The 72,089-nt window shown below is 43.6% G+C and overlaps 1 protein-coding gene across 2 annotated transcripts; it reads right to left on the bottom strand.

Annotated features, from left to right (window-relative positions):
* Positions 1-41,514: 41,514 nt before the first annotated feature.
* OSR1 (odd-skipped related transcription factor 1) lies at positions 41,515-50,328 on the bottom strand. Of its 2 annotated transcripts, XM_045008760.1 has the most exons (3): positions 50,045-50,328; positions 43,596-44,287; positions 41,517-43,022 (listed from the first exon to the last, which is right to left on the bottom strand). In XM_045008760.1, exons 2-3 carry the CDS (start codon positions 44,240-44,242, stop codon positions 42,887-42,889), a joined length of 783 nt encoding a protein of 260 aa, XP_044864695.1. In that variant the 5' UTR covers positions 44,243-44,287; positions 50,045-50,328; the 3' UTR covers positions 41,517-42,886. The 2 variants fall into 2 exon arrangements, with proteins under 2 accessions (XP_044864694.1, XP_044864695.1); XM_045008759.1 differs by lacking the exon at positions 50,045-50,328 and having other exon boundaries at positions 41,515-43,022.
* Between the last annotated feature and the right edge of the window lie 21,761 nt (positions 50,329-72,089).

The following is a 72,089-nucleotide window of genomic DNA, read 5'->3' as shown; positions in this document are numbered from 1 at the left end:
CACACTAGGTGGATCTGCACTGGCTCTCTCCCACATAAGCACTCCCATGAGCTACTCAGTGCCTTTATTCTTCCTATTTGATAAATCTTTTAAACATAAAAGTAGAAACAAAGGAGCCCACTTAAAGATGTGTGGAGTGCATGTGGGCGGCGGCGGGAAAGCCTTAACAACTCTTTGAGCCAGACACATGTTAGCACATGGTTCACATTACAGCCCAGTGGATTAAGACTAGACCACCACAACACACAGGTGGAAGTGTGAATCTGGGAGCCACTAAAGTTTGAACAGAGACTCTTTTCCCAGTGTATCACAATTACAGAAACATCTGTGCTAAAGAACTTTGTGCTGATCTGCTGTGAAAATTTAGTGCTCAAGAGCCCTTCGTATTTCTAATGTCTTGCTTGTTGTTGGGTGATCTTGTCTCAGGGATTGTGGGCAATGGTTTCTTTTAAGACCCTGCCAAGTACACCTTTATTTTTTTATTTGTGCTTAGCAATTGAGGGTTCTTTAATGCTGCATGTTTAAACTAGTGTATGTGTAAAAGAGCTAGACAATGCATTTTGTCCCCCACCAACGTAATCAGGAAGCGAGGTGATCTCCCTTGGTTGAAGCATCAGAGAGGGGCATAGCTGAAGATGGATAGCATTGGACAGGGTGGGCCCAGGCACCGAGTATTGTCTTTCTCGGGTGCTTGGTTGGCTGGTTCTTGCTCACATGCTCATGGTCTAACTGATCGCCGTATGTGGAGTAGGGAAGGAATTTTTTCATCTTCTTCTGCAGCTTGTTGGTGCAGGTCACTTGCCAGCAGTATCTGGGTATATCTCACTGACTTATTTCCCTGCCACTGCAGGGGCAATGGGCACTGGTGCATCTCGGTCCCTCCTATTCTCTGCCTGTGGCACATAATAGTTTAATCTCTTGTGGACTGTAATACATTGATTTAAATTTGGTTGTTGGGTTGAGTGTGCAGGTGCGGGGTGGTGTTGGTGGCCTGTGCTATACAGGAAGTCAGACTAGATGATCTTGTGGTCCCTTCCGGTCTTAATCTCTATGACTTTGTGAGCTTGTTCTAACCATAGTCATCCACCACACAACATCCACTTAAGGACCAGATCCCTAATTGGTATAAATGGGAGGAGCTATACCATCTGAAAGGATGACTCCCAAGTTATTGGACAAAACATAGTCCTTCCCTGGTCCAGTGCTAAGTGAGGGAATAAGCTTAGGACAAAAAGTACATATAAGGGACTTGAAAAAAAATAATAGGGTCGGCGATGTAAATTGAGATGAGGTGATTTCACTTTTATAGCTATGAGCATATTTGAAAGTGATAGCATCAGCCAGGAATAGCACAGAACAGCACTGTGCCATGTAGGCCAGTGCCAGTTTCCACACATATCACTGCCAGTGCACTTCAGCTTTCATCAACAGCAAGTTATTACTCCACTAGAGGAAGTATGGAGCAAGGAAGAAATTGTACTTCAAAGGGGTGTTCAGCACCACCTGGAGCTACTCCTGGGAAGGTACAATTCATGCACTGTCCCTGCTAAGGGCTGTGCCTCAAGATACAATCTAGCCCACTATTATTTTTGTTGTCAGTGCAAGATAGTGGGGCTTCAGAATTTGCATTTGGACATCAGGGGCATGGAGTTTTATTTGCCTGCCAACAAAAACACTCTTACTGACTTTGATGGCAATTGGATCAGGGTTAATAGCATGAGCAGGTTCCTTTGAGGCATCTCTTCATCCATAAACTATTAAACTAATTTCCTCCTGTCCTTCCCATTGTGCTACTCTTTTACTGACAAGTGAGGTGTAAAGTCTGCTCTCTACATTAAGAGGCACCACTGTCCTTTCACTGTGCAGATACTCAGTGCCATCTTGCCACAAGCACAAGCATAGTAAGAGATTTTACCAGCGATGTGATGAAATCTGAGAGCATATCTGGAGGCAGGCTCAAATCATAAGCTTTATGGTCAAAAGGGGGATAGATTCTACATATTTGCAAGGTACATACAACTACATGGTCAGCCAAAGGGAACCCAGACGTCAATAAAATCATGGGTGCCGAACACAGCAGAAAAAGGCACTTTGTGTTTGGAATATTAACAGAAAAAATAAAATATGTTATAGCCTAGCTGAGAGGCATGCCAGCCTGTCCTGAGGAATGTTAGGAATTCCAGATACATCTCAAATCACAGGCTGCTTGTGTATTAAGCTATGTACCAAACAACAGTTGTCATAGTTTACATCTATTACGTAAAAACTAAAAACATTTCTTTAAAACAAGTTTTAGGGTAAAAGTCTCCCCTGAACATAGAGCCAGCATAAGCTTTATGGAGCTCATAAACCCTCACACAAGGGTTTAAATGGGATCCAGGTGGTGCACAGGTGCTGACTCTCAAGGTTTAATTTTACCCAGAATGCACAGCAATCCTATCTAACACTTTTGCACCTTCTGCGGTCTGGGGAGGGCATAGCCCTTGGCTTGGCTCTTGCATATTTGCACTACACTTTTCACTATACAGCAAAGTCACCCATTGCCTCAGCATGGATTTCATGAGCTTTGTGATCTAGGAGGGATAGCTCAGTGGTTTGAGCATTGGCCTGCTAAACCCAGGGTTGTGAGTTCAATCCTTGAGAGGGGGTCACTCTGGGGATCTGGGGCAAAAACCTGTCTGGGGATTAGTCATGCTTAGAGCAGGGGGTTGGATTAGATGACCTCCTGAGGTCCTTTCCAACCCTGATATTCTATTCTATAAATAAAGTAGGAATGTATATACTGTCTATCTCATATGTATGCATGTAAAATCTACTGCATAGGAAGAGCAGCAGTCTATTTCCAAAGTTTCATAACTTGTTCAGAGCAAAGCCAATTTTCACCAGGTCTTGTCTTCTCAATGAAGGCTATTTCCAGGCCAAATTATAGGCCAGGTATAAATGAGCACAACTCCAATAGAATTTCACCCATTTATCCCAGCAAAGAATCTGACCCTTCCACCCCAGTTGTTCTGGGGAGAGAGCTGTTCAAAGAAAGATAAAGTATTTTTTTATAATGGTAGAAATGTACTCTTTTTAAAAAAAATGATTTTAAGCTGCTCGTTCTCAAGAATGGCTGGATCATACTTGCATAAACTTTCCCACAAAATTCACCTTCAGGCAGAAACTGAATGTGTGAACTTTTAGAATGAATGGTGAAAATTTGAGAAAATTATGGGCAATTGGAAGCAGAGAGTTGGAATGGAAACAGTTATGCAACTTCAACTAGAGTTATCATTGCTCCTCTAGTTATCATCATCGTTTGTGAGCAGTAAATTACAAAAACTGTAACATTCTGGTTTTAATGTCACTCCACATTTATCCTGTTTGGTTCAATGAATGAAAGTAAATACGTAAGAGGCAATGTTTGTGTTTGCAATTTTAGTTAGTCGGCATTTTATATGTCAACTCGAGGATACTTGTCAAAGAGAAAAATTCATTTGATATTCATAGAGTTAATAACACCACATTATTCATTCATACTGGGAAAGTGAACTTTTGCGGGGGAAAAAATCAGAAAAATTTGCAGGAATACAGTGACGTAAGAAACCACTGAAGCAGTATAGATTGATATTTCAGTATAACTTATGTCACTCAGGGATGTGAATAACGCACACCCTTGAGGAATGTAAGTTACACCGACCTAAGTGCCAGTGTAGACAGTGCTATGTCAGCCAGAGACCTTCTCCCGCCAACATAGCTACCACCTCTTGTGGAGGTGGAGTAATTAAGTCAATAAGAGAGTCTGTCCCATCGGCTTGGAGAATCTTCACCAGACGCATTACAGTGCCGCAGTTTCCTCAGTGCAGCTGCTCCGCTGTAGTACTTCTAGTGTAGACTAGGCATAAGTGATTGTCGGAGGGTGCATACAAGACTTTGTGCTCATACTATAGGTAGGGCTCTGTGTCTGTCACAGAAGTCATGGATTCCATGAATTTCCATGACCACTGTGATTTCTGCAGTGACCAGACTTCTGCTCAGGTTGTTCCAGGGACAGCCACACCAGCTGCTGTTCGGGCTGTCCCTGGCAGCGGTCCCGGGTCAGACGGCACAGCTGCAGTCTGTGACCCCAGGCTGCAGTCCCCAGGTGGCCGGCTAGATCAGCCGTGGTCTGCGGTCCCCAGCAGCTGGTGCCGCTGACCCCGAGTCACCCCGGGCCCAGGTGCCACCCCCAGCAGAAGCCCCCCCACAGCCCCTCCAAGATTTAGTCACAGGTATTTTTAATATAAATCATGGACAGGTCACAGGCCAGGAATTTTTTTTTATTGCCCGTGACCTATCCATGACTTTTACTAAAAATACCATGATTAAATCGAGCCTTAACTATAGGCCTAATGCTCCATTGCCCTACATTCTATATAGTCGTTTACACCAGTGCAAGGTGACTGCAGAATGGCTGTAAAATCCTGCCATTCTGATACAGAGTTCAGGACAACAGAGAATGATGACCAAAATATTTGAGAGGGATGGAAAAAAAAAACCCTGTGTCTATTTAAATGAAAGAGCAGGCAAAATGAAAGAAAAGAGTTCAGCGTACCATACCTTTACCTGAATGGGATTACAGAGATAATTTGATCTACAGCTGCAAGGATAATAGGCAATAGGTTTTAGGAAAGGATCCTGTAGGGTAACAGGGCCTGATTCTACTCTGAGGGCTTGTCTACATGAACAATTAGTTTGCAGCAAGCTGGGGTGGTGATTCTACCCCACACTAGCCTGCCACAGACTAACTGTCCTCGTGAACTCTGCTGGTGCACATTGGCATTTTCTTAATGCACTTTAATTAGTCCTGCTTCAAAGAGAACTATATCAAAGCACACTAATGAACTACTAATGCACATCAGCAGGGTCCACAGGGACAGTTAGTCCATGGCAAACTAGGGTGGGGTAGATTCACACCCCATTTTGGCGCAAATGAAATGTTCATGGAGACAAGCCCTTAGTTTCATAGCATCTAAGGCCAGTGCTACACTACAGACCTTTATGGGTATAACTACGTCACTCAGGGGTGTGAAAAATCCACATCCCTGAGCAACATAGTTATACCGACCTAACCCCCCATGTAGACAGCATTATATTGATGTGCGAGCTTAACTATACTGACGCCTACACTACAACTGCAATGTGGATTAACTACACCAACAAGAGAAGCTCTCCCACAGGCATAGGAATGTCTTCACTAAAGTGCTAGAGCGGCACAGCTTCACCAGTGTAGCGCTGCACGTGAAGACAAGGCCTAAGGGCTTGGCTACACTTGAGAGTTGCAGCGCTGGGAGTTTACAGCGCTGGTCATCCAGCTGTGTAGGAACAGCGCTGGTGTGTGACCACACTCACAGCTACCAGCGCTGGTGTGTGGCCACATTTGCAGCGCTGTTAGGAGTGATGCATTATGGGCAGCTATCCCAGCGTTCAAGTGGCAGCAACGTGCTTTTCAAAAGAGGGGGGTGGGGTGGGGTGTAGTGTGACAGGGAGCGGGGGAGAGAGAGAGTGTGGATTTTTGGAGCCAACACTGTGTGTTAGCTTCCTGCCTTGCAAAATCAGAAAATATTCCCGACCCCTTACTCTTAACTCTTAACTGCAAACAGCCTGCATCCAACGGACTCCCTTTCTCCCCTCTGCCCCTGCTGTTTCTCTGTCAAGCAAACACTCACTCCCTGCCTGCCTCATTCACAGGGGTTATCTCATTTGATTGTTCACAGTCAGGTACAGATTGATCACAGCAAACAGGAGCTGTGTTTGTTTTTTAGATAAGCAGCTCCCGGAGCACCGGAGCTCCGGAGCTCCGAGTTCACAACAAAACGAAGAGAGGCTGCATAACAAAACAAAGAGAGTAATTTAGTTAAAAGCATTCTGGGATATCTGCTAATACCCTGGAGGCCAATAACAGCGCTGGTGTGTGTCCACACTTGATGAGCAGCGCTGGATCACCAGCGCTGCACTCGCTACACCCCAAGCAGACCAGGTGTTCAGCCAGCGCTGCAGCCAGGGAGTTGCAGCGCTGGATGTGCCTTGCAGGTGTGGACAGTTACTAAGTTGCAGCGCTGGAAAGCCTCCACCAGCGCTGCAACTCTCAAGTGTAGCCAAGCCCTAAGGCAAGAAGGGACCATTAGATCATCTAGCCTGACCTCCTGTATATCACAGGCTAGACAACAGGAGAGACCAAGGTGCCACCAATGCCTGAGGCCTTGCAATGGCAGGGAATTAATTAGATCAGATGTTGCAGCAATGTAAGGCCTTGTCTACACTACACAGTTTTGTCAGCAAAAGGCAGCTTTTGCCAACAAGGCAGTAGAGATATACACATTACAATGCTACTTTTGTCAGCAAAACTCTCCTGCTTTACTTACAAAATAAAACCACCTTCACAAAGGGCATAACGCTTTCTGTGGCAAAGTTAAATCGTCAAAGAGTCAGTGTAGACACTGCCATATTGTCTCCATAACTGGCCTCCCCCAGTATCCCACAATGCCCACCATGACCTCTCTGGTCACCGTTTTGAGCTCGGCTGCCCTGCAGGCATGCACCCCTCCCCTTTCAAAACTCTGAGAAGTTCTGACAGCTGAGCATGCAGCTCTGCTCCGGCAGCAAAGAGCAAATCATTAATGTGGAATCTTGCTCTCTCCTGCACTAGGAACACAGTGGCAGACAGGCTGCTGCTGTGGTGGGTGGGAGGGATGGCGGAGGGACTGCTGTGCTGTGCAGATCCAGGGAGGGAGGCAGGGGCTGATGTGATACATACTCTGTCTCTGTCTTTCCCACACACACACAGACACACACACGTACGCTACCTGTCACACATTCTCTCCCCCCCCCACACACACACACACACTTCAGTTGAAAAGCAGCTGGCAATCTAGTAGGATGCCCATGGAATGAGAGGCTTGAGAAACCTGCATCATGTGACACTGTATCTGTCCCATGAGGCATTGCAAACCCTTCCCAAAGCACCATTCGGACAGTTGTACAGAGGGATAGCTACTCACAGTGCACTGCTCTCTGTGTCGATGCAAGAGCTGCTAGTGTGGATGCGCTCTGCTGACACAAGGAGCATAGTGTGGACAAGCAACAGAAGTTTAATTAAAGCAGTGGTTGTATGTCGACATAACATTTGTTGACAAAACTTTGTAGTGTAGACAAAGCCTAAGTGTAAGCACTGAGTTACAGCAGTGTATCAGGAGTTAATGGAGTTACACTTGTGTAAGGATCCAGTCTTGCTCAGATATTCCTACTGGTAGACTTAGATGGAGTGCCAAGGACTCACCCATGTAGACCTCATTGCAGGATCAGAGCCAGAGGCACATCTACACTGCAGGACAAAACCTGCAGCACCGAGTTTCAGAGTGTAGATCAGTTGACTGGAGCTTTCAGGATTGTGGGACTAAAAATAGCAGTGTAGGCATCTGAAGCCGGGGCTGTGAGACCCACCTCCTTCTGACGTTTCAGTTCCCGGCCTCCAGCCCAAGCCTGAATGTCTGCCCTGTAATTTTTAACTCAGCTGACTCAGCCCCACGAACCCGAGTCAGCTGCCCTGAGCCAGCCGCTGCCCTGCCAGGGGTTTTTTATTGCAGTGTAGATGTCCCTCAAGAGAGAGCTGAATTGGGTCCACCATCTCTAGAAATGTTCCAGGGAAGAATGGACATTGTTATTTCAAACAAGTTCCAAACATTGACTAGGAGTTGCTGATCCTTTGATGGGGGAGAGCTGGGAGGGAGGAATTGGCACAGACAAAAAACAAGATCATGAAACTAGTGGGAATTTTAGTCTTCATGCGTTTGTTCTTTAGCTAAAAGGTGGACACTGATGGCAAAGATTTCAATAGAAGATCAAGTCACACCAAGGGTTGCCTGTGTTCTTGCTGTCCAAAATCCTCAGCAAACAGTCAGCAGATTTATGTTGTAGTAAAAATAATCAGGAGTAAAATGTCTTTAATTATATATATAGTCCATTCATCTGACTACAAAGTGAATTGCAATAAATTCAGTACTGAGAAACAAAATGACTTAGTGGTGTTTTAAGTAGTCTCTGCTTTCTCACTGCCTCCGTACCCCTGCTCCCACACACACACATACACACGCTGTTACATACTCTCCACCATGCTGCTTAAAGCAAACACTGGGTATGATGGACAAACACTGCAAGCACAGATGTGTCCATTATAACCAGCATGAGCCATGCTCCTTTTTTTCAACAGATTTTGCTCATGAGGGGTGCTGTCACTTCTGAAAGTCCAAGCTGAGAGAAAGCAGTAGGGTGTGAGAACAAAAGAAAGAGATGTTGTGATTAGGGCAGGGCTAATGGTTCATTCACAATACCTAAGACCCTGGCTCTGCAGTTTAGAAGTTAAGGATTTATTTCAGAATTACCTTTGGCTTCCCTCCTCCTTCCCCCATTACTTTTCTTCCATCTTTTGAAAAGGACATCAGCTTCCTGTCTTGGCTTTTTGTCTGATGGCTCCCATAATATGGGGCAAATGAAAACAGACTCTTGAAAACCCTTTCATCTGGCTCTGAAGTGAGTGTGAGTCACAGGAGGAGACGGGTGGGAAAACACATTAAGGACAGCAAAGTTCTAGATTACAGGAGATGTTAGCCTTGGTAGCCAGTCCCAGAAAATTTTATTGAAACGGAGAGTTTTCCCCAGTAGCATTTAAACCCGGGGATATTTGGTTGCCCAGGGGCTGCCTCTCTTCTGCTTCCTTAGCTCCCTGGATGCCCCAGTGGCCTCTAAGCTGAACCGTATGGTAGTAAACATCATGTCTGCTCACAGGTACAGCTGAGACATGTGAGGAGCAGCAGCTCCCAGCCCTGAGCTCATGTCCAGGCTCTGGGTGGGACTGGATAAAGGAGAGGAACGAGGAGACCAGGAGATAGGAAGGAGTATATAGGAGAGGATTGAGGAGATTTGCAAAGAGGAAAGGGAAAAAGGAAATGAAAAACAAACTGCAGGAGGAGGATAGAGAATGCTGAAAGAAGGTATAAAGTAAGGACCAATGGAGGGCACTTATTGGGGGGGAGCAGGAGAAAATAGCAGGGGCAGACTCAACAGCAGGTTGTCAGGCTTGGAAGAAAGACAGAAATATGTCCAGGTTCACACCATGTGTCCTGGAGACTAAAGCTGAGGAAACCATGAGTGATTACAAGGAGTCCTGGCATTCTAGAAGATTTGCCCATGTATGGTTTCCAATGACGGAGGGTTTTTTGACTATAAAATCACTGAAAAAGAAAATGGAAGATATGATAACAACACTTAGCGTATCTGCAGTACCGTCCAGCCAAGACTCAAAGCGCTATACACATATTTATCAATTAGGTCTTACAACACTTCTGTGAAATAAACTACTGTCACTATTGCCATCTCATACATTGGAAAAAGGGCGACTGAGAAATTAAGTATCTTAAGTATAGTCTGTTAGTCTATAAGGTGCCACAGGATTCTTTGCTGCTTCTGAGAAATTAAATGACTCACCCAGGAAAGGCTAGCAAGGTATAAACAGATTCCATATCTCCTGACTCCCAGTCCAGTGCTTACACCGCCAGCATCTCTTTCCATGCCTTTAGGAACTCCTTTGTCCATGATGCTGGCTAGCTTAGGTGGTTCCCCACTCAACGCGCTGGCATCAGTGAATCCCTTTTTTTAAGTGCCTAACTCTCCCAATGCACCTGAGAATCTTAGTAGGTGGCAGGGCACCCAAAAGCCCCCTTGAGGATCTAGCGTTTTAACTCTTTGCTTCAGTTTCCTCATCGCTAACACTGAGACAATAGTATTTATCTGCCTCACAGGTGAAATGCATGACTTAATAAATAAATGATAAAAAATGTTTTGAAATTGGCTAGATGCCACATATGTTGTTTTCACGATAAGGTATTATTTAGGGTTATGCATGACTACTAGCCTCTCAAGGAGAGGTTTGGTCCCATCTGAGCTAGAGTTTTGGCCTAGTTATGTTATCGGCACCTAGGCCTAGTCACAATGAAGACACTTCTAAATGTAGAGCCAGACTGTGGCCAAACCCCGCATAAGTGCGCAATGGGGAAGGGCATGAGGAGCCTTCCTCACCTTGTGCTTCCCAGGCAGGACCATCCATAATCACGGTCCGTGCTCATGAGTGCAGGGCTCGTTCTGTGCAAACATCCCCACTCCACAAGTTGCTCCAAATGAGTCAGGGAGGAGGCAAGGCCAACTCCCCATCTCTTGCCACATCACAGAGGGGTTAGCAGCAGGTCAATTCCCCCTGCATGCTGGGGAATTGCAGGAGGCATAGTGCTCCACTGAAGTGGGGCAAGGCAGCTCTTCAGTTCCACATTAGAGCACTTAGGATATGTCTACAATGCAATAAAACGCCCACAGCTGGCTTGTGTCGGCTAACTCAGGCTCACGGGCCGTGGGCTACGGGGGTAAGAAATTGCAGTGTAGACATTCGGCTCAGGCTGGAGTCTGCGGCCTGGGACCCCACGAGAAGGGAAGGTCCCAGAGCCCTGGCTCCAGCCCACACTTGAATGTCTGCATTGTAATTCCATAGCCCCACAGCCCAAGGCCCACAAGTCCGAGTCAGCTGGCACAGGCCAGCCACCAGAGTTTTACTGCAGTGTAGACATCCCCTTAGGGTGAAATTCACCACTGTGCAGAAAGTCTGCACAAGACCCAGGCCCCACTGTTCCCCCCCCCTCAGGTCTTAGTGGGAAGTAAATAGTGCACAGACCTTGTGCACAGGAATGAATTTCACCCTTAATGTTAATTTTCACTAGGCATACCGGGGAGACAGTGCTGAACAAAACTGGGAAGAGTATAATCCATTCGTGACCATCAAACTTTATTGAACCTGTTTTATCTTCTTAGGAACTAACTGACCTTCCTGTACTAGTTTTATGATTAGAAATTAATATGCTGCTGGGCTCATTGCCCAGTCATTTCTGCCAACACAGGAGCCATTCCAGGAGACATGTTCCTCTGACTCCCTGGTATGATTTCAATATATTTCAATTTTCCATTTGTACGTTATAATTTTTCCATTCCATGGCTGTCTGGTAACATACTGGACCTACTGGAAAGTAGTATCTGCAGCAGTTTCTGCTGCAATAGCAGCATCTAAATGTCCCCTTTGAATCTTAATGCATAAATAAAGCATCCCCTGTTGCAGTGAGGTATGTGGTAGTTGATGAATCTGCTTTTTGCATCATTCAAGTGAAGGTTTTTAGCACTAAGTAGATTTACTAGAGAAAATGTCTATGATAAAATTTTGCACAGTGCAGTATATGGCATCACAAAACTAAACATTACAAGTGGGGCAGTACCCATTAGCCTATGATTCTGCAAGGTTGTCCATTCAGGCAGACCTCTGTGTCTGTATGGAACTCCAATAAGGTCACTGGGGCTCCCCAAAGGTGCAGGGTTCTGTTAGCATGCATGGAGAACCTTGCAAGTTTAGGGCCTTAGTGTCATTTGACCAATCTTTTCCTTTGTAGTTACTCTTTCCTCACAAACTAATCCCTGCAGGAACAGTAGTAGTAATAATTAATTGTTTATATATGTAACCCTTCTGCCCCTCTGAGTTGGCAGCAACAAGGGCCGGGTTCAGTATCCAGGGGTTCCGTTTCAATAACACAATGCAAAACTGGCTCGAGCCTCCACCCAGTGACCTGGGACAATTACCTACCACCTCCCCGGGCGCCTCTAGGAGGCAATACTTCCCCACTCGCAAGCACAGAGTCCGAGTGTAGCAAAATCCTTTTAATAAAGGAGGGAAACAATGCGGCATCACGTTGGAGAGACACCACAAACAGAACTATACACAAACCATAAGCAAAAAACCCACCTCCAAGTACATTTGGCACTGTCCTTTCCCCCTTAGGGTCTTAAGTCCAATCACCCCAAAGTCCAACAACCCAAGAGTCTCTGTCTCTGGTCAGTGCCACCCCAGAGTTCAAAAGTTTATCTGCAGAGTTTTACCCCCCCAGCCTGGGTGGAAATGGGGGGGGCACACGCAGGGTGTTAAGGGACACCTTACGTGGGCCAGGGCCGACTGCCCCGCTTCTCCGTGGAGTTCTGCTGTAGCCTTCACTATGACTGGCTCCACTCCACCAGCTGTGCCGCTCCTCCAGCCAACCCATGAACCGCATCAGCCATCCACACGAACCGCTCCACACTGCTCACTGTTCCACAGGCTGCGCCAACGTGCTGCAGACTGCTCCGCTCTGCCAGCTGCTTAGCAATCAATCTTCAGGCTCCCCCACTCAGTGATCTCAGCTCAGTAAGCTTAGCTCTTTTAGTGATTTCAGCTCTTGTAGTAAAGGAGCCCCAGTGCCACCTTGGCCCAATGTGAATTCAGGTCAGCAGCCTCCAGATGGACTCCTAAAGGATTCAAAATTAGCTCTGCTCTTTAACAGTGGAGAGAGGAGGATGTGCAATTGATGTTCCAGGCCCTCAAAAGGGGCCCATACCATCAGGTACACACACCAGTCCCCAGCCTCTCTCTCTTCACTGGGTTTTGGAACCCATGTCCCTTGTCTAGCAAGTACTATTTAATGTAGGTTGAGTCATTTCTGTCATAAAGCAGTCTCATAGTTCCTCATTCACATAATTAAGGTAACAGCCCCATTTTTTTCTTCCTGCCCCAATAACAAAGAAATTGGGGATTCCACAGTGTGAAAATAACCATCCCATGCTGCTGTGTGTTATGCTAAGTGGAGTGGGTTTACCAATGCAAATGAACATTCCTAAAATTCCTTTGCCCATTCCTCATAATGTACCACCAGATGTCAGGGTAGATCTCATCCTGACTCTGCTTACATATAGACTCTTCAGTCTAGAGCAGGGTTCAGGAACCTTTGGCACGCGGCCTGTCAGGAAAATCCGCTGGAGGGCTGGGACAGTTTGTTTACCTGCAGCGTCTGCAGGTTCAGCCGATCGCAGCTCCCACTGGCCGCGATTTGCCGTTCCAGGCCAATGGGGGCTGTGGGAAGCGGTAGCCAGCACATCCCTCTTCCCGTGTCACTTCCTGCAGCCCCCATTGGCCTGGAATGGCAAATCGCGGCCAGTGGGAGCTGCGATTGGCTGAACCTGCGAATGCTGCAGGTAAACAAACCATCCCGACCCACCAGCAGATTTCTCTGATGGGCCCCGTGCCAAAGGTTGCCGATCCCTGGTCTAGAAGATCCCAAAGTGCTGTACAAACTAGAGTTTCAGTCCTGCAAACACTTACAAGCTTCACTTTAAACCTGTGAGTAGCTTCACTGATTTCAATGGACCATTCACATGAACAAGGTTAAACGTGTACATACATTTTGGGTGCTACTGTGAAATACATAAATAGGTGTAAAAACAGACCTACTTTCTAGTAACCGTATCTGATTTACTTTGTGGATCCACAGTCCTAAATGCTATACATATAAAGCTGAAATTTTCCAATATGTATTGAATGTAGATACTCCAGGATGCCCATAAAAACACTGAAAAATGTGAGTTGATTACATAAGCAGCATTTTAATGAACAACGTCTATAGGTTTTACAATATTTCTCTCTCTAGAATCTTGTAAAATACATGGAAGTCTTAATTATAGCTCAAGTTATCTGAACTATTTTGGCCTTTGATTTTTATAATACAATCTGTAATTCCTGTTGGCATAATAAACCAATAAGTTTCGTATTTCTTATAAATGAATGAAATTTATAAGTATATCAAAATACCTCCTGGTTCCTGTTAATGTTTAGGAAACATTTCTGAAATGTTTCAGGTCTCAGGGTGAAAGAATTGCCTCACTTAGTGCTTCTGTTGGTCCAGTGTCATAAAACAATCAACAGTCCAGTTGTCTAAACTGTCCCAGTAAGACTGACGGGAAGATCATATTTTCAGATTGAATAGCTATAAAGGGAACTGAGGGAAGCAAGACCAGAATTTTTTCAGGTTATGGCCTCTGATCTACTGTGGTAAGGCATTTGAGAGTAGGGCATCTCTGCTAAGAATCATCTGCCCTCTGCACCTGACAGCCTGGGCAAGATGTTCTGTAGCATCTTTGTGGAACATAAGTTGTTTTGGGCGGTGTGGAGGGATAGGTGGCCTTTGAGATAGCCCACTGAAGGCCTGGTACATGAAGGCTAGAGACTTCTCTCTTTGAAAAGGGACAGACTGCTAGTGGAATTCATTAAGTACTGCTGTGCTCTAATGTGCTCAGGCCTGCCTGAGATCATTATATGTTGTTTCATGATGCTTCTTGTGTGTAGCTTTGGGGTGATGGTCATATCACATGTAAAAGGGAGTTGCATTAGTATAAACTAGAGGTGATCAATACATGGATCACAGTAAAGACATGCCCAGAGCCCGTATCCCAGCCAGCTGATGATGGTAAAAATTTGTGTTTTGCCATTAATGCAATGTGTGTCTCCAGTAGGGTGACCAGATGTCCCGATTTTATAGGGACAGTCATGATTTTTGGGTCTTTTTCCCCCCATCACCTGTCCCGATTTTTCACATTTGCTGCTGTCACCCTAGTCTCCAGCAATGCATCTTGCAAAACTCTGAAGCTGTTCTTTGTGAATAAACAACCAAAGGAAAACAACCCCATGGTGGGAAGGATGGTAGAAGGCATCAAGTCTCATTCACTAATATTTTTTCTAAGTAACTGAAATGAAGAATTATCTGATTCTACTTTTAAAATGAATATACAGAAAATGGTAACCAAAAGTTAGAGCATGTTGTAGAACATTCTAGTATTGTTATTACAACAGAAAAATGGTAAAATATTCCTGTCATAATACTAAACAGCATATAAAGGAGTTACAGATGCTATATTTGGGTAGATTAGCCAAAGCATGGCATAAACTCTATTTTCTCACAACTCTATCCCTGAGGCAAAATAAAATGGTCTATGGTATTCCTACCTCCCCTCACTCATTCCTGAACAAAAACAGGTTTTAAATGTGATGTATATAAAGTGTTATATTTTCTAAACTATGTTGGCTTTTGGCTAGGTATGTGTTTTCTATTGATGTTCACATCATAATCTGAGAAGTGTTAATTTAGGATAGGCGTCTACTGTAGGCAGCTGTTCTGTAGGACATACATATGTAACAATTCAAGGGCTTTTCATTCCCTGTGGATATTGGCTATTCAGCACTAAAGTTGGTCAGCTTAGGGAAGCCTTTTTTCATTTCTGTTTCTACAGGTCCAAACCACAATCATCCGCAAGGGGATTAGGGCATATATTAATGAGCTCGTGTCCCTGTGGATTTCTCCTTCTAATTTGGCAGAATTTTACATACCCCCTCCATGACCCCAGAAGTGATATTTTCTTCCATCTGGTATGGTTGTTACATGTTAGTACACTGGATTGAATATAAAACATAAGAACACTGGCTAATGCAAGACCTAATGAAGGTTTTGCTTTTTTGCTTAAAGAAACACTCTAGTCATTTAGTCCAATCCAGAAATCTGATGTTGTTTATGTTACACATACATACTAGTCATGTTTTCAAAGTTGGGGACTCTAAGTTATGCAAATAAATCCATACTTGGACACCTAAATAAGTGGCCTGATTTTTCAGAGATCTTGATCTTGAGTGTAAGAAAAGTGTGACACAAAAGAGTGCTGGTAAAAGACAGAACTTTATTTTCTGACCTCAGTCACCTGACATGAGCCAGAGTTGCCAAAGGTTGATAGCTTTGTCACATGACAGGAGTCAGTATCCACTATCTCTGTAGCCACTGACACACTGAGCAGAGTTCCCATGGTCAGCACTTTGGAAAAAGCAGCTGATTTATCAAGGCCTTCATTTTGAACAGTAGTTTCAATTCAAAATGGCTGCTTATAGAGGTAAACACATACACACTGGATGAAATTCTCGGCTAGTGCAGTTACCCAGGTGGAATTCCCATTAAGGGCAATGGAAGCTGAGTATACTTTGGAGGGCAGAATTTGGCCTATTGTGCTCTCTTGCTGAGAATTTACATTTGTTTTTTCTTACTTTCACTTTCCCCTTAATCTGAAAGAAAAGTCATTCAAACTAAAAGTGCACATTTGTTCTTGTGAGAATTGAAAACCCAACAATGGGTTATGCCCACTAAAGTAATTAGGAAGTCCTGCTAGACTGAAAAGCAAAAAGTAGGCTCTTGAAAGATGCAAAAACGCTTAAGTGGATATGGTAATATGTATGGGTTAAATATTGAACATATCTGGCAGAAATGTATGTCAGGAATCCCTGTCCAGAGCCAGATCCTCACACACAAAAGGCAGAGTCTAGTATACATTTCCCTATTTCTGTTGCAGGCAACACAGAGTTTTTTGGATGCATCTGCACCACCATCATTCTGCATTCATCACTACACTCATCTCATTTGAGTTTATTTCACTTGCCTTTGTGATACCCACCTTATTCATCTTGCTATTGTATAATAATAAAACATATTGCTGAGTACTAAATCATGTTACTACATGTGGTATGCATCTGTAACATGTTGACAGTGCAATTGATGCTCATGCAGGAGAGATGCAAAATCTCTTTCGTCCCTCATTAAAATAGGTTTCATTTCAAAAATTCTGAGGCAAAGCAGCAAACCTTTATGAACACTGAACATGGCATTTCAAAAAGAATTCATTCCACTGCATTTTTTCTTAGGCCAGCCATTGGAAAGAGCATACAAGAGAATCAGTTCTCCCTGGGTCAGTTCCAGGTCCTTACATATTTTTTGCCCAGTCCTTTCAGACAAAACTTTTATTACATTTCAAAACTCCCATTGGGTAAGAACTAAGTAAAAGCTAGACTTATTTGTTGGGAGGTTCCCTATGTCCCTGTAAATGGACAGGGAATGACAGTTGTTCTATATTTTTCATTCTGCTCCACTATCTCCCTTTCCTATTCGTCACTGGAATTCTCTACTCTACTCCTTTTGCCACAGTCTCCTCTAGTCAGAAACCAGCAGAGAAGCACTTATGTTTTATCTGACCATAGTTTAGTGGATTCAAAATTTGGCAAAATGAGTTCACTTCTTCCCCAAGCATCTCTGTTTACTTGGGCCATGCACCAAGACACTGTGGGCCTACACCTAAACAAAAATAATTTGATGCATATGTTCTTAATGCCCATAGAGTATAATGCTAAACAGCAGTGATAAAATTCTGAAAAGAGCCTTAGTGTAGATAAGAATCAGGCACCACACCAGTGACGGAACTTACACTCGCTTTGTATGTGTACAGTCAACTACACAAGGTACAAGGCACTGGAGAAACAGGCCCATTTTCTGCAGGACTGGAACTCTTTTCTTATGTTGCTACAGTATGTAGTGTTGCATCATAACTATTTTTCCTGGTCAGATATTATGATACACGTATCAAAAGGTATTTGTAATTTATTGATCACGCACGGAGATGAAAATGGCATCATGAGAGAAATTCAAAACAGGCTAAGGGAGTTTGGAACTAGTCCTGGAGGGGAAAAAAATACAGCTTACCAGAATCAGGCACCCGATCATTCACATTTGCCATCTGCAGTGGATAACTTACAGAGCTGACTGCTTGGCTGCCAGTGATACCTGCAGCTGTAGAGCCATCGCCTTAGTATAACCAGATGTAACCGCTATTACTGTGAGAGAAGGCTATACAAAGGCTCTTTACAAACAAAAATAGGGGCGAGTTGAGGGAGAATTCTTTGCTACCAGCTCCAATTCAGTACCAAGACACACGTACACACACATATGCTTTGAAATACAACCAGTTAATGGGAGAGTTTCTAGTATGCACCACACTGGAACTGTATCCAGTGTCAAAAGGAGCTCCAGGTATGGAGCACATGCCCAGAATCAGCACAAAGTATTGGCATTACTTAACACTGAGCTACTGCAGCAATTTAAAATAATTTTGAAGGCCCTTTTTTGAGGGTCCAATTTACACTAAGGGCCCTTCATATCATTCTAACCGTGTAAAATGGCCTTAATATGTAGGTGTAATTTACGACTACATTGAGGTCGCTTTATGCTGCCTTTGCGGACATGAGAATTCAGGCCATTGGGGATTGCACATATAAAGCACTCACAGTATTGGGGACATCATTATTTCTTTTCTGATAGCATTTAGGGGCCCCAAATAGGAATTAGGGCCTCATTGTACCAGGCACCATACAAATAAGTGTGTACAAACATTAGAGCTTAATTAAAAATGACATCCTGGCTCACACTCCAGCTAAGGGGCCGTATTGCTGCCCTAAAAGCATCATGTGAGCATGAGGACCAGGAAGACAAAGTGACTCAAAAAAGTGGAATAAAAGTGAAATTGACCAATCTAATCTAGTTTCATTGTCCATGCCAAAGAGTAACAGACACCTGGCTATACTAATCTCAGAAGTTGTTAGTACCAGAGGTAAAGATTCTATTCAAATTAATTGACTTTTAGCTAGGTTTTTTTTTTATTCATTCGTTGTATGCATTTCGCCTATCTATACCTCCGTTTCCTCTGCCGTCCCATGTGTGGACTATTTAAATTACAAGCTTTTCAGGGCAGGGCCTGGCTCTGACTTTGTTTCTGTTCAAGGCCTAGTACAATGGGGCCTAATTTCAGTGGGGCCCTGTACTTGCTACTGTAATACAAATAACGGATGATTTAACTCTGAATTCATTTGCAAATCCACAGTAAAATCCTTTTCACCCCAACCTACCCCAAAAAACAAAATCAAGAACCGGGGGGGCTTTCTGAAAGAGGAAGGATGGCACAGTCATTAGGGCTCTAGCCTATGTTGGGTGACCAGGTAGCAAGTGTGAAAAATCAGGACAGGGTGAGGGGTAATAGGTGCCTATATAAGACAAAGCCCCAAATACCGGGACTGTCCCTATAAAATCAGGACAGCTGGTCACTTTACCTGAGAGTGAGTCCCTGTTCTGCTACAGACATTCTGTGTGACCTCGGGGGCAGACAGGGGGGGACAGTCTCTGTGCCACAGCTCTCCATCTGTGAAAAGCTAGCAAAGGGTACGTCTACAGTACGAAATTAATTCGAACTTATTCTATTCAGAAGCGATTTTATACATTTGGTATTGTGTGTCCCCACTAAAGCGCGTGAATTCGGCAGAGTGTGTCCACAGTACCGAGGCTCGCATCGAATGTCAGAGCGGTGCATTGTGGACGTTTTCCCACAGTCTCTGCTACCCATTGGAATTGTGGGTTAAGCTCCCAATGCATTATGGGGCAGAAACATTCTTGCGGGTGTTTCTGGGTGTGTGCCGTCACTCGCTCCTCCCTCCATGAAAGCTACGGCAGATGCCATACTGCCAGCAGATGGTGCAGTACGGTGCACCGCCTGTCTCCTGGTACTATGAATCCACCTCGCATGTCCTCTCGTCTTTCTATCTACTCTTTTATCTAACCATTTCCCGTCTTTTTTCGGCTATCGTGAACCGAGCAGCACAGCTTCCACCGCAAACTCTGCTCTCCCGCTCTTGTATCTCTAGCTAATTTTTCCATGTTGTCTGTCCTGGGCTCGCATGCAAGCTACAGAAGGCAACAATTCTCTGCCATTTTTCAGCCATCGTGAACTGAGCTGCACAGCTTCCACTGCTTTTTACATATTGTAGGTCCTGGGCTCCCATGGAAGCTACAGACAGCAACAATGCTCCGCCATCATGACCTGAGCTGCACAGCTTCTGCCGCAAACTTTGCTCATGCTTCTGCCGCAAACTCTGCTCTCCCGCTCTTGCAGCTCTAATGAGCTTCCTGACTCCGTGAAAGCTACAGAAGACAACCATTTACCACCTTTTATCAGCCATCTTGAACCGAACAGGCCTCCTACATTTCGCACCCTTTTTCCAGGATTACCCGTGCAGGCGCCATAGCGCGGCAATCATTTAGCCCGCTCAGATCTCCTCTGCAGTTTTGACTATTGTAAATACCTTGCACATTATCCAGCAGTATGTGCAGTACCTGCAAAACCGGGAGAGGAAGAAACGACAGTGCGATTACTATATGGATGAGGACATGGGCAAAGATGTTCCTAGAAGCACGGCATGTGGCGATTGGGAGATCATGGTGGCATTGGGCCAGGTTCATGCCACGGAATGCTGATTCTGGGCCTGGGAAACAAGCACAGACTGGTGGGATCGCATAGTGTTGCGGGTCTGGGATGATTCCCAGTGGCTACGAAACTTTCATATGTGTAGGGCCATTTTCATGGAACTTTGTGACTTGCTGTCCCCTGCCCCGAAGCACAAAGACACCAAAATGAGAGCAGCCCTCACAGTTGAGAAGCGAGTGGCCATAGCACTGTGGAAGCTTGCAAGGCCTGACAGCTACGGGTCAGTCGGGAATCAGTTTGGAGTGGGCAAATCTACTGTAGGGGCTGCTGTGCTGCAAGTAGCCAACACAATCATTGAGAAGCTGCTATCAAGGGTAGTGACTGTGGGAAATGTGCAGACCACTGTGGATGGCTTTAATGTACGGGGGTTCCCTAACTACGGCAGGGTGATAGATGGAACGTATATCCCTATCTTGGCACCGGAGCATCAGGGCAGCCAGTACATGAACTGCAAGGGGTACTTTTCCATGGTGCTGCAAGCACTGGTGGATCACAAGGGACGTTTCACCGACATCAATGTGGGGTGGCCAGGAAAGGTGCATGACACTTACATCTTCGGGAACTCTGGTCTGTTTGAACAGCTGCAGGAAGGGACTTACTTCCCAGACCAGAAAATTACTGTTGGAGATGTTGAAATGCCTATAGTTATCCTCGGGGACCCAGCCTACCCCTTAATACCATGGCTCATAAAGCCGTACACAGGCACCCTGGACAGTAGTAAGGAGCAGTTCAACTATAGGCTGAGCAAGTGCAGAATGGTGGTAGAATGCGCATTTGGATGTTTAAAAGCATGCTGGCGCAGTTTACTGACTTGGTTAGATCTCAGCACAACCAATATTCCAATTGTAATTGCTGCTTGTTGTGCGCTCCACAATATGTGTAAGAGTAAGGGGGAGACATTTATGGTGGGGTGGGAGGTTGAGGCAACTCGCCTGGTGGCCAATTTCATACAGCCAGACAACAGGGTGATTAGAAGAGTGCAGCAGGGCGTGCTGCGAATCAGAGAAGCTTTGAAAGCCAGTTTCATGACTGATCAGGGTACGGTGTGTCAGTTGTGTTTGTTTCTCTTGAAGTTACCTGCCCCCATATATATCAAAGGAAATAAAGTCAAAATTGTTTTAAAACTGTTCTTTATTATTTGTTACACAACACATTGAGAGAAATCAGAAGGAGAAGGGCGGTATTGGGTTGGGGGGGTGGAGGAGGAGGTAAGGACAAGTCCAGAAACCAAATCAAAAGTTCGCATATGCCATGTTTCTGCTGCTTGGGTGGTCCTCTGAGGTTGAGTGTGCGGGTCCCCATAGCCTCCCCGCTCGTGTTCTTGGGCATCTGGGTGAGGAGGCTATGGAACTTGGGGAGGAGGGAGTCTGATTATACAGGGGCAGCAGCGGAAGTCTATGGTCTTGCTGCCTTTCCCGCATTCGATCCACCATTCAGTGTAGCATGTCAGTTTGCTCCCCCAGGAGCTTGACCATACCATCCTGCCTGCTCTCATCGCGCGCGTCCCTCCTCTCTTCGTGTTCCTGTAATGTTTTACGGACTCCGCAATTGTTTGCCTCCACGCATTCATCTGGGCCCTATCAGTGCGGGAGGACGGCATGAGCTCGGTGAACATGTCATTCCGAGTTCGGTTTTTCCACCTTCTAATCTGGACCAGCCTCTGGGACGGAGTAGATAGGGGCCGCGTTGAAACATTTGCACCTGTGGGAGGAGAAAAAGGGAGGGTAGTATTTTAAAAGATACATTTTAGAGAACAAAGGGGACACTTTGGTGTGAGTAAGCCATCGCACACGGCTGGGCAACAGAATTCAGCTTGCAGGCAGCCTAGGGGCACGCGGGGTTCTGCTTCTTCTACATTCATTTCAATGTTTTCAAACTGCTGGGCCCCCTTTCCCATAGCAAGCAATGCCTGGTGGTTTTTCCATATAAAAGGAGGGCCTGCGGGCTTTCTGGGATGATTGCTTCACACAACTCCCCCCCCCCCCGCCCCCGCGCACCCACCGTGTGGCTCTGATGAGGCTCTGAGCAGGGATGAGCCCTTTAAACTAAATGCCAACATCCCAAAACGGCTGGGTTTCCCCCCCACAGCCTCCCCCACCGCGTGGCTCCAATCAGGCTCTCACTCACTCACCAGAAGTACTTTCTCCAGCATCATGGTCCAGGAGCCCGCCTTGGGAGTGGGGGGGAGGCTATTGGCTCCAGTGTTAAGAATAGTTCCTGGCTTGGGCAGGGGGAATGGATTCCCCACTTGCCACCAGTGCACTGTCCTCCTCCTCCTCCTCTTCATCCTCCAATGACTCTTCCTCCTCACTCCGTCCAACTCCCCCCTTGCAGGTGTCCACGGACAGTGGTGGGGTAGTGGTGGCGTCACCCCCCATAATTGCATGCAGCTCACGGTAGAAGTGGAATGTATGGGGCTGTGACCCAGAGCGCCCATTCGCCTCGCTGGCTTTTTGGTATGCTTATCTGAGCACCTTGATTTTTGTACGACACTGCTCTGTGTCGCTAGAATAGCCTCTTTCCGTCATGGCCCTGGAGACTTTAGCGTACGTATTTATGTTCCTTTTTTTTGCAACGTAGTTCTGCCATAACAGACTCGTCTCCCCAACATGCAATGAGATCCAGTAACTCCCATTCAGACCATGCTGGAGCTCATCTGCAAATCTGGAACTGCGTGATCTCCTGTGATGGTGGACTGTGCTGATGGTGACCAAACAGGAAGTGAAATTCAAAAGTTCCCGGGGCTTTTCCTACCCACTTGGCTAGTGCATCGGAGTTGAGAGTGTTGTCCAGAGCAGTCACAAGGGAGGATTCTGCGATAGCTCCCAGAAGCCAATAACGTTGAATTGCGTTCACCATACCTTTAACCCGGGATTGCAATCTTGATTTAAGCGCTACTCCACTTGCCGAGGTGGAGTACAGAAATCGGAATAAAGAGCTCTTTAAATCGAAAACAAAAACCGTTTGGTCATGTGGACGGAATCATTTTGGGTTTTTTTCCGAATTAACTCGACTAATTCCAAAATAACAGACTCGTGTAGACCAGGCCAAACTGTACTTCCTGCCTCACATGACTGTTGTGCAGCTAAACACATGAAAGATGGAGTGAGTGCTCAGATATCATGGTAATGTTGGCCATGCAAATATCTACACTAAATTGTGAGGTGCTTCATTCAGAAAGCTCAACTTCTTGGGAACAATTACAATAATAAATCTTCCCTGACTCTTATTTTCTAAGCAAGGAACAGCTAATTTAATCTGTGTCAAAATTACAGACAAAGGGCCTGATTTTGATGTCACTTCCACCAATGTGAAAAGAGTAGCTTCCCTGAAGACATCAGAGTTACACAAATGTAGAAACAGTATAAGTGAAATGTGAATAAGTCTCAAAATTTCAGTCCCATTCACTTTTCCCCTGTTCTTAGTAAGCTGTACAGAGACAGTGAAATGATCCTTGGCTGCTAACCAAGATGGAGAATACTGAAAAGATCAAAGGAGTACCAGCACATTGCTGTACTTCACAGAATATTGTGTATTTGGCACAGAGACACCTCTGATAAGCATTGAAAATATCTTTTTAATGGATATTTTATTCTCTTGACAAACTGTTTGAGATTTGAAAGTGACACAAAACTAATTTATCCCAGTGGGTAAAAATGTGCTCACCAGATAGAAAAATAGCATTAATTTTACTCCTCTTGTGTTTTACTCTCAAAACTAATCTTGGGATCCTCCTTGGATGTTGTACAAAAACAAAAAGTAATTGACTTAGAGGGAAGCAGGAAAGGAATGAGCATGCAGATGTTTTACTATTAGGCAGCTGCTTTTTTCAGGCTAGTTCACTTTTTTCATCTCAAAACTGCGTTTTTGGTTTCTATTAAGTATGCCACCTCATAACTTGTTTAAAATGTTAACAAATTTTCTGTTTAATAACACACTCTGATCCATCATACTAATGATTTCAATGTAAAAAATCATCAAACACATTGTACACAGTATGGTCATAGTATCATGATAATGATCTTGTATTTATATGGGGCCTTTCAACCAGAAAAATCCCAGAGCAGATTTTTAAACTATAGGCTACTAACAGATTTATAAACTATGTTGAAGGGCAAATTTAACTATGGAGCTGTTATGCATTTGTACAGATATTTCAAAGTATTCCTCTTTTACAGTAATCTGGAAATTTGCCAAAGGTGGCCATTTTATCTTTGTATTTCTTGTTAATTGAGAGATTTATTCAGTTTCTTTGAGCTCTTTGTTGTTTTTTCTACCACACCATCAGGATTCTTGTGAATGGAAAAATATTACAAAGAACCATAAAACAAGTAAGTGCAGAAGTGAAGACTTTAAGAGTGAATACACCGTGAGCCTTCTTCATAAGTCTGCATGAAACCACAAATAAAATGGAGGTCCATCTCTGTGAACAGTAGAATGCCTTAGTGGGTTAAAGGTGAAGTTCACAGAAAACAAAGGCAGAACAGGTATGTACCTAAATACCTCATGTGGATCAAACGTGTTGATTTTTTGGTTTGAAATTAATTTTTGTTTCAAAATCTTTAATCTTATTTTAAAAATACGTAAATATGTAAAAATGATCAATATTGAAATGAAACATTCCAATTCTGTCAAAACAAAACTTTTTTTTACTTTTTCAAATTGCCAATAAACCAGATATCCATTATTCTCCCAGCTCTATATAATGATATCCAAACAACAATCATTTTAGGCTCTGTTCTAATGAGACCTTTTAAGAAGAATTATCTGTAACCCTTCTGCCAGGCTGAGTTGACAGCAGCAAGGGCCAGGTTCAGTACATAGGGGTCCCCTCCCAACAACACAATGAAAACCAGTTCGAGCCCCCACCCAGTGACCTGGGAAAATCTTACACACACCCCTGAGTGCCTCAAAGAGGCAATACTTCCCCTCTCACAAGCACAGAGTCTCGGTGTAGCAGAAAATCTTTAATAACATAAGGTAAACGACAACAGCATTAAATTGGGAAAACACCACAACTATGGAGCAAAGATCCACCCCAGCAAATTGGGTCGTGTCCTTTCCCTTTGGTTCTTGAGTCCAGCAACCCAAAAATCACCCAAATTCTCAAAAGCCCAACACTCCAAAAGTCTCTTGAGTCCAGCAACCCAAAGTCCCAAAAGTCCAACAAACCAAAAGTCTCTGTCCCCAGTCAGTGCAGCCCCAGAGTTCAAAAGTTTATCTGCAGAGTTTACCTCCCAGCCTGGGTGGAAATGGGGAGGGAGTTTAAGGGGCACTTACGTGGTCCAAAGCCGACTGCCCTGCCTCTCCATGGGGTTCTGCTGCAGCCTTCACCATGAGCCACTCCGCTCCACCAGCCATCCTACAAACTGCTCTGCCAGATGCTCCACTCCACTCACCATCCTCTGAGCTGCTCCAGCCAACCCACAAACTGTTCAGCCAGCCACTCAGCAATATATCTTCGGTCCCCACCCCCACTACTACTAAACACAGCACTTAGTAATTTCAGCTTGTAGTAGGGGAGCCTCAGTGCTGGTGCATCATTGGCCCAAAGTGAATTGAGCTCAGCAACCTGTAATTAGACTCCTAATGGAATCAAAATTAGCTCTGATATTCCACAGTGGAGAGAGAAAGAGGTGCAGTTGGTGTTTCAGACCCTCAAAGGGGGCCCACACAACAAGCTACAACCTATCCCCAGCCTCTGTCAATTCACTGGGTTTTGGAACCCATGCCCCTTGTCTGGCGAGTGCTCCTTAGTTGATGGTGAGTCCCTCTGTCATAAAACAGTTCTACTGTCATTGATTCACATAATCAGGGTAACAACACTATTTCTGCCCCAATAACAGAGAAACTGGGGGTCCCACAGCAGCCAAAGTGACCATTTGGGCTGCTGTGGGCTCATGCTAGGTGGGGTGGGTGTGCCTATGCAAATAAGATCAGCCCCTGAAGTTCTTTTGCACAACTTGCCACAATTCACCACCAGATGTCTGGGTAGAGCTCATCCTGACTGTGCTTACATCTCCTAGGAGTGCTTGATGGATTTCAGTTCACAATTTATCATTTTCACAAAGAGACTAGGTTATGGTGTGTGTCTGCATGTGTGTGTTACAAATTTTATTGGCATGAGTCTGTGATTTATGCAGATCAGTCCAAACACATGTTGATAAGACCCACAACATGACTGTATGTGCCATGTATGACCAGAAAAATTAGAAAGTTTAATGTTTTAAAAAAATATTATTAGTGCTATTCTTCAAATGCCTACACCTGTAAAGCCATGGGCCTTATTTACTATTAGTTCAACTGAAGAGACTTCTGTGGAAGAAAAATTTAAAATGGAACATTTTAGAAATCTACAAATTACCTAAATATAGTTCTTACGTACATAATAATGTCATGATTTTATGCAACCCACTGCCGAGTGTGTGCTACAGATCCCACTCTGTGCCAGTCCAGAGCAATTCTGAGTCTATTATAGCTCTGGACAGAAAACCTTGCCATTTTAGCTCATGCCTGTAGCTCTGGAGGTCCATAGTTCCATCCCCTGTGTGTCAGCCAGGATACTAGCTGACATATTAACATCTCATAGTCTTCAACTGCTGAGGTCAAGGTTTTATACCATTATTAGTGTAGTGGATTCAAGTGTTGTGGCTTTCTGATCATATAAAGATCTGCTTTCTTGTTTGGGTGGATCATGAGATAGTGTACCTGAAACCTATCACTGGTCCAAAAATGAATATTTCACTTCAGATCATTCATATACATTTTATCACAAACTATTATTCATTGGCACCTTTACTTTCCTCAGTGTAATTCAGCAATTCAGAATGAAATCAGTCTTATCTATAGGCTAATCTTGTTGAAAATGTCCTGACCATTCTAACCAGAAAATGCCCTCATTCCACAGAGCTTTGTGTTTAATGAAAGGTTATGACTACACTTGGAGCCAGGGGTGTGATTCCCAGCTCAAGTAGACATACTCATGCTAGCTGTCATCGAGAGCTACTAAAATACCTATGGTAGTATGCCAGTGGTGAGCAGTGGCATGGTCTAGCCACCCCAGATAAAAACTGCCTCCCATGCTACATATTTGGGGCAGCTAGCTCATGCCATCACTCACCAGTGCCTGTGCTACCATGGCTACACTACTGTTTTTTACTGTTTTTAGCATGCTAACATATGTCTACTGGACCTGGGAATCACACCCTTCACTTCAGGTGTAGATATACCCTAGGTGTATATAAGGCCTGTCATCCATGGACATAACTTCATCCATATTCAACAAAGCACAGGTCTAAGTCTTACTAACTTCCATGGCAAATCAATAGAATTTAGGCAAATTATTATTACTACGAAGCATGTTTATTACGGTAGTTCCAAAGGAACAACTAAGAAAGGACCTCATGGCACTAGGCACCATACACAAACAGAAGAATAGACAGTTCCTGCCCTGAAGAGCTTATAGTCTCAATAGACAAGACAGACAGAGGGTGGGGCGGAATACTTAAAGTTGAGCACATGCCTATGTGGTTTTCTGAACAGGGATGGACTTACACACAACTTTCAATGCTTTCCTGAATCAGGGCTGTTAACTCTAATTAATATCAATATTAAACCCCCCACTAAGCCACTGTGCTCTGTAATTCACTGAAGCCTGGATAAAATTGCAGCATGCATTGTTTAAATATTTATACAGTACATCAAAACAAATGAAACTAGAGATTCCGATTCCAGCATGAGCGGCGATGTTACAGAATGGGGCCTAGTATGTCATGCCACTTATTTTCATTTCTTTGATTTTTCTTTTATAAAGACATTTACGTTGAATTAGTAATCAGGGACATGGGACAGAGTCATACTGTTTTAAATCTCCAGAACCCCTAAGAGTAAACAGACGTCCAGCACAACTCTTTAAAGAGGTCTTCAGTTGTATGAATTATTGTTGAAAGCATCAAAGACTGAGCAGTCACTTTCATAACAAGTTTAGCACTGTTGAAAATACTTAGGTTTTTATGTAATTATGTTAAACTCTGTGTACTCCAAGGGAAAACAGAGGAAAAACCTCACTTTAATATAAATGTTATCATGTTTCCTTACATTGTGAAGGAACCCTAGTCTGTTTCTTTAGCTGTGTATCTTCTGTTAGTACATATGGGCATCTTGGTGGTCTGTGCAATAAGACTATACGTCAACTTGTGCAGTCTGTATAAGGGATGGCTTAGGCATTTGCCAGTATAACAATATATCTAGTCTTAAACACAAACAATCTCTCTCTTGCTTTGGCACCCTCCTTGTTTTCTCTGTGCTCCTTTCCCCACTCCCTTCTTCTACCTTCTCTGCCTCAATGCCTCAGGGAAGAAAATTAACTCTTCTCAAAAATTAGCATTTGAATGGTGAGAGCTTCAGCTTAGTTTATAGTGGTGCTATTGGGCAACATTATACATAAAATACCTATTCTGGGACATTGCTAGATAAAGCTTTGAAAATCTTTGCACTGTTGGACTGGAAATTGCTTTTTCTTTTACTGATTGTCAATGCTTCCTTTCTGCTCCTGTATTTCTAAGTTAATATATATGCTTCTTGAAGGCTTTGCTTCCAGCTTGCATTTTTGGCTTGGTGTAAAATAGTTAAGGCCTGCTAGGCACAACCCTGAGTAAGGGATGGCTCAGAGTTACACTGGCGAGGGGTGTGAACACTGGCAGGCATTGTGCATTAAGGTGGCACACATCCCCCTGCAGCAACTACATGCTCGGAAGGAGCATGCCTGCTACTACACTCCTCAAGGAAGCAGAGCACAGTCCCCACTATCAATCCAACCAGCTCTGCTCATTGGTGGGTGGAGGGAGGGGAGGGCTATGGACCCGGCTGCCCATGGAAGTTGAGTGAATTAAGGAACTGCACTTTGTCCAGCTGCCACACAAGTGCCACAAGAGAAGGCAGCTTTTTTGCACTGTCTTCACCCATCCCTTGCACACCTGTGCCCAGGTCAGCCACCATCTGGCCATTAGCTAATAAGAAGCCAAATCCTGTAGTCTTTACTCAAGCAAAATGTCCATTGATGTAACTAATTTCACTCTTTGAATTCAATGGGAGTTTTGTTTGAATCAGGATGGAAGAATATTTCCCCAAGTTAAGCAATTTTCTCTTAAAATTACTATCTATGTTTTATAGACATAATGTATATTTTATAATAAATTTAGATTTTTCTAGTCTATATGGTCTCCTACTATCTTCAAAGTGTGTTGACTAAAATGATCCTATTACATGAATATTGCTATTCAATTTATAATCAATTATATATAATTGTAAAAAGCAAAATAGTCTTTATTTTATATTCAACTTTAGGAGCTAAATCAACAGCATGGGATGGTGTCTTTAGAGCACTCAGCCTGTTGTATACATTTATACTTAGTGACTTTCCTACACACTGTTGGTTGCTCCATTCATGATGATTTATATGGAAAGGGAAGCCTAGTCATATTAAGCATATAATGAGGGCCATGGAACATTATTTTACATTTTGCTGGCAGTCACTGAGGCTTTGGCAACTGATTTTAAAATGACCTTAATATTCATGTCTAAAACATATGTGATAACTGGCCTCAGCCCTTGTCCTGCCATTGATCTTTTGAAACAGTGCACATAAGATAAAGATCTCTGGTGGTTCTTTTCTCAGCTTTCTGTAACATTTCAGAAATAGGTCAGTTTAGCATGTTCATCTAAATTGATTCCCCTTCTGGGAATGCTGGGCTGTGGTAAACAGTTCTTTCCAATTAGTTTGGGTTTTTTAAATTGACAATTAAATTTGAAGTTGAGGATTACTATTACAGCTAACAATATTTTAAATAGAAGTTTCTTTTTAAGTCAAGAAAATATTTTCTATCGTTACTGACAGATGAACTGTAAGTGCCCAATCCTGTTCCCAGTGAAGTCAGTGGGCCTGAAATATTTTTCTTTTAGATTATATACAGCAAAATATGGATCCAATCCTGAAAACACTTCTAGAGCATAGTGCCTAGTACCATACGTAGGTCCAATGGCTTCTGGGATAAACACCTCTTTCCAATTAATAACAGGCAATGGGACTATTTGGACTAGTAATTATTACACTTAGCAGGAAGTGTTTACTGGATTAGACCCTATTTTGTTTTATTTACTTTAGCAGTAAAAATGTTGCCTTATGGTTTTTCATACACTATTTATGGCGCAAGTTATCTTTTCTTAAATATTTTTTATAAACAGCCCATTTTATTGTATGTCGTTTTCAGCCACATTCCATGAAACATAGGAGTTTGCATACCAGATCAGACAGTGATCCATTTGTCCTGTTTTCCTGTTTCAATAGTGGCCAGCACTAGATGCTTCAGAGGAAGATGTAAGAAATCCCAGAGGAAGCAGTTATGGTGGCGGGGTGGGGGGGAAATGTGCTTGTGGCTCTCAATTATCCTTAAACACAGATTGGAGTAGAAGCAGAGAATGAGCGGCCAGCCACACACACAGCCTGTATGAGAGAAATAGAATGTTTTATTTATGAATATTTATTTCTGTGGAAATACCTAGTATGTATCCCACCAGATCATCCATTTGTCTGTTTGGGCTGGGAAAATACACAATAAAAAGATCTGAAAATATCCATTTGAATTTTTGTATTCATGTGTTAGAGCCACCTTTCCACGAGTTTTACTATCGTAAAGATTCACAGACCCCAAATTCCAAAGTCACATGTGGGAGTGTGCATGGATCACAGAGTTGAAATCTCCACAGAAAAAATATTCATGTTGAAAGTGCTTATTCACTCACCCACTCGGGAATCAGCGATAGCACCATGCACCCCATGTGGACAATAGCAGCTGATACAGCTTGAAAAGAAAATATTGGATGGTCAAGAACTCGTCACAAACAATATATAGAGTTAAAACAATCCATACAATGTAAAATATTTAATACTTTCAAATAAATGTTGTCACTTATTTTGTAATACAATTTGAAAAAGTTTTATGTATATGTTATAATTATTTGCTAAACTCTGGTCCCATATTGGCATATCTGAGTAAGATTTAATGACAAAAGGCCAGATTCTGCAAGGCTTGTTATACCTCAGATGTAGAAACACCAGTTTTAGGCAAAATCTGAGTAGACGGGCATCTAGATTTAAATGCCCTCGTTCATACTAGACCCCCAGCTTCCACTGATTGCAATGATCATTAATGGGTCAGTATATGGCCTACATGTATCAGTCCCTCTTCAATCAGGGAGGTATGTGACAGCTGAACTGAGGTCATATTTATTTTTCCCATGAAAAAGGATACAGAAAAAACAAATACATGAAAGGTGCCTATCTGAAATACTGCAAGGTGACTCAGATTCTCATATATGGGATCTGGGCAAGCCCACAGTTCAAGCAACTATCTTAGGTTTCTCATTTTGAAAGATTTTCTCTTCTTCAATTTCTCTTTCAGCCACCTTTCTACCCCCACATTATTGTAAGAGGCAACTCATCTAATTTCTAACCCCATCCCATCAGAAGGACAGGAGGAGAAGACAATTCCTAGCTTGATTTTTCTCCCCTCAAATTCCTCCAGCAGTTTGAGGTACCATTCTTTCTCAGGATCCTTCAAATCATAAGGCTGTCCCTGAGAAAGTTGTGATTCTTGGTCAGTCATGACATCCAGAGAGCAACATGACTCACATATGAAAAAAAAACCCACCACCTTTTAGATAACAACGACCCTGATCCAGCAGGGTACTTAGCACATGTGTAACTTTCAACATGTGAAACTTTCACTTCACTGGAAGAGTCTCCTCACAAGCTCAAAGTTATGCATATGCTTAACTGCTTTGCTGGATCGAAGCCCAAAGCAGCACTTTGTTTACACAGAACTAAGATAACTCAGTAATTTCTTGGAACCATGTGTAATATTTCTCCATGTCCAAATTCAGTCCCATTGTTCAGATTTTTCTTTTTACTTGCATCTAAAAGGCATTTGAGCATTCCCTTCTGATACTGCAGAACTCTGTTCTGCAGGCAAAGCTCACAGTCATCCTGCATTGTGCGCCCATAAAGTTCAATAAGATAATGTAAGGATGTAGGCTAGATCCTCAAAGATATTTAAGCTCCTGATCTCCATTGATTTCAATGCAAGTTAGGGGCTGAAATATCTTTGAGAATCTGGATCAGAATGATTATCAACCTCTGGAAGGGACAAAGGGTAGGTAACCAGATTTTAGAAGAAAAATAAAACTTTTTTTAAAATCCATGTTACACTGAGCCAGTTTAATAATTCAGCTTGAGCTGATTTTAAAAGTCCTTCTTTCACTTATGACGTAGAAAACATACCACAGTATTTTACATAATGGGCCAAACCAGTATAGCTGCTAATTGGAGATGGATGAATTCTTAACAGCAAAATAGGTTCTCATACATTTAGCTCTTTTTTGTTCATATGTTGCTCCTGGTTTATATGATGCATTTGTTATTAACAAACGTTCAACCAATGATTATGGCAAATCCCAAAGGGAAGTAGCCTCCTTGCAAATCAAGCACCACCCACATTGATCTATGCCCAGGTCATTCAGCCAACAGTTCATGCAAATAAATTGCAGCATATGAGTTGTTTGCAAACAGTTTGTTATCTGTGATGGGTAATTCGGCCCCTGAGTCAGAAAGACTTGTTTCTGCTCCATGATCTGGGCACTGATTCAGGAAGCATCCCTATTTAGGACAACATTTAATTTTAAGACTGTGGTGTTTAAACACATGCTTAAGTGCTTTCATGAACTAGAGCTTGGATAAATGAAATGTATTAAATAGAAAATAATAAATTGTAAGTAGTAAGTAATTGTATTTCCAATGTGGAGATGCAGAAAAATCACATTTGGACTAAAATCCATTATCTTTTTAACATTCAAAACATTTTCATGAATAAATTGGCAGTTATCTGAATACATGCTGGTGGCGAATAGCAAACCCTCCACAAATAGCAACAGAGCAGAAAACACCGTTTTGCAAAATTAATTTAGTGAAAACCATGTCATTCATTTATTTTTAACCAGACTCTGCATTTGACCTAATTTACACATTAAAACAATGGAAGTTGGAAAACCTAAAAAGAAAACCCTAGAGGAGTTTCATTTCTGTGCCTACTTGATTGCGTCTGTTACTCTTTCTCTTTGCTTTTATCCTGGCTGGATTAACTCAGTGAATTTGCTTTAGATTATTTTCATATTAACTAAAATTTCCCAGAGGCTGCTGGTATTTGCATTCAGTAACTTCAGTAGCAGATATAACATTGCACTAAATGTGCCGTCCACTGAATCTATGAAGTTGTTAGGAAACCGAACACATGTTCCTTACAGATGTTTGACCTGAGGCAGATCAGAGCGTTCAATCCACCTATGGGTCACTTTCCTCTCCATCTGGAGATCTGTACACACAGGACTGAATTCAACACTGATTTATAGGCTGGGCAGCCCCATTAAAATCAATCATCAATCCCAAGTGCCGGAAATTCAGCGCCAAAATCAATGTGGCCTGGTTTTTAAACGTGGGTACACGCAGTTCTCAAGGACTTCAGTGGGGCTTTTTGGGTGTTCTGTGTCTTTGATAATCAGACCACTTATATTTTGGCATGTAAATAAGGATTTAGGGGCCTAACTTTGGATGTCAAGACTCTTACATCTATAATTAGCCAGGCCCAGATCTTCAAAGGAAGTCAGTATCCTAAATACCTTTGAGAATCTACATGTCCCCATTTAGTTCTTTCATCATACAGCTTCTCCACTGTGGTAGAAATGGGGCCTGGTTATGCCCCTAGGTTGTCCCACTGGCCGCACATACACGCAGCATCTTTATGAGGCTGGCTGGGGGCTTGCTCATGGATGAGAACCCCTTTCATACACACTTGTTTTCTCATTCACCATTCTCTTCCCTAGGCTGAGTCACGTTTTGATGATGCAACATAATATTGCAACATGACATCAAGGCTTGTGACAACTACACTAGAAATGAGAGCTCTCCTCTCAACCTACTTTAACCAGGTTCCTCCTCTTCTGGCAGAATCTCCAGCACAGGAAATCTACCCAGTGTATCCCAGGAACATAGCAAGGGATTTTTACCTCTAATAGGAATTGGAAACACCACCGTTTACAGAAGCCATTACTAAATGCTGATTTCTATGAAAGTTGTGTCAGTTCTGTAACTTTTTCAAACAGGCTGATAGTAGTCCAGTGGAAAAGCTCATAGTTCTTATGGTCGGGAATATTAAAGACGCCATCTGCTTGCTTGTTGCTTTTCCCCCAGTTATAAAACACATTGGAGTAATTGTTTTTGATTATGTTTAAGTAGGCACTGAAAGTTTAAAACTTGAGGAAATTCCCAGCAGTTCATTTTAAATGCCTGCTTCCCAGTTTTGTAAATGAATATCCTACATCCTTTGCTGCATTGCTGAACCTCTTCCCTCGTTTTGAAAATCTGATTTTTCCTCTTTGCAGCCCTTCAAAATAGCATTATTCATCCACTGAGGAAAATAAACAGCTGGACGTAAACATTTCCCAACTGCTGGAGAAACACTAACGGTTTCCTAAACCAGCTCCAAGTAGTCGCCATACTAATGCAGAAGGGAAAACTGTTTCGTGGCCTGGATACGTGCCTGTGCTAATGAAATAATCAACAGTATAAGGTTGGCTGAGTCACTCCGCTTTGGGGATCATCAAATGTGCAGCTTCTTAATTATTATTTAATAGTTACTGAGTCCAGCCAACAATGTGCTCAGTGCTGTAAATGAGAGTCTTTGCCCCCAGTTGCTTACAGTCTACATATGGCATAGGCCCAGCAGTCAGTAATTGGTCAGACAGTAGACATCCAGCCGCACACTTGCTGGGTGGTGCAGTCTGAAAATCAGTGGCAAAATTGTGGAAGGGTCATGAGGGGAAGTCTTCAAGCAGGAGTGTGGTTTAAGGAGAAATCTAAAAGGCAGCGCCCAACGGACACATGAGAAGTAAGGAACAGTTCCAAAGCAAGCAGGGGTAAATATTGTTGTAGATCTGTAAATTCTGAATCATACTTCTAGTCATCCACATCCAATCCCTCTTTTTCATTTGCTTTTCATGACCATTCACATGAGCCAAGTTGTGTGTGCGAATGTTTGCGGAAAGCTACTTTGGAGCCTATAACCAAGATTGTTTTATGATTAAACCAAAATGTGTTTTGTCAAAGTGCAAAATTCATACTGGGTGCAAAAGGAAGTAGTTTATAAAGATCAGGAAGCAGAAAAAATGCCACGCAATTTAGGCAGTCCCAGTCCAAGCTCAGACAGGGTAAAAGTCACCTGTATGCAGAAAGCCATCACAAGGGCCTACACGCCGCCTGAACCTTTTACAATGTGCAGCATATACCCACTTCTTCATGCATGTGTCCAACTAGCTTCATGGGCAATAGTGTGGGGGACAGAGCCACGGCTCCACATGCTCCCACTCATCCCCACCCACTTGCTCTCTGAGAACAGCATCTAGTACACAGACCCTGTGCTCCCTCCACTACATGGAGCTAAGATCTATCCTCCTATCTGTCCTCTTAGCTGACAGACAAGGAATTGAACCAGGATCCCCCGGAGCTAAAAGCATGAGCTGCTCCGGCTATTTTAAGCTGGGGGCTGTAACACCTCAAAACATCTGTGAAGGCCCATGGGATAGGGGTGGGGGTCATAACACAGCACACTCACCAGTAGGTTACACTATCTAGACCTATCCTGAACACTTGTGTATGGGGAGGGGAATAGTTTTACTCTCCCTTATCCAGAAGGCTTAACTGAGATTTACCCAGTGCACAGGCCTTGTGTTGGTTGTCTGGACAGGGCTGGATTTCACCCCTACTGCAGACTCCTGAATAAATAAATAAATACTCCCTACAAAGCATTATGAACAACCTATAGGATGAAATTTGTTCACCTCCTAATTATAGAATAAAACCATGGTCTGCTTAGACAATTTGTGAATGGAAAAAAAATGCAAAATTGCGGAATAAATCAGTAATTGGACCAGTTCTTGCTCCAAGCATAAAGGACATCATGGGACAAAGTACCAAGATATGAGAGGGTTAAGGCTATGAAAGAGGTTTGGGGGAAGTTCAGGGAGCAAGAGAACAAGTGGGTAGAATAGGGCACAAGCAGGTTTGTTTAGAGCTTTGCAATTGAGGACGAAAAGCTTTAACTTGACGTAGAAGGCAAGAGGAAGCCACGGGGAGGCTTGGAAGAAGGGGTTGACATGGTCTGTGAAGTGACAAATGTTGTTGTTATTGCAGCTCTCTCTAGGTAAACTGAAGCGGAACCAGATAACAAGCAGAAGTAGAAGTAGAAGTAGAAGCTGTGCTAAGCATGAGATGGCCAAAGCACAGAGCAGGGCTCTAGTGGTAGGTGGAGAGCAGAAAGGACAGGGTTGCCCAATGATACAAGTGACAGATGTAAGCATGAATAGGTAAGAAAAGAAGGGAGTTGGAATTGGCATGGGAAAATAGGAAGGATTGAAAAAGGCAGTGAAACGATGAGGGGCCAGATCCTCAGTCAGTGCAAATCAGCATGGCTCCACTGAACATCTAGGCTGAGAAGTTGATGGTTCATCACACTTACTGTCAGAGAGTAGCATGATGTACAGGTGGAAGCACAGACAGGAGAAGGAGTTCAGGGGCAGAAACTGAGATATGCAAATAAAGAACACAATTATAATAACCCAAGACGTTTTTAACAATATAGCGTACGTTGCTCTAGCATAAATAACACTGGGCCCAATTCTCCTCTCACTTACACTTGTGTAAACCAAGAGTAGCTCCACTTCAATCAACTGAGTTCAATTGGTGTAAAGGAGATGAAGAGCAGGCTCATGGTTTATAAACTCGGTTTTCATGATTCAGCATATCAGGTGTCAAAAACATTGACAAACCAAAGTGAGATGTGGTCCCACAAGAAATCAAGCGGGGAAGGCAAACTGGAATCCAAAATGAAGGATGTGGGATTTGTCCTCGTGAAAGAGAGTTGAGAGATACGATCTCGTATTTAAAAAGTCAGTTACCAACTGTTGGGCTGTATGGGTCAATGCAGTACATTTGGTTTCATTTTTGCTGTTAATCTCGTTCAAAGTTGTATTGAGAATGCAACTGTTAAATTTGAACTTATCTTTAAAAATAAATTAACAGGAGTTTGCACAATCGATGGAAACAAATTGATGTACCTGTTTAGTGACAAAGGCTATTATGGATTGGTGGTGTGCCTGAAAGTTTACCAAGGGAAATAGTAAATGCATTGTCACTTAGAACTTTTAAATCAGGATTTGACATATTTTTAAACACTTGCTGTAGTTCAACCACAAGTTACAGGGCTCTGTTGTGTTCATTTACCTGGTAGGGAAATTTAATTCCTTCCCCTACATGAGTTACTGGGTGAAATTCTCTGGTTTGCGTTAGACAGGAAATCAGAGAAGATTATAGTGGTCTCTTTTGTCCTTTATATATGAATAAAAAAATAAAATAATCAACAATGCTATTATCTTAATCATTATTCTTCTTCTCCCTTTCCTTATACTCCCATTGCCTGTAATGATTATTTCTGGTGTTCTGACTAAGCTTAGCCTGTAAGCTCTTTCAAACAGGAACAGTCAGTAAAATTTTCCCTAAATCCTTTTGACATTTAATAGGATTTAAGAGACTAAGTCGTTTTGGTGCTTTTGAAAATTTTCCTGGTGTCTTGTCTATGTTATGTGAGGTGTCTCAAATATAATAGATGCTGTATAAATGAAATACAGAAGAGAATGTTTTAGTTCCCCACCACCACCCTCAAAAAAATTTCGACTAAAAAGGCAGAGAAAGCCATTTAAAAACAAAACAAAACAAAAACCTAGCAATCCAAGCAGACAGTGCACATGCAGTAAACAGATGTGGCCAAATTCATCCCTGGTATAACCCAGTTAATTTCAGTTCCAAACTCCTAAAAAGACTTACAGACTTCAATAGAGTTCTACTCGGGATGAATTTGGCCCATGTTTATTCTGTTTAGTCACAGTATAGGAATGTATGAAAGAAATGCATGCTGGGCATTAGTTTCAATAGAACTCCATCTCTCAACAAACCTCCCAAAGCTGGAAAAAAATACATATGAATCTAACTTTCCAGACTCCATTACATCTACTGGACCAGATGCTGCTCTCAGCTGCACACGTCTGAATCTGAAGCAACTCCTTTCACTTCAGTGCAACTGAATTGAACCCACTGTGCACAGCAGTAACACCACCACCCAACATTTTCCAAATCAGGCCTCAAAATATGCCTGTGAGGTAGGTAAGTATCATTATTTCCATTTTACAGATGAAGAAACTGAGGCAGGCAGGTTAAGTGATTTGCTTGAGGTCATGCAGAGGAGAGATTAGAACTCAGGGATTTCTGGCTCATTGCACCATGTTAAGTTAAAAACCATACTGCCTCAAGGTGCAGCCCTGTTACAAAGTAGCATGGATGCCTCAGCATGGTCACTCCCAGAGGAAACTGGAATTAATATGCAAATCAAACAGAATTTTAGAAAGAGTGAACTCTGGTACCTTCTGTGAAGGCCAATACAACATTGATCTAGCAAAGTATTTGTTGCCCTATATATAATTTCAGTGAGGCTTTCACTCTTCTTACTGGATTCAAAGTTGATCCTGCAGGCCTCACCAGTAGGAATCTGGCCTTAGTGAACTCTGCAGAATCAGTCCTTTAATATAGTGTAACTACATTTTATGAGCAGGAAAAAATTTAATGGAACGCGAAAAAAATGTGACAAGACATCTTTACATTTTAGTCAAACTGGAAATGGGAAAATGTCATTGTCTTTGTAAATCTTGTATAAAAGAGGCAACTAGAGCCAGATGCTGTCGTACTTACTCAGGCAAAATTCCCACTGAAGGATATTTTTAGGATGAAAATTGAAACCTGTGAAAATACTGTATATGGAGATCTGATTCTAAGAAGCCTAAACTAGTTATATGGTAAATATCAACGATGAAGAGCATTTAAACAAAAAACACATAGGTAATTGATCATTTAAATGACTCATATGACTGATGTTAATATGCCCATCTCCAATCTAGTTTCCCTCACTTGTTTTGGGGGTTCCTATTATTTGTCTGCTAAATGTAACAATTGCATCTCTTCTTTGCTATCATATACACGAAAGGAACTCCTGCATTTACAGTGCAAAACATAAACCTGGATTTAAACGGATAGAGGAAACTGACAAAATGTGATTTTGCATGGCATGCTAGCACAATTAGGCATGAGACCAAGAGAAGATGTTTTGACTAATCCAGACTTCGGTTTATAGAAAAGATTTACCCTCTATACATTCTCAATAAATTGGCAATTCTGATTAGATCAATTCTAGGGGATGGGCAGGGTTTCCCCACGTGAAATTGCACAGGGAAATTCTTGACAGCAATATGTGTTTGCGGTCAAAACACCAAGCTGCTGCCTTATAAATGAACTGCTTCCCATGCCCAACGTGAATACAGAAGGAGCAGCTTCTTCATTCCCCACCTATACTATCCTACAATGAAATGCTTAGGATTAATAAACAATAGATCAGATTTCTTACCTCTCATTGTTTTTTCCCTCCTACAGAATTCAGGGGTCCTAATCAGAGAGGATAAGAACATGATGAAACCAGCATGGGAATGTTGCATCTGACTAATCGCCCCCCTTGGAAGTGAATCAGAAAACTCCCTTTTATTTATTACTTAGATAAAAGATGACTCGCTCCAGGAGAGAGTCGTTCACCTAAGCCCCCCACGAATAAACTCCAGGGAACATTCCTGCTCATTTGTTCCCTGTAATGAATTACAAGTGGCTAGTACAGAAAGAGAGGTGTCTGCTGATCCCTTTCTTTCTGCATGGCCCGTGATATTTGCCATACTTTCCTTAAAAACAGGGGGTGAGGGGCAGGAGGAACCACCGAACAAATGGTCTAGCAGAACTTTGAGCAGGGGTTCAAATATCAGGTATGTCTGGAGTTTTTGGTACCATCTTAACAGAGGCCGTGCTCAGAAGTAATGCTCCCCCCAGGGGGGAGGGGGTAATGCTTCCGTAACAGCAGCACCGTTATCCCCTCCTGTGGCTGGGAGATGTCATTTCAGTTCCTAGTAGCTGGTGAGGGAAGACCTGGCTCATTTTCTGAGGCAGGCACCTGACTGAGACCAGAGAACCCTAGAGTGTTGTCAGTACAGGGCAGAAAGCAAACTGTTTGGGTAGGGCACTGGTCTGAGAACCAGGTGATTTGAGTCCTAATCCCAGCTCTCCCACTGGCCACGGACAAGTCACTTCACCTGTCTCCTAGTCTGTTTTATCTAGGTAGATTGTCAGCTGTTTGAGGCAAGGAAGGTCTCTTATTAGGGGTGCCACAAGGCTATTCTATAAATAATACAGAGTTTATAAAGTGACTTTGGTGCATGTGCATACTAAGGAAACAAGGTACTAAATACAACGATACTGTTTTTAATTCACCCTCTAATGCATCATGATATTCTTCTCAACATATCTATTCCCATACAAAACAGGGCTGCTTAGCTAATACTTTGTATTGTTTGTCGCTTAATGCAATCGTTGATTTTTCCAATACAACTACATATCTATACTAAAGCCACTTCTGCACAACTTTATTTATATTGGCCCACTGGAGATGTGTCAGTTTCCACCCTATTTATCGCTATATTTAGTCAGCAATCATTATCTGACTAAACTAAACTCTGCAAAGGTTTTCATAAGAGGGACACTGGAATTGATCAGCTGTATTGAAATAGTCATGTAGTGGTATCTGTGAATACCGGTGCGAATATATATATTCACAGACACCACTACATAAGTATATATAAACAAATGAGGGAAAATACTTATCTTTCCCAAATAAAAAACAAGGCAGTAGTGTTTGTTTTATCATTCATAAGATTCCTTGCCCATATAAATAGTATCTTTGTAAAACAAAGAGAGAAAATGGAAAAGAAGGGAAATAAAATGTTTTTGTTTTGATTTCAGTGCTTTATACCTTTAAGCCTTATGTTTTGGAAATAAGAAAAACCTGAAATAAAAGTTACTATTTTGATCTGTAATAAGGCAAATTTGTTTGATTTCAGCTTTTTTATTTCAGAGGTGATTTGCAAATGATCAGGGAAGAAGCTGTTCTGTCTGTGAAATTACAAAAGAAGCAACACATGCTTTAAAAGCTCAAATGGAACCCTGCTCAATTCTCCCTCTCCATGTCTCAATCCAAAGCAGTTTTGCAGTGGAATAAACATCTCTGATCTAAGACAGCTGCCTGTAATCAAAGGCCGCCCATCAACACTAGACTGGGCCAAGATGCAATTGATAAATATATACTACTGACAATGAAAGAGGAGAGAGAATGTAAAGGAGTGTTTCCCCCATGGCCTCAGGCTGTGTGAATGGCAACAGTTTGCCCATTATTCATTTGATTTGTTTTTTAACACTTTTGACATCTAATCTTATCTGCTAATACCCAAGATTTAGTTACCAAGGTGAATTTTTCACACTAGGAGCACAGTGATTTGATTCAACCTTTTCTCCTCCCTCCCTCAGATCTATTGACTTTTCCTTTGTAGGTAAAAACAGTGACTAACCCATACCAAAAAAAAAAAAAAGAAGTCTACTTTTAACATTCGCCACTCCCCCAGTACACAATTTGTGAAAAATAATTTAAAATATTACACCGCCTGAAAAGGAAAGTTCTGACAATTGGGGGAGGGAGTTCGATTGAGGACAGACCTGAAAACAAATGGTTAACGAACATTCAGAACATATGTGAATAGTACATCCAGTCAGGCTTGCCTGTAAAATAACAATTTATTTTAATACTTAAAAAACACAATCCAGTGATAAATGTCAATTACCAATAATCAGCATAAAGTGCCAAATAGCCATACAACTTTTTTAATAAACAAAACATATTGGAATGTCTCTTAGTTTTAATTTTTTGAATACACTGTTCAGAAAGCCAGCCTTTAAAATTCTCAGGTTGAGATTTATCCTGCCCACTCTCTCATCGGGACACACACAGACTTTAAAGTACCACTAAAACCACGTTGTGCATAGCATCAGTTTGATTTATTGCCATTATTCTTTCCTTTGGGTGTTTTTAAATAAGTCCACAAATTACAAACCATCTCCCAAGGCACTAGACCACAAAACAAAAACAAGATCTTCACTTAGTGTTGATGCTGCAGCTCTAAGCTCTATATGAGGCTTTTAGTGCATAGCAGACTTCACTTGAGATTTAGGTCACTTTGGAACATTTCTTTTTAAAAAGAAAACAACAGAAACAAACAAGTCTGCAAGTTGTTCTCCTGGTCTCAATGGTGCTGTAACAAGAAGCCAACGTTTCAGTTCTTAATTGTCTTCTGGATTTTTTTTGTTTCCTGAAGAGTTTAAGTAAGAAGCTTTATACAGTCAAAAAAAGTATAAAATAAAAAATGTAAAAAGTAATACCTTTGGAAGCTACGCTTTTGCTTTAAAAAAAATGAAGATTCCTGTCCAATACGTGAGCACCACCTTTTGGCATAAAGTTTATCAAAGCCACACAAGACAACCAGTTCTCTTGCATTCTCCATATTATTAATATGTGTTTCAAAGGCAAAACAATATTTTAAGCCAGGATTTGGGAACCTTGTAATTAAAAAAAAAGTTCAGTGCTCCCATCCTGGGTTTTTTTGTGTCTGTTCTGAATTTGGTATAAAGTCTGATGGGGGATTTAGTTCATGGGTGTTGGAGGTTTCAGCATTTAAGTTTGGAAGGTTTAAGCTCCTTTACTTGCGTGTGCAGTGTCTTGTGGACAGCTAGAGTTCTGGACTGGCAAAAGCCTTTCCCACATTCTTGACACTTAAAAGGCTTTTCTTTAGAATGAATATACCTGGGGAGAGAGAATATAGATTTACAAATAGTGACAATTCAATCGGGTGACCTGTCAAAAACCACCCCTTGTTTGTGGCCTACATCCCAAACTACTGCTGAGGCCCAAATATGAGATGCTGTGTATAACAAGAAGCCAGAATGGGGGACACAAGGGGAAAAAAATCAGGCAGGAAGCACACACCGTTATGGGAGTCATTCTTTTACTGTAAATACCTGGCTCTAATGGCCACTCTGTATTTCTGATTAAAATCACTTTCAAAAATAAAAAGGAAGGACCATCCCAAATTGCCTGCAAAGAAAGCAGACAGATGAAGGCATGGTCCTCTGCGGTGTACAGGGAAGGCAAGTAAACTGCTATAACGGATTCATCTGCCAAATCAAGAAGCCCCAATCACTTGGGACATTACTATACTGTACAAAGCAGTAGACAGCCTGAGGTGACACCCCTGCATTTACAGGCCGAAAATGGTCTAGCTCACCTTTCTATTTGTGGTATAGGAGAGGGAGGGGCAGAGCCAAGCAAAGCCTATGGTTATAACCCCCCCACCACCTATTAAAATGCTGGAGTTACCTGTGATCCCGCAGATGATCTTGCCTTCGGAAGGCTTTGTGGCAAATGTCACACGTGTAAGGCCTTTCATCGGTGTGGGTTCTTTCGTGAATCAAAAGGTTATAGGACTTGGTGAAGTGTCTGCCACAGAATTTGCAGACGAATTCTTTCTTGGTTTTGGAAGGTAACCTCCCCCGGGTGGGTTTCTTCTCCGGGGAGAGCTTAGTTACCTCGAGCAAGGAGCCGAGCCCTGGAGGCGAGCTCTGGCTGTCCGCCTGGCCCAGTTTAGAGTGATCCTCTTGGGTGGCGGCCACAGCTAGGTTGGCAAAATCAAACCGGGGTTTGGCTTTGAGGGGCACGCTGGTGGCTTCTTGCTTGGGCTGGATGACGTGTGGGAACAAAGGGAAGGCAGGCAGCTGGAACCTGGCGTCCACCAAGCTGGACACCCCGGGCACCTTGGAGAAGGACGAGCGAGGCAAATGCATGGCTGGGTAACCCAATGTCCACTGGTGCAGGTGAACGGCGTGCAGGGCGCTGAAGCCGTACAGGTTGGGCAGGTGGTCCGAGGGCACCGCGGGCAGCCCGTTGAACGCCTGGAGGAAGGAGTAGTTAGTGAGCTGCAGGGAGGGGTGAATGGGCACTGGGGCCGGCAGAGTCTTACTTCCCATGGTGGCCACTGGGGAGGAGGATCTGGGAGCAGGGAAGGCGAGTGTCTGGAAGAGAAAGAGAGACAAATTCATGCAACAGGGAGGCCACAGAGACAGGTCCGCCCCCACGCCTGCTGCTCCCCTTTTCTAGGGCTGGCTTCGGAGCCTCGGGCTGCTGGGCGTATCCCAGAGGCCGTGGCAGGTCAGTGGAAAGGTGCCCGTTGCTCGCGGTGGGCTCTGGCGCTGTGCGCCTTGGCCGCTTCCCACAGCAGCCGTGCAAGCCCCAGGCTCACGGCACAGCTCTGCAGGTCGTTAGGAGCCCGTTCGTCTGCCCCCGCCCCGCCGCCAAGCCTGCTCCTAACACATCCCTCGGGAGCCCCGGCTCGCCGCAGCGCGGCCTCCTCCGCTTGACGCACCGCTCGCTGGGGAGGCTGCGTGTCAGTTCAGGCTCCTCGGCTGCACCGCGCACCCCCGGGCTACACCCCCAGCCACCCGGCTTGCTGGCGGGGACGTGCCAAGCCCGCCGCGGCAGCTCCCGCTGGGGTCAATGGCAGAGCCCTCGTGAGTCCCAGGGGACACCGTTTTTCCTGGCAACTCACAGGGTAAAAGAGTTAACCCCACTAAAGCGCATCGCGGCCGTATCCCGCCCGTTCGAAGCAAGGGCTCGAACTCTGCCGCCCAGAGGCGTGACAGGTCTCCCAGCCGAGCCCACCAAACCGTGACCTCCCCCGGGAAGCAGAGCGCGAGGGTTTCACCCTCGCCAACTCCCAGCCCCTGCATCTGGGAAGCTGCGTCTCCCAGCGCTTCCCCGTAGCCCCTTCCCGCTCCAGCACCAGCCATTGAGCTGCCTCCTCCCGGCTGCTGCTGCATGGGAACGCGGGCAAAGGCCGGGGCAGAGGTGCTGGAACAATGTGCATGGAGGGTGCTGAAAGCCATTAAACCAAATTGTAAACTCTGGAAGCGATGAAAACCCCTTGAAACCAGCACCCCAGGTCCAGCCCTCATGGCTGGGGGGGGATGTTTTTTGAAGGCTGATAATGGTAACTATTAAAGCCCTGCGCCCCGGCGTCAAGGCTGAATTTTCGTTTTTGTTTCCTTTGGAAGGGGACGAGCTTGGTCGAGATCTTCGCTAATCAGGCTCGATGCTGGCTTAATAAACCCCCATTTTAAAACTAGGGGTGAGCAAGAGCCTTTCCACGGCCGCTTTGCAGGGCACTACAGTGCGTCTCCCGCGAGCGGTCAAGGCCAGAGACGTTCCCACCGCAAGCGCTGCGCAGTTAGACCTGCGCTGCCCCATGCCACGCCAGCGATTTTCAGTCAGCTCTCCGCGCTGAACCCACAGGCAGACCGGCTCAACCGTCGCCGCGCTGCGGGGTCCCACAACCTCTTGTTTGCGGGTTTGCACTGAGGCGGGGGGAGACCCAGCCTCGCCCGTGATACTACAAAGCCCGCCCCTCCGCTAAAGTCTGCTTAAAAACCCCATTGAAGTCAAGGGGAACTTGGGATGTTTTCAAATCAGGGTCCCTCAGCCCGTCCCAGCCGGCCCGCTGCACTGCACCTCGGAAGGCAAAGGAAATATTGACGGAGAGAAAAACGTAGGTAACTGGGAAAATCTGACTCGTCCTGCAATCACAGTCATTGACACACGCACAGCTCCTGCCAACCGTTTGGTAGGAGATGCCGCTCTCTGGGGGAAACAGCGGCAGGTATTTTAAAGCTCGCCCCTCTTAAGTGACACATTTAGATTTTGGGGGTGGGGTGGGGGGGGGTTGCTCGCTCTTCTATGATTTGGTTCTCGCTGTTTATTTCCCCAGCAACCAGTGACTGCCCAGAGCGTGTCTGTGGTGCTGCTAGTGTGGGGCCCTGGGGCTGGATTAATCATTTCTAACGCCAAACTGCCAGTTTCTCTGAGCATTTATCCAAAGCGATTCTCCCCCCGCCCCATGCCCGAAAGATGATGGATTTCAGATCGAGATGAAGGGACTTTTTATGACGTACTCAGGCCCCGTTTGGAGAAGGGTTTACAAACCAGCACCAGCTCGCTAGCTGTCTCTATAGACTCGGGCGCAAAGGAAGCCTGGTGGCCGAAGAGTTCTAGATCCCAGGCAAACCAAAGATGTATATATGGATGCGATTAAACGGGAAATAGCCGTTGCAGAAGCTATGCTGGGGGTATGGGGCCAAGGCGGGAGATTATGAGGGGGGATTTTTTTCCCCTCTGAGCAGCCCCATCCTCTACCCCCAGGCCACCTTTCACACCGCTTTACATAAATCAACCACAGGAAAGGAGACGCAAATCCTATAGGAATTCCGTCGCAATGACCCAGAATAAAAGAGTGTGACATTTCCCCGAGATTTGCCTTTGCTAATTGGATACATTTTGTATAGCGGCTGATTAAAAAACCATAAACGGTACTTCCCCCGTCCCATAACTGATCAGGGGCCAGTGGTCCAACCTGCGTTTGAGATTTGTTCTTCAACCGCAGAAATAAACATGGTTTAGTTTTAATATAGTGCCAGGTGTCTCCTTCTTGCGGTGCAAGTGTTTTGATCACTTATTTCAGGAACAAACTAAACTAAACATACAGCTGCCCATTCCGCCTAGATACCCGGACGATCTGGCTGTCACATCGGTTACAATTCTAAAACATTCTCCTGGCTAATTCTTATCTCTGAAACGTGTGTCAAGCAACAGCAAACTCAACGAATATCGAGCCCAGAATTCTGGGGCCCTCCCCTCTTTTCATATCATATGTTTTATTTAAAAAAAACAGAAATATAAAACACAAACCCACCAGACAGATTTAGGTAAAATCCTGTTTTACAAGGATGTCACATTTTTTAAGAAAATCGGTTTCAGTTTTCCAAACGAACACATGGGCAACGATTCTTTCAAACAAAAGGAAGTACAAAAAACGATTCATAATAGCATCCATTGTCCTAATGATGTTGTTTGCTAGAAGCAGTATTTTTTTTTTAAAGGAAGGGGCTCAGGGGGCGGGGCGTTCAGGTTGATACAAGTTTGTTGGCATCCTCCCAGAAATGAAAGCTACACTTCTGCTCTGTACAGCTGGGGTAGTCAAAAATATAGATGAAGAGCAGCTTATTTCGCAGAGAAGTCTCTCTTAAGACATCAAAGGGAATGTGTATTTCTCTCTGCAGTACTTTTCTACTCGTTCCCTTCCCCACAGAGAGATCAACGTTTCTTTGATTTCGGTGTCACCTCTACCTTTAATTCTGCTTCATGTAAACAGATCGTTATCTTTAAAAAAAAAGAGCCTGTGAGTTATTTGCTTGAATCGCTCCCACCCCCATCGCAATAAAACTGTACAGTTTTTAAACACCAGATTTGCTTGCTGAGTAATTGAGAGCAAGCCACTTGTGTACTGACACAGGACTGAAACAAAACCCACTCTTGCCAAGATAAATTTACCCTGCAAAATAAGATCATAAACTTGAAAGACTACATCTGTCCCCAGCTTTCTTACCCTTTGTCCTATTTTGGAGATTTGGTCATGCTATTGTCTAATTGCTATTGTTTTACAATCACGGGAATCTTTACGTTCCAGATAAATTCAATCTAAATATTCTCCCCTATCTATAAATAAGAAAAAAATGTGAGCAAACTTGTTGTTGGTAGCCTCTCGTGAATCGAAATTAAATTAATCTCACGGTAATCTTGTGGTTAGTCAGTCTTTCTACTTTTCACTTTGAATTATCTATTTCTGATGTGTCTTTTGAGAGGGATATTTGTTATATTAAATACTTGACTCATAAATAATGAGTTTTACTGATGAGTTCCACATGGGGGAATAGATGAAGTAAATTAGCTTGAAATGTTGCTTATTTTTACAAACATGATAAATTGGTGGTTATAAAACTTCAGATTCTTGGGGCTTTCGAGGGTGGGGGAATATCTAGAACTCCTGCCACAAGGCTCATCTGTCAAAAAACCACCCTGTTCCGAATGAACTATTTAAAATTGGTTAGCCAAATCCCTTCGATTAAACTGGAACGGTCTGCAGAATTTTATCAGAGTGCCAGGTAGCCAATATTTCCTGCAAGGCGACAGAATTTGTATCAGTTTAAACGATAAAATTGACCTTATAATTTACCTGTGTTTCGGGAACTAGCCGCAAAGGGAATTGGGGCTGTAAGTTGTGCTTTCGCTCTGCATTTGAGAGCGTGATGCTCTGGAGACTACAACTAGAGAATTTCGCGCAGATTTCTTCAGATTATTAATGGAGTGTGCAGAATCTATTAAGGGAGGTTTATTCGGGTCTAATTGAGCGTGGAGGAGTTAATTGCTTACATTAATGAGGACGGGAAGGACTAAGTCAGCATATCTCTGCTAAATCCTTATAAAATCATCATTCACATTTTATCATGAAATCAGTGCTGACACGCCTTGCGGACCACCGTAGCGAATGCTGATTAATACAGGCACATGTTATACTCCAAAAAAAAAATCCTGTTCACTACAGATTGCTCAATTTAAGTATTCAATGCAGCCTTTTAAACCACTCAGTCCTGATCCTCATAAGACAGCAATTATGGTGTTCTTACAGTGGAATTAAACATGCCAGTTTAACGTATTTTGCCTCCTTTCAAGCACAGCAGTGCTTAGGAATGCCCTCTGCTAGAAAGCATGCATGTGGGCTTCCTAGGGGTGTCATTTAATACACAAACCAGTTGAGCAATTAGAAAAATACCTGCGAGTGTAAACGTTTAATTTATTATCGGATTAAACGGTTTTAAATACTTGCACCCTCTTCACACGAGAGTCCGGAAGTCCCAGCCTTCCTCCCACGTTATGGAGCAAACGGTGCTCCGTAAATAATCGGTAATAGCAACTTTTTCTTCCATCCGCAACCCCCTTTCCCCTTAGCTTCCCGAAAGAAGACAAGGACAGTTACTACTCCAATGCCTCCAGCTATGGCAGGCCAGGCTCCGCTAGGCCTCGGGCAATCAAACCGTGCAGGTTTTCGACTCATCTCCTGACACCACCGATCTTTAGATCTATGTATCCTGCGGTGTCACTCTGTTGTAGGAAGGTGACCGCATTATGCTGCACTAGCATCTTAATCAGGTCCCTACTTACGTTTTTACTGGGCTGGGTCCATTTTAAATTGGACCAACAGTGCACCTGCTTGGGGTCAGCAACCCCAAACACCTTTCTTGAGTTTATTTTCTTCTCCAACCTCAGCAGCAATCTACAAAAGTTTTACAGAGTTCCCTCCTGACAGCCAGAAATAACAATAACAGTGAATAATCCTCACTTTTGCACTAACATTTGACAGAATGGCCTGGAAATAAGCGAGTTTCTCTCTGCACAGAACTTCCTCCGAACGGACGCAACACATCAGACTCCTGTCAGTTCTGCTCTGTCTGAAAGAGGCGAATGCTGCCTGGTAACTAAAACGCGCAGAATTGCTTACACAATACAAATCTAAACGCGCAAGTCTACACAGTTTAGGGCACTCGAGACTGCCGGGGACTGACTACCCCCGGGTTTTGCAGACTGCATGTCAGTTTCATCTCCGTTTAAAAGCATAGCTCGGCCGCACTGGGGAAGGAGGAGCTCCATATGGGATTAGGCTCGCTTTTAAATAGCAGCAAAATATCCAAGCACCCTTTAAAGACTTTCAGACAGGCTCCCCTCACCCCGCGCCCCCAAAGGAAACAAAAAAGTCCTTCTAACGACAGCAGATCTGTCCCTTCACCTGCACTGTCCGAGGCGGTTAGGGGACACTTTGGACTGATGTAGCCAACCACAGAGACTTGAGGGGGGAAAACAAAAGGAGATGTTGTTTTTTTATTTACCTAATCCCGATCTGTGCTCCACCGCTGGCAGAAGTGACAAGATCCGGGGCTAAATTGGAGCTGGTAAAAAAAGTTGGGCTAAGTTAGTGGCCCTGGTTGGGCTCTCTTTGCACAGCTCTTCCCCTCCCCCCCCCCCTCGCTCCTCCAGCTGGGTACAGACAGATCCTAGAGAGCAGAGGGAGCCAGGTGCTCCTGGGGATGGAGATGGTGAGAGTCTCTCTCCCTCCTCCTCCTCCTGCTGCTGCTGTATGTGGGTCTGAGGGCAGGCGCGCCTTGGAGAAGCCGAGCTCAGACTGGAGTGATCCCTTCCCTCCAGCCTCCTCCTTATTTCAACCCCCAACCGGACGCTGGGCATGCGCACTACGGGAGGAAAGTGTCTCGCTGAGAAGATCCAACTTTTCAACTCTCCGGCTTGTTACGGAGCGTCCAGATTCCAGCCCGCACGGCTCCCAGGGCATCTCCCTGCGGGCACCCGCCGCCCCGCGCCCGGGCACCCGCGGGCGAGCCGGACTCCGAAGCCACGCGTGGCAGGGGAGCTGCCCAGTCCTGGCAGTCCCCCGCCCCTGCCCCCCAGCGCAGCCCCTAAGCCGCGCTCACTTCACTCCCCTGTGCCCGGCTCAGCGGCAGGGTCCCCGCCGGGTCAGAACTCACAGATTGCCCCGGGGCCAGGATTTGGCCCCACTGGGATCTACTTCCCTGGCAGGATCCAGTGGATCCACGCTGCCCGGAGACCAGATTCCCTCTCCATACCCCCAGCTGGATCCATTCTCCAAACCCCACACGAGATCCACTCTCCATCTCCCGCACCACATACCGGTGAAGAATCCACTCGCGGATAAGACCCATTTAACCCGGGCTCAGCCTTCTCCCAGCATCCTTGGCAGGATCCACTCCCCAGGCTAGATTCACCGATCCAGCCCGCCTGACCCGGATCCACGCGCTCCATTCTCCATTGGAGAGCTACTCCCTGGAACGAGCTTTCCACCCGGTGTGGAAACAGCCAGATCCCTAACCTTCGCCTGCGGTTTTGCCCCAGAATGGTGTGCATAACATTCACGTTTGAATCCGGGGTCAGGCAATTTAGCCAAAACAAAGTAGCCCTTGAAAGAAAGAGGTTCAACGTGTTTTATAATTAATCCTGGGGCCATAGCCCCCCTTGCTTATTTGTTTTTCTATTCGTTCATCCGTTCACACTCTTTAGGTCTGTGAAGGAGAACATTGCCTGAGTATATTCTATGATCCCGAAGAACAACGAGAGTAATATAATATGTGGGCGAAGACAGATTTGTCAGGCGAACATCGTTTTGTGCTCAGGGATCAGCGTGTTATTTGCATGGCTACCTTGTCACTGTCACTGTTACAATTACTTTGCAAGTCACAGCAGAAAGCCGGGTTGTTATATTGGGCGAGAAAATAAGGGATGAAAATGAATAGTTCGCGGACGAATATTCAGTATAATGAATATCAGCCACCTTTGCGTTCCCATTTTCTCCAAAGCACAGCGCAATTTTGAGGAGCACAGATCGCCTTCAGTTATAGGAAAAAAATATGTTTCAGGTTTTCTTCCACTTCTGTCGAAAATGAATGTCACTTCTAATGTGCAGGGGCAATGATGACAAGACAAGATCCCATCCCCTCTCTCTCTCAAAGCCAGCATTTTTGTCAATATTCCTTGGCACAAAAATGTATGAAGTGTAATAATTTGGAAAGTGTTTTTAAATAAAGAACATCTAAGGTTGAATACTGTTGTTACTTAAAACAAATAAGATGCTTATCTCACCCCCATACAGCGGAATAAAATACATCACCAAAATGCATCTCCTTACGCTATTCCCAGATAAGAGGAACGCTTCTGTGTGTGTGTGTGTGTTTACATGGATTTTTAAAATAGAACCAAGCAAGCCTTTCAATTTAGAAATAAATCACGTAAGCATCAAACGTTAATGATAAATAAATAATACCTGCAGATGCTCAGATGGAAAAAAAAACGATCAAGGAGCACTTTTTTGAGGAGGCGGGAAATGGGTAATTAGTTAGCCAAATCTAGTTTAAAATTAAAGTGGGTAGTGGGAATACAATTCCAGCGTTTAGTAGTATAACTGAGGTATGTTGTACGTGGATGATGCCTGGAGATTGTATTGTATTGTATTTATGCATTTCTTCAACATAAATATGTTTCGAATTGTCAAGCAACTGGCGTTTTAACTGACGCTTCAGGTTAACTGCCTCGTTAAGTGTATTTGTCTTAAATATCTGGTGTTTGAATTACAGAGGGGGAACTGGTCCAAAACTTTTACCCTCGATGATTTCTTTTATGGTATCCCTTGTTAATTTGCATTATGTCAACTTGCAACAGCAGGGAACATAATACCAGGAACGGGATACAAAGTCACCATTAACACTGACACGCGGGGAATCTACTCTCCTTTCCCAGCGAGTATCTGCTGTCGATTAGGAATGTTAGACTTTAAAGAGACTCGTAAAAAGAAAAGGCATCTGCTTCCAACGTTAACCACGTTGGTAGGAATTAGACGGGATTGTGACTGTTTCAAGAAGCTGAATTTTCCCTTGTCCCTGGTATCTCCCGGACGGGGGGTAGGATGCTGAACCTGACCATGACTCCAGTTCCCAAAGACTGGCCAACCCGAGAAGCCAAGGATGCAGCACCAATTTCTGTTCCCACTTACACCGGTGTAAACCCGCAGTAATTGACGCGGCTTTACTTCGGAGTCACTCCTGGGTAATGGAGAGCAGAAGTTGGCTCGATGAAACAATCTTTTGACGCTTTTAAAAAAAATCCCATATCAGAGTATGATTTGAATTTCTATCACACCTGGATTTTTGATTCAGTTGGAAGTCTCAGAGAGACAACCCCGATGGCAGATTTGTTTTACTCACACACAGAACAACACCCGCCCACGAATCTATTGAATATACACTTCAAAGCAAATCAGCTCCCCTTAGATTGCTGAAACTGACTAGCGTAGGTAGGTATTAAAAAGCATTCTTTGTCTGATTGAAGGACCCGCTGTATGAATTCGAGGGAGCTAGAGCAAGGAGGTTTATTTTTTCAAATTTATATTTTTAAGTGCTATATATTCTGATGCAGGCATTTTCCTGTTCCCTTCCTTTAGCTAGGGGTATTCTGTACTCACTTAACCTTATTAAAATGACGGTTTCGGGCCCGATCCTGCAGTCATTTGCCGGCAAAACGATGAGGGGCTTCTCTGAGAGTTTTCCCTGGCAAAGGATGAAACCGCGCTTACCAATGTGACATATTTTGTTTAGGAGAAACATTCAAACCATTTCTTAGCTCCAGCTCCAGGCGCCTTGAAGGGATCCCAATGAGCAGGGCGGCTTTTAAAGGACTATTTTACAGGCTAGTGCTCGAGAGCGACTTGTCTCTGCAAAGAGCAATAGGTGCCTCGCTACTCGATGCTGTTTCTGCTGGTTAGATGGCGGAACAGGGCAGTCCCGAACCCTGTGGGGGAAAGGAGGCTGTGTTGGATGAACAGCAGAGTTACGAATTTCCCTGCCCCTGGAACTCTCTGCAAACTTCAAGAAGTGGCGGGGGGGGGGATCCGCTCTGGATTCATTCATGAAAAAGACACAGGGAACCGGGAGAAAAGGAGAGGCTCAGGTGCGTTACACTACAGTTTTGAAACCCACCATTCAATGTGCCACCCCGAACAGAAGCAGAAACAGCTGAGGCACTGGCGCACGCTGGCTTGAATTCTTCTTTTCACTTTGCACGCAACATCGGATTGTTCGCAGTTAAGCGACAGGTCGGCGCAGCACGGCTGCCTGCACCTGGGATGATCCTGGCTCGGAACTCGGTGGAAGACCCAGCCGGACGTTCTACAATGGGCTGCCTCCAAACAGATCATCGCCATTAAACACTAAGGATGCTGAAAAAGCAAGAGGTATCATTACACACGCAAAGAAGGTCTGGGCTATGATTGTCACACGATACCTTTCATTCTTGGCACCGGCGTATACATGCAAAACCCTCACTGACTGCAGGGATCGGGTCCATTTTACTCTCAAAACAGATTCCCACAACAAGCTACATGCCACCAGAAACAGAGTAAGGCAGGTTCGTCTTTTATTTACACCTTTGTAAACCCGGACTCGCTCCATTTCAGTAAATGGAGTGACTCCGGATTTACACTGGTGTAACTGAAAGCAGAATCTGGCTGAAACTATTCAGAATCGAGAAAGTTTTTTGGCGTTTACTCATTTCAAAATTCTGAATATTCGTTTTAAAGTAGACCCGAAACCCCCAAATCTATCAAACAGTCAATTTGTTATTCTAATCATTCCAATTGCTACAAACGACAATAACCACAAACCAACAAGAAGCTATGCCTAGTCCAAAGAAGGTGAAAAATGTTCAAGAAAATATTTGAAAAAATGTGAGGAAAAATCATCAACGTTTCAAAACTTGGTGGGAAATCAAGAAAATAATTTAATTTTTGGTGTAAAACTTTGTCAACATTTTGAAATTTTCAAACTTACAACGACCTCTGGGGTTCACTGCAAATACCGGCAAAGCTTTGGAGCATCTTATTCTTGTTAGCAAGTCTATGACTTTGGGCAACTTGTTTGTTAGATTTTTTTAGCCCATTTTTTTTCAAAAAAATTATTGTTGTCTTTTGACTAATGGGCTAATATTGTTGCTTAGGTTGCCATGGGGTCATAAGTAGACTCCTTATTAAAGTCAGGAGGGTATCTGCTTAAAATCTGATATGGCATGATATGATCCTCACTTTACCCTTCCACATTGTGTCCTAATCACCACCCTAACGAGGCATATCTCTACCAGCTCCCTCTTAAAGTTTTAATCCCACTAAGAATACAAATCCGGAATTATAAATCTATAATTTAATAGATTTATAATTTTTCATCCTGACATCCAAAAAAAGTTTACAAGCACTTAATTAAATGCAAGCTCTTCCCCTCTTTGCAGTGATGTGAAGTCAATTGTGTAAATGATTCCATTTTTAACATCCAGCCCCTGCAGATCAGTGTTAATGCTGCAGTGATACTTCTCACCCTGCTACAGTTAGAGTCAGCATTTCCATTATAATTTCCTATTTTCAAGAGTTTTTACAGTGGTCATAAAAATTCAATCCAGGCTCAAACTTGGCATCCTAGGCTCCTCCCAGGAGTCATTTCTTTTTGTTGTATTTGAAAGAGGAAACCATTTATCTGTTTTTACATTACAACGGTGCAACCAAAGGAAGCGAATGCAGGGTTTGCAGAACAGTTTTCTAGTTTATAACTCTCATTTTTATTCAGCTGTATGGTATCTGCCATGGATGTGAAAAGAAAAGAATTAATAACATATGAATATAATCAGATTACATAGAATCCAGAATCCATATTCAGGACCAGTAATATAAAAATAATGTTTATCATTCTAAAATGCCTTCTTTTCTAAACTCATTAATTAGTAATTGATTCACAATGTGAACTGATGCTTTGAATAAACTGATCAAGTCATTATATTCAGGCAGTTACTCTGCGTAGTTACATCTATGCAGATGTTTAGAATGCAGATTTGGGGGAGGGGGTTGGGTCTATCCTCTGTCTCTTCCTCTGCCTCCCCCCCCCCATGCATATTGTAAGTAGGGCAGTCAAATGAGCTGTGGATTTAGGTGTCCCTTAGTATTCATTTACATGATGGATTGTAATGATTCAGTAGTTCCTTTGGAACCATTATATTTTATCAGGTCAAAAAACAGCTTTCAAGAAAGAATTCCCTAAATACAAGGGTGGCTGAACTGAATCATATACGTTACTTATACATCTATGTAATTTCCATAGCTATGGAAACTACACAGTGCTACAAGTAACATTGTGCAGCATGAAGGTTTTAGTGGCATGAGATAGGGATGGGCAAAGACCTGAGTGAGTTGTACAACTCAGTGGAATGCCAATGAAGCACTGATCTCACATATCACACTGTCATGGATTCTGCAAATGCCACATATTTTGCAGAAAACTGGGAATCTCTCTAGTGGTATAAAGCATTCATTTCTTCTAACCTCGACAGGTCATGAGGTACCATTTCTCTGCAGTTTGTGGCATAGATACACCTATCACACCTGTATGGGTATACAGATAGGTGCAGTTATACCATTCTATAACATGTTATAGCATTTAGTGTCAATGTCTTTTTGTGTAGGAGTGTGCACACACACATAGTCCTGTGTTAACTCTACCCTTTCAGGGAAGAGAAAGTATCTTTTTTCTGTCTTTGTAAAGTGGAGTGGAAATTGAAAAGACTATATACCTATTTGGTAATACGAATCATTATTCTGAGTAATAATGAATGAAGGGCTTTGGAGTCCTTTGGAAAAAAAGGCACCTTTTGGTTGTTGTGGACTGTGACCTAATGATTAAAAAAAGGAATGGGAATCTGGATTCTGATGTTAATTTTCCCACTATGGCATTGATTAACAGTGACCTGGGGCCTATGATTTAGAGCTGATACAGCACCGATTAGAGTCAGTGGAAACTCACCCACTGATTTCAGGGAGAGTTGGATTTGTACTATGATTTACGTGTCTTTAACAAATATGTATAATAATATTTACCTAGCTCAGAAGAGTGCTGTGAAGGCTGATAAATTGATAAGGCTAAACCTGTACAAGGTAGTTGGTCAGAACAACATGTACGTGGATGAGTTTATATTAAGCCTCGTCCACACCAGCAAGTCAAAGCTGTAATTCACCATCTGAGCAGCTTCAATGGAGTTAGCAATGGTAGAAGCAGTAGTGCAGACAGGACCCAAGTGTATTTACTCAAGTGCTTATACTGTCTTCATCACTGTAGTATCTGAATGCCTGACAGTAGCTTACTGACTGATATGACTAACATCTGTCATGTGTAGGTCATTCTCTCTCACACCCTCTCCCCAAGGGGAGCATTGTGGAATTGAGAGTTTTGATAGGGTTTTGTTTTTGTTTTTAATGTACACTGCTCAGTGTTTATGTTAGAGAAGCCAGCTTCAAAAAGTATGCCCTGCACTTGGAGCGGAAGGTGATGAGGTCTGCGATGGTCCTTAGTTCCTGGGGGAGTTCATTGCACAGACTCAGAGCAGCCCTTGAGAAAGCTCTGTCACCTGCACAGATCAGCTTGACTCTTATGGTAAAATGTTTCACTGTGCCTGAGGAGTGGAGTTGTTGACCACAGTCCTCATCTAGTACCACACTGCACACTGCAGCTGCATCTACAGAACTGCAATTGCCCAGCAGTCACCTCCATTGGTGATAGCAGTGGGCAAACGTATAGTGTGGAGACAGTTTTTATGAATGTCTCCAGTCCTCTGATCTCAACCATGATCCCTTTCCTCCATAGCACAGTGACCATAGCAGTAGGGATCAGGTTTTGTACTGTTCTCTCATTTAAGCAGACTGTTGCTTCAGCTGCATGACTCTATACCAGCTCTGTGATTTGACCCTGCTCCCACAGGAGTCAATGTGACCTGGCAGCAGTATCTAGCCAATGGTGCACAACTTCACTGTACATATTTTTGCATGGCCCATAAGTTAGTGGAGATTCAGTTCCTTTCAACCTTGCAGGAAAGGTTTTATATTAGCACAAAGTTTTATTATAATTAATACACATAATGTATAATGCTTGGTCAGATTTATTCCACTGGCTCAAGGAAATAGTTATGGCTAACTGGGCAAATACTTTATTGTACGAATCTTCCCTAAAGAAAGGCTTATGGGGAATGCAGGTAAGGCCTATGTATTTTAATTCTATACATAATCATCCAAAATGTCTTTCCTGGTTTCAACAGATTCTGACTATATACCTGCACAGTAGACAAAAAGGGAATGTCTATGATTTTTAATTTTTTTAAGCTTTAATTTTATAAAAAGAAATGCACTTACACTGAAAACTACATGGGAATAAAGCCAAGAGATCCGCTGAAACTCACAGGACAAAGAGAAAGGGACGTGTTGAGTCAGAAAGACCATTATACCATGTTATGCTGAAGTGTTGCAAATAAAGGTCATCTACCAGGGAATATCTCCTGCCATCAGGCGTTCTTCAATTCCAAAGAAGCCATAATATCTATGCCCAAGGGAGAGGTTAAGTATAGACAGAGGTTCAGCCCTAACGGAGAATTCCTTGCTATTTGTGGTTTAAGGTCAGCCCCTCTAGGTTATTTTTAGACAGATTTTGTGTATAAATCTGTAAGAGTATTACAGCTAGGGCATTACTGTACAGAATGGGATCATAACATCATTTCTGCAGCCACAATACTGAAGAAAACTCGCCACCTGCTGGTCACAGAGTTACTAGTTTCATACATTTCCAGACAATATTTGATAAATTAATTTTATTACCTTTCACAGAATTCATATTTCACATTTCTGCCCCATTTAAAACATTAGCTCTGACCCGTTTGGTCCATTCTTATTTTAAAAGCCCCGATTTCCTACTAAAAATCACAAAGTGACTGTATTCTGCCCTGGGATTTAAAAAAAATATATCTATTTTTCAGCATGAATAATTGCCTCCTGAGGTTTATTTTTTGCATGAGTGAGTTTTGCTGTATATTTCACTATTATTAATCATCATCATTATTATTATTATTTCATGTTTTAGTGTCTTATCCCAGAAGCCATCTCCTGTTGTTGCTACGTAGTGAGAAAATGCACCATGAGTCTTTGTGATTTCTATAGTGATGGTAGGTTTTTCACAGACCAAATATTAAGTAATGACTGGAGGCACTAATGTTTTATTAGAAGTATTTTTCATTCCTGAAATGATAACAAAAGTGCCTAATATTTTTAATGTAACCATATTTTGGCTAACTTTTCCTTGTGTAGACTGGTGAGTGAGCAACACTAAGTGACATTAGACAGTCAGAACATAGATATTACAGATTTTTAAAAAATCAAACAAGACAGTAAGGTAAATAAGTTATTATGCTACTTTTCTTTCCAAGGGTTGGATCAAGATCCTATTGAAGTCAATGGGAATCTTCCCATTGACTTCAATGGGCTTTAGCTCAGTCCTTTAATCAATAATCCCAACCCACAAGTGTATACATTCTTCTTCATTAACCTTGGGTTTAAAATTTATTGGGGTTGATTAAGACTAAATGTGCCATGGAGAGAACAAGATTTCAGGGCTACCATAAAAGAATATTTTACCCTTCCCAGAAGAGAATTTATTCTGATAAACGACAGAGGAAGCAAGAAGGGTTGAAATAATCCTTCATTTGATATTAATCATCAAAGCAGAGATCTGAAATTGGGAAGAAATGTGCAGGGTACTGGCCACAAATAAATCAAATCTGGGGTAGAAAGAAAAGTTGTGGAAATGAGTAGCCACACAAGGCCATTATTATTTCATAAAGCAAATGACAGAAAGAAGAAAATGGTAGGCACTCCAAAATGGGCTACAGTGCTTGCTGGAAAGGAGATAAAGGGAAGACGGGAGTCTTTAAAAACACAGTGGGCCAAATTTTCATTTACACTAAGTCCACTTTGTACTTGTATTGGCCCCTTTACACTGGCCCAACTTGTCTTGAAAGAAGATTGGTGAAACACAAGGGAAGTGATGTAGGAAACAGAAAATAAAAGGAAAATAAAAAAGATTAGGTAAATCTATCACACACTTTAGACATGATAGATGGGAAATCAAACCAGTTAATATTAGCTTGGAGAGTCAGAGGAAATAAGGACTGTCAATAAGTTCTTTCAGTGAAAGAGAGAATGATGGGGAAAATAGGACTACTGCAAAATAAAATAGGTGCTGAAGTAAGAGAACACCAATATAGCTATTTCTGTTCAGTTCTCAGTCAAAAGGATAATCAGAGAACCTTGTGCAGGAAGCAGCAAAAATGCAATTGGGTAAGCTATCAACAACGGGTAACCAAAGAGATGGTGAATATATGTGACAAAAAATTAATTACCCTGCCTAAAAGAGATGTCGCATAAGGCTGTGAATCAGGAGTCCTCAGTTTTATTCTCTGGTCTGCCACTGAAATTCTCAGTGGTCTTGAGCAAGTCACTTAATCCATCTGCATTGGCTTCCTCATCTATAAAATAAAATAAATAATATTAATAATATCCAGCTCTTAACTAGCGCTTTTCAGTTGTAGAACTCAAAGCTCTTTACAGAGGAGGTCAGTATGAGGCTAATAATACCCATTCACTTAATTGACAGGGGAGATGTGAAGATTAACATTCAATAATACATTTCATCCAGCTGTAAAGAACTTCCAGCAATCCTGCCTTTTCCAGCAGCTTAAGACAGCAGTTCCTGTGGGTTGGCACTGTATTCAAGCCTTGTTTAGAAATAAAGTTATTTTAGCTTTCCATCTCAGTCAGTCACATGACAGGAAGTGGGAGCTCTGGCAGACACATTTGTTCAAGTGGCCAGCAGCGAGGCCGGAGCCATCATACAGTGGATATGCGTTTCAGGAAACACAGCATCCGCATCTTTATTGGCAGAACTGGTAGCTGAGTTACATGTCTTTTGTAGGAGGTGTGTTATGAGGATACTTCCGCTTATACCAAAGACAGCTCATCACAGAGATGACAGAAAGGGGAACCAAGCAATGTAATGAGTGTTTCTATGTTTGTAAACCATTGTGCTATCTGTAGGGCAGACTGTGGCCAGCTCCTGTATTGATGCACAAATTGGTGAGTGTGTAAGGGGCTTTACTCTTTCATAACCATGTGCTATGGCTGGCCACAGTTGTTCTTCCTGACTAGCGTAGCTTAGCAGCATCGACTAGCCCAGAATAGGTGCAATGAAGAGGAGCAGAGATGAGATGGGGTGACGTTCCTCTCCCTGCCCAGACAGCTGGGCAGCCAGGGGTCTGTGATGTACACACTTAGCACGTGTAGTTTCCCTGGGTGCCTGGGAGATTGATGAGGCATTGCCATGATGCTTTCCAAAGCTCCCACTGGGGCGATGAAGCTCAGTACACCCCTCAGTGCAGGCTAAGGCCTGAAAGAGCCAACTAAGTACAGGAGTTGGCAATATATGGCCAGAACAGCAGCCACTGGGGACTTGTGAAAGTGCAAAGATATTTGTTCAAGAGTTGAGGGACACAATGTTTGCATTTAGACTGTGTTCCCTCCCTGCTGTTCACTTATACAGGTAGGCCTGACTAGCAAAAGACATAGTGAAACACAAAACTATTCTGAGATATGCTGTGCTATATCTGCGCGGTTAAGATCCAAGACCTCAGGCTTTGTTATTTTCATCTTCCTTTTAATTTATTATAAGCAATTTTGTTGCTGCTGAAGCAACCCCAAATAGACACATTCCATCATTGTGCACCACAGCACATACACAAAAAGAACAGGAGTACTTGTGGCACCTTAAAGACTAACAAATTTATTTTAGCATTAGCTTTCGTGAGCTACAGCTCACTTCTTCGGACGCATAGAATGGAACATACAGACAGGAGATATTTATACATACAGAGAACATGAAAAGGTGGAAGTATGCATAACAACAGGAAAAGTCTAATCAATTGAGATGAGCTATCATCAGCAGGAGGAAAAAAAACTTTTTGAAGTGATAATTAAGATGGCCCATAGAAGGTGTGAGGAGAACTTAACATAGGGAAATAGATTCAATTAGTGTAATGACCCAACCATTCCCAGTCTCTGTTTAGGCCAGTGTTAATTGTATCTAATTTGCATATTAATTCGAGTTCAGCAGTTTCTCTTTGGAGTCTGTTTTTGAAGTTTTTTGGCTGTGACCAGACCATATGGGTCTATTCCCTCTTGAATGAGGCCTTCTTAAATCTTCCAACTCCCTCTGCTCAGCTGGTCTGATTGGGCCTATTGAGGTTGAGGTGAGGGTGAAATAAAAAGGGTTGTGACCTTCACAATTGATATCCCTTTTGGTGATGGCTGCTCTTAAGAGTCCATCTCTTTTTCTGAAATCAAGACAAAGACCACAAAAGTCTCCAGGCCATTGTTTCTGGACTGGTCATATTCCCCTTTGGGAATCTGTAGCATCCTTCAGTAATGTAAAAATCTTATTTAATGTTCATGTGGAGCAGCAGAGGGATAGTTCTAACTACATGGCCATTTGCAACTGGATCCTCCCAGCCAAATGAGAAACCCAAGGTCCAGATGATTTTAACTGTGGCTTAATTTTGAAAACCTGAAGCAAATACTCACCAGCAACCGCACACCATACAACATAAACACTAACCCAGGAACCTATCCTTGCAATAAAGCCCGATGCCAGCTCTGTCCATATATCCATTCAAGTGACACCATCACAGGACCTAATCACATCAGACACACCATCAGGGGCTCGTACACCTGCACATCTACCAACGTGATATATGCCATCATGTGCCAGCAATGCCCCTCTGCCATGTACATTGGCCAAACCGGACAGTCTCTACGCAAAAGAATAAATGGACACAAATCTGACATCAGGAATCATAACATTCAAAAACCAGTGGGAGAACACTTCAACCTTCCTAACCACTCAGTGACAGACTTGAAGGTGGCAATTTTGCAACAAAAAAACTTCAAAAACAGACTCCAAAGAGAGACTGCTGAACTTGAATTAATATGCAAACTAGATACCATTAACTGTGGTCTAAATAAAGACTGGGAATGGTTGGGTCATTACACCAATTGAATCTATTTTCCTATGTTAAGTTCTCCTCACACCTTCTATGGGCCATCTTAATTATCACTTCAAAAAGTTTTTTTTCCTCCTGCTAACGATAGCTCATCTCAATTGATTAGACTCTGCCTGTTGGTATGCATACTTCCACCTTTTCATGTTCTCTGTATGTATAAATATCTCCTGTCTGTGTGTTCCATTCTATGCATCCAAAGAAGTGAGCTTTAGCTCACGAAAGCTCATGCTAAAATAAATTTGTTAGTCTTTAAGGTGCCACAAGTACTCCTGTTTTTTTTTGCGGATACAGACTAACATGGCTGCTACTCTGAAACCTTAATTTTGAATGTTTTCCATTTGCTTTTCCAAGAAAGAAACACCTTGAGTGCCAGTGACCATAAAACCTGACTTCCCTTGGTCACGGTCTCATAGGATTGTCTTCTCCATCTCACCTCTCTATCTTTGTCTCAAGCCTTTCAATTTTTTCCACAGAAAAGTTTCTTAACTTATGGTCTGATTCTGCAGCATCTGCTCTTTCTCACTTCCTTTATACACTTGTAAAAGATTGTAGGTCAGATGTGACCAGAAATAGGTAATCTATTCATAGGAAACAATTTATTTAGCCTTTTAGCCTTTAGTAAATTATCTACAGAAGGTTAATGTTCTAATTTGATTCCCAGATTTTAGATTTGAAGACCAGAGGGGACCATCAGATCATTGTGCCTGATCTCATATATAACACAAACCATAGAATTTCACTCAGTTATTCCTGTCTTGAGCCTCTTTCTAATTTATTTTTATTTTAAATTATTTGATGATGGCTTATGCAAACGTTGCTCGCAAACCATTTACAGTGATGATTGCTTTAAGTATTCATTTATTCATAATTTGCTGTTTGTGCTATTCTTACTCATCTAGCTCCCATGGAATTGTCCTGTTCTCTGCCTGGATAAATTCCACCTACATTCAGGATGGCCATGTAAGCTCTTCTGGACATACATATTTGTGTGAAGATTCACAGCACTTTCCCTTCCAAAAATTTTCTTGCACACAAAATTTCACTCCCCAAAATGCTTGGGGGAAAAAAGTGAATAAGAGGGAGGTTTCCAATATGATCAATGCAAATTAAAGATCTTGATTAGAAGAAATATTTACAAATGCTATTTTGCACTATTCAGCCAGCCTTGTGTGCCAACTGAGTCTTTCAAGAAAGCATTTCCCCTGTATCTCAAAGGCTTGATGAAGATGCTCGCTCTTGATTCAGATTGGACTGGAACTCTACACATGCGCAGGATCTGCAGACAGATGCCCTCATATTTTGAGCCTTCAGTGCACAGAGGGCTTATCTGGTCCAAAGAAAACAGATGGAGCACAGAAATTAGCCAGTAGGGTATTAATTATTATTAATTTTATTGTTTGTTTTTGTTTAATTTTCACTGCCAAGAGGGCAATTGCTGGTGACTTAATATGTCTTCCTGATGAAGTAGCGCAGAAATCAGCAGGTGACTGCTCTTATTCTCTCCCCTATCACCTACCCACAACACTCCTCTTGTGTTATTCACTTTGCTCTTAGATTATTTGTCCACTTCCTCGCACTGCCAGCGGTCTGCAAACCTGACCTGGAGGAGGGGAAAAGGATAGCTCCCTCCTTTGCCCATTCAGTTCTTGGCCTTTGCTTAGGCTGCCCTCAAGCTTGCCAGGTAGTATCAGTAATGGCAGGTGTAGTTTTTGCCATGCAAAACCCTGCCTAGTAAGAACTGGCCTGACACCCCCAAATCCATTGATTACATGACTAGTTAAGTGAAGGTGATGTTATGATTCAGTGATTTCTGTTTGTCATGGTTCAGGGCAACTGTAACTCTATTTCCCCTCAGTGGCCCAGCAAGTGCACTTACTCTCGGCTTCCAGCTCCCCAGCCATTGCCTTTCTGGGTGGAAACCTGAATCTCTCTCCCTTCTGACTGTGGTATTCCCAGGTTCCCATTGGCGCTGACACCAGGGCTGGAGCACCCACGGAAAAAATTGTGGGTGCTCAGCACCCACTGTTGGGCCCTGCCAATCAGCTCTTCCCCATCCCTCCCCCCAGCACTTCCTGCCTGCTGCTGATCAGCTGTTCAGTGATGGGCAGGAGGGGAGGAGCGGGGGCAGGAAGAGGTGGAGTGAGGGTGAGGCACGCTCAGGGGAGGGGGCAGAATAGGGCAGGGCGGGGCAGGAAGAGGTGGGGTGGGGCCTTGGGGGAGGGGTGGAGTGGAGTGGGGCCTGGGCCAGAGCGGGGTTCAAACATCCCCACGGCAATCAGAAAGTCGGCACCAGTGCCCTTCACTGTGTATTTCCCAGCTCAGACAGGTTGCCCAAGGACACTTGCTTGCTTTCTCTTCAGAGACTGATACAGAGTGATTGTCAACAAATATGAGTTACCACGCAGCACTTCCTATGCAAGCCTACTTTAGTCTTAGGGTAAAAAAGCAATAAAGAGTAAACATATTCAAAACAACACAAGAACCTACACACATGCTAATAAGTACACCCTGACATGGATTCTGTCAGATCCATCCTTCCAAACCTACCCTCAGGATTTGGGCCCTCCATAGACCAGGGGTCCTGTCTATTTGCTGGATCAGGAAGAAGGCCCTAAACCAGTTTAAAATCAGGATATTTATCCAAAAGTCTTTTCTTTGTCTCTTGGTTGTTGGAGAATCCAATTTGAACTAGAATATATGTACCCCTCCAGGGGGTAGCTTCAAAGGCTGATAATGGAGGAAGTTCATTACCATCCCTATCTCTACTAGAGAAGGTAGATACAGTATGCCTACACCACATATACAATTGCATTTTTAATACAATGTACCTCAAAGATATTAATCCAAATTCAATAAAGTTTAACTTAATTGAAACATGTTTATCTTAATTCCGTAAGGTTTGGTCAGGACATCACAGGATATTGTCAGTCTATTACACTGTTGACTATATTTTTCCAAATAGCTTGTGAACTTGTTAGTTCATTTTGAGTTTTATTGAAGATGAATCACTTAAAGAGGTTTCCTTTTTGGCGCGTATTGCCACTGTTATTAATTCAGCACAAAACCCAAGCTCATCAGTATAAGTGCAGTGTTTACATGCAGGATTCATTCTTCAAAAGGGAAAAAAAATCAGATGTCTCTCTGGCTTGGGGACTCTAGGCACACATTCCAGGTGAAGAACCCATGTCTGATATACCTCTTGACAGTAGAAACCATGCAGTCCAATTGCCTAGATGTTTTAGTGATTACTTAGTCCTGCCTTGAGTGCAGGGGACTGGACTAGATGACCTACTGAGGTCCCTTCCAGTCCTATGCTTCTATGATTCTAGGACCTCAAATTGACCTATGCTTCTCCCAAGTCTCTCCAGTAGCTGTTCCACGCTTTCAAAGTTCCACTAAAGCTATGAATTCAGACCTGCTGGTTTACTGGTTCCCTCTTCAGGTGTACGTGACAGAGTAAGCAAGTGCCATGCAGACTCTGCAGAGGGATTTCTAAACACACACACTTTACTCATAGAGAAAGCACAAGAGATATACAGTTCTACAGGAAAGTAACAAAACCTATATGCAAATCCCTTCATTCAGTGCCTAAGAGTCCTCTGGATGTCCTTTCAGGGTCCCAAGACCCTCCTCTCCTCTTGCTGCCCAGTCTTGCCTTCTTCTTCAGGTCATCAAGAGAGAGCTACTCAGAGCAGACCTTGCTCTTTTATAACTTCCAGGCCCCTCTGTTATGCGACCCACCTGGTCAGTCTCAAAGCCTCCTCTGGTGATCTAGGCCCCCTGTCAGTTGATCCATTGCTTGATTACTGTCCACCTAAAAGCCAGACTGGAAAAACAGGTTTCTTGTAGGTTGGCCACCCTCTTTAGCATACCCATTTTATTGCCATGGCAAAATCTTTCAAGTGTCGTTACCACTGATCAGTCTACATTGTTCACCCTCTGTCAACAAACCTTCGAATTCCAGTCCAAAATCGAGTAAAAAAGACAACAGAGAAGGTACAGGACAGTCTCACAACCCAAATGGCACTCAGAAAACAAAACTAAGTTTATAGTTTGACACAGATACACTCAGATATACACTAAACTGTCACACCAGCGCAGGCATCATCTGGCACAGAAATTGGGGGAAAGCATCTTATTCTTCCCAAAGATTTGGGCAGCTTGGGAGTTAGTTCAACCCTGAGGGCTACCCTTACTTCTGCTCCTATTGCAATGGCCTCTGTAGGCCATTGCAGGGATGCAGAATCCATGGGACACAGTATCATCATAGCTATTCTCTCTCCCTTCTCTAGACTGCCTATTACAGAATGTCCCCTGCATTGGGGACTTCTGCTGAGGTGAAGCAGAGCTGGAGGAACTGTCTCTTTGTCTGGTGGGAGGGCCAAGGAGAATGTATGAGGAGGGTTATGTAACTCCTTTGTAACCACTGTGTGCCAGCTGAAGTGACTGCATTACCAGTTGAATTTTCTCCATAGTATATATCTGAAGGGGCAAATTCTTCCTGGGTGTGAATGTGGATGGGAACAGAGAAGAGCATAAGCAACGTTCCCCAGACAATTGCGAACATACCCAGGATGGTGGCAAGAATCCTGGTGCTTGTGCACTCCAAGTACATGTATCAAAGGAATCATTATGCTGTTTGTGGTGTGAAGCACCCAGAGGTGATGATGAGGGAGCAGAGCAATGGTTCTTCCCTCTTCTACAATGGCTAGTGGGACATAGATTGAGGAAGAACTGCATTCCCTGAATGGAGGTATAGAGCTGCTGCTCAGTATACTCCCCACAGGATCCTTGGAGGCATTCAGCCTGCATTTCTCCTCCACAGGCAGAATGCCCTGGGAACTGCAGCTGGTGCGTTACCGCTTCACACTCACTGTGAAGTAGCTGTGTCTGTACAAGACACAGTGCAGTCAAAGGCCTGGTCTACACTAGGCGTTTAAATCGGTTTTAGGAGCCTAAAACCGATTTAACGCCACAACCGTCCACACTAGGAGGCACCTTATATCGATTTTAATGGCTCTTTAAATCGGTTTCTGTACTCCTGCCCAACGAGAGGAGTAGCGCTAATATCGGTATTAACATATCGGAATAGGGTTAGTGTGGCCGCAATCGACGGTATTGGCCTCCGGGAGCTATCCCACAGTGCACCACTGACCGCTCTGGACAGCATTCTCAACTCGGATGCACTGGCCAGGTAAACAGGAAAAGCCCCGCGAACTTTTGAATATTTCCTGTTTGCCCAGCGTGGAGCTCCGATCAGCACGGGTGGCGATGCAGTCCGAAATCAAAATAAAAAAAAGAGCTCCCGCATGGACCATGCGGATGTGATCGCTGTAAGGGCAGGCAAATCCGTTCTATCCGTTCTATCAGCGCTCCGTTACAGAAGATGAAATTCAGAATCCTTTTTTAAAAATCTCCAGACAGACGCCATAGCAGGGACTCAGCGCACTGCAGCGTGACAAGCGTAACGGAAAGCCAAAGAATCAAATGGATGCGCATGGACTGGAGGACTGAAGCTATCCCACAGTTCCTGCAGCCTCCTAAAATTATTTGCATTCTTGGCTGAGCTCCAAATGCTTCTAGGGTCAAACACAGTGCCCGCGGGTCAGGGCATAGCTTGGCAATCTACTCACCCACCCCCCACCCACCCCCAGAAGCGAAAGGTAAAACAATCCTCTGACTCTTTTACATGTCACCCTATCTTTACTGAATGCTGCAGATAGACGCGATAGTGCAGCACTCAACACCAACATCCTTGCTCCCCCCTCGTCATGGGCGGCTGATGGTACAAAATGATGGAAATCCATCCTCATCATCAGCATAAGCTGATTGTGCAAAAAGATGGAAATCCATCCTCATCATCAGCCTCAGCTGATGGTACAAAAGGACTGGTAACCGTCCTCGTCATCAGCCTATTGGCCCTAATTTTTTCTGGTGGATGGATGGTGCAATATGGCTGGTAACCATCCTCATCATAGCAACAGGGGGCTGAGCTCCATCAGCCCCCACCCTTCATGTGTAAAGAAAAGATTCAGTTGCCCCTGGACTAGCAGTGGGATGCTGGGCTTCTCTCCTACACACTGCTTAATGTCCTGTCTGGACTATCATAGCAGCTGGAGGCTGCCTTCCACTCATTTCTCACTAACAAGTCAGTGTGTCTTATTCCTGCATTCTTTATTAATTCATCACACAAGTGGGGGGACAATGCTACGGTAGCCAAGAAAGGCTGGGGGAAGAACGGAATCAACAGGTGGGGTTGTTACAGGAGCACCCCCTGTGAATAGCATACAGATAATAATTTCTGCAGGCTCTGACACAGAGCAGGTGGTTCTCTAGCACACTTGCCTATATTAGACAGCACTGATTCTATTTTTTTATACCAAAAAGGAGGGATTGACTCAGGGAGTCATTCCCAATTTTTGCTTTTGCGCCCCTGGCTGATCGGCCAGGGGCACTTATGACAGCAGCCAATGGTACAAAACGATGGAAGGTACAATATGGCTAGTAACCACTCTTGGCTTTTGCGCCCCTGGCTGATTGACCAGGGGCACTAGCAGCAAATGGTACAAAAGGACTGGTAGCCATGATCATCCTCAGTTCCAATTTATGGAAGGGTTTGGATGGTGCAATATGGCTAGTAACCATCTCTGCTGTCATGCAAAAGCAAAAGCATGCTTCTGTGTAGCGCTGCTGAATCGCCTCTGTGAGCGGCATCTAGTACACATACGGTGAGAGTCACAAACGGCAAAAAAAGCTCCATGATTGCCATGCTATGGCATCTGCCAGGGCAATCCAGGGGAAAAAGGCGCGAAATTCTTGTCTGCCGTTGCTTTCCCAGACGAAGGAGTGACTGACGACATTTACCCAGAACCACCCGCGACAATGATTTTTGCCCCATCAGGCACTGGGATCTCAACCCGGAAGTTCCAAGGGGCGGGGGAGGCTGCGGGAACTATGGGATAGCTAGGGAATAGCTACCCACAGTGCAACGCTCCAGAAATCGACGCTAGCCTCGGACCATGGACGCACACCACCGAATTAATGTGTTTAGTGTGGCCGCGCGCACTCGATTTTATAAAATCTGTTTTACAAAACCGGTTTATGCAAATTCGGAATAGTCCCGTAGTGTAGACGTACCCAAAGACTGTAAATCAGAAGCAAAGGTACACTGGAAATCTTTGTGCTTGACAAGGCTTGAGTTTAGGTTTCTATGTTTCTCTTGCTTGGGTTGATGGCATCATTAAGACTTAACCAAAGCAGTGTATATATATTCTTTACACATCCTTGGCTGCTAAGGATGTCTTTTTTTGTGACAAGATATGAATTTTCCATTATTAATAATCATTTCTTTGTAATTCTATTTGATATTTCTTGTCAGATCAGAAATTCCCAGGTAAACTGGGGAAGACTGACGCCCTAAGGAATCACAGGTCAGCATGTTGCTTATGAGCCACTAAAACAAAAGTGAAATAATAAAGGGCTCTTCCAGTGTCTGAGGTGCTGAACAGACTGAGGAACAATGCATTTATTTAGATTATTATTATTTATTTTTATAGTCCCAATGGTGTTAATGAATATTAACAGATACACATAAGATCCAATGTCTGGAAGTGGAAGTCAGACATATTCAGACTGGAAGTAAGGTGTACATTCTGAAAAGTGAGTGTAATTAATCACTGGAACAATTTACCAAGAGTCATGATGGATTTTCCATCACTGTCAATTTTAAAATCAAGATGGGATGTTTTCCTAAAAGATCTGCTCTAGGAATTATTTTGGGGCGGTTTTATGGCCTGTGTTATACAGGAGGTCAGGCTAGGTGATCACAGTGGTCCCTTCTGGACTTAGACTTTATAATCTAAGGGCAGGTCTACACTATGAGGTTAAGTCAACCTAAGTTACGCAACTCCAGCTACGTGAATAATGGAGCTGGAGTCAACGCACTTTAGGTCAACTTATTGCGATGTCTACACCACGCTGGGTTGACGGGAGAAACTCTCCTGTTGACTTACTTTATGCTTCTCATTCCGGTGGAGTACCAGAGTCGACGGGAGAGTGATCGGCTGTCGATGTAGCGGGTCTTCACTAGACCCACTAAATTGACCCCCAGTGGATCGATTGCAGCAGCATCAATCCACAGTAAGTGTAGACAAGCCCTAAGAAAACCTGGAGGAATTTAAGGCTTCAATCCTTATATGTGCCGTATAGTGAAGCCTCAAGGAGCTCCCTCTATTCCGTTTATTGAAGAGAAGGTTCAGGGGTGACTTGATCATAATCTATAAGCACCTAGATGGGGAACAAAAAACTGATAATAGAGGGATGTTCAACCTAGCAGACAAAGATATAACAAAACGCAGTGGGTGGAAGTTGAAGTTAAACAAATTCAGATGGCAAGTAAGGTGTAAATTTGTAAAAGTGAATATGATTAATTCTTAGAACAATTTACCAAAAGGTTTAGTGGATTCTCAATCACTGGCAATTTTTAAATCAAGATTGGATATTTTTCTAAAATATATGTAGTTCAAATAGGAATTAATTCAGGGAAGTCCTATGGTCCGTGTTATACAGGGGAGTCAGCCTGGTCCACTGGACTGGGAGTCAGGAGACCTGGGGTGAAATTCTGGTCTCACTAATGTCCATGACCACAGGCGGTGGCTTCCTCCAGGCCCCAGGGATGCTCAACCCCTCCCCCCCGCTCCACTCCAGGCCCCACCTCTTCCTGACCCCTTCCCCCAAATCCCCAGCCCTACCCCGCCACTTCCCATCCCTGCCCCGCCCAAGCCCTGCCCCCACCTCCCTTCCACCAAGCCTGCACCCCTTCCCCACCTCTTCCCTCACCCTTTCTGCCTCAGGGCCTACCCCAACCCCACCCCTTCCCCCAATCCCCTATTCCCACCTTGGCTCTTCCTGCCCCCTCTCCACCCCCACCATGCCTCTTCCCACCCAGTTCTGCCCCCTCCCCTGAGTGTGCCCCTTCCTTCCCCTCTCCCCCCAGCACCTCCGGCACACAACGGAACAGCGAATCTGTGGCAGGTGGGAGGTGCTGGGAGGGAGTGGGAGGAGTAGATTGGCAGGGCTGCCAGGGGGAAGGAGGTGCTGGAGGGGAGGAAGGGAGCTGGCTGCCAGTGGGTGCTAAGCACCCGCTCATTTTTTCCATGGGTACTCCAGCCCTAAGCACCCACAGAGTCGGCCCCTATGTCCATGACAACTCCCATTAACTGTAATGGGGCCAGGATTTCGACCCTGGTTTTCTTCCCAGCTCTGCCCATTGACCCACTGTATGATCTTGAGCAAGTCACTTCCTCTCCCATCCTTTGTCTGTCTATTCTAGACTGTAAACTCTTTGAGACAGTGACTGTCTCTTATCATGTGTTTGTACAGTGCCTAGTA

The sequence above is a fragment of the Mauremys mutica genome, chromosome 3 (assembly GCF_020497125.1).
Source record: "Mauremys mutica isolate MM-2020 ecotype Southern chromosome 3, ASM2049712v1, whole genome shotgun sequence".
NCBI classification, from domain to species: Eukaryota; Metazoa; Chordata; order Testudines; family Geoemydidae; genus Mauremys; species Mauremys mutica.
The sequence above is the reverse complement of the archived record's forward strand: the minus strand, read 5'-3'. Positions and strand labels throughout refer to the sequence as shown.

Bases quoted from the DNA above. Each gene is read 5' to 3' on its own strand.
- OSR1 (XM_045008760.1), bottom strand. From the start codon at position 44,242: ATGGGAAGTAAGACTCTGCCGGCCCCAGTGCCCATTCACCCCTCCCTG. The intron at 43,023-43,595 runs GTAACTCCAGCA...CTCTCTCCCCAG, and splicing joins GATCATCTGCGGGATCACAG to GTATATTCATTCTAAAGAAA.